General features: G+C 43.5%; 3 protein-coding genes across 3 annotated transcripts in view; 2 read left to right on the plus strand and 1 right to left on the minus strand.

Moving 5' to 3' along the window:
• The window catches only part of LOC124615336 (ejaculatory bulb-specific protein 3-like), a 2301-nt gene extending 1681 nt beyond the window's left edge, over positions 1-620 (plus strand). Inside the window, exon 2 of the mRNA XM_047143135.1 lies at positions 366-620. Coding sequence (XP_046999091.1) covers positions 366-556 — 191 coding nt within the window. The 3' untranslated portion in view covers positions 557-620. The remainder of the gene's footprint in view (positions 1-365) is intronic.
• Positions 621-29964: 29344 nt separating this feature from the next.
• Positions 29965-33057, minus strand: LOC124615337 (ejaculatory bulb-specific protein 3-like). The gene is made up of 2 exons (XM_047143136.1): positions 32826-33057; positions 29965-30219 (listed from the first exon to the last, which is right to left on the minus strand). Exons 1-2 carry the CDS (start codon positions 33019-33021, stop codon positions 30029-30031), a joined length of 387 nt encoding a protein of 128 aa, XP_046999092.1. The 5' UTR covers positions 33022-33057; the 3' UTR covers positions 29965-30028.
• Positions 33058-53696: 20639 nt separating this feature from the next.
• On the plus strand, positions 53697-57480 carry LOC124615339 (ejaculatory bulb-specific protein 3-like). The gene is made up of 2 exons (XM_047143137.1): positions 53697-53947; positions 57224-57480. Exons 1-2 carry the CDS (start codon positions 53752-53754, stop codon positions 57412-57414), a joined length of 387 nt encoding a protein of 128 aa, XP_046999093.1. The 5' UTR covers positions 53697-53751; the 3' UTR covers positions 57415-57480.
• The last annotated feature ends 14609 nt before the right edge of the window (positions 57481-72089 follow it).

Raw genomic sequence — 72089 nt, forward strand, 5'->3', positions numbered from 1 at the left:
AACTGTCCATCTTTTTGGGCTTGTTTAACACTATCATTTGTCCTAAGGCACATACTTCTGTGCAGAACACAAAAATAAATAACTCAGAATTTGAGATATTTAAAAAACTGCTGAACCTCTAAAGTTTGTTTTACGTATGCCCTACTTCAGCAGTGAAGCATCTGAAGGTGGAATTCATTATTAAAGTATAAAGTCACTATCTAAGTTTCCAGAACGAATAAAAATGGTGTATTGATCGGTAGTACATAGCACAGTTGTAAGCAAAGACTTGTAAGCATGAAGAGTTTATCCACAAGTAAAATTAGTAGGCTCCGCTTTACATCTGAGAAGCTCTCAGGTTTACTAAAATGTTTTTCTGCCTGCAGGTGTCATCCCTGACGCGCTGAGCAACGAGTGCGCCAAGTGTAACGAGAAGCAGAAGGAGGGCACCAAGAAGGTGCTGAAGCACCTCATCAACCACAAGCCCGACGTCTGGGCGCAGCTCAAGGCCAAGTACGACCCCGACGGCACCTACAGCAAGAAGTACGAGGACAAGGAGAAGGAGCTCCACCAATAACCACTGTACTCTCGCGTTTGCACTGAATGAATGTTCTGTTATAATAAAATATGTCGTGTAACTACCCGCGTTGTCTTTCATACAATTATCAATAATTACATCCACAAATGGAAAAAAAACCATAGTTGCATTGATTAAAAACGCTGATAAATCCAAATTTCATCTTACCTGAATGGTTTGCCTGTAGAATATTGTCAATACTTCGTGTTTGCGTTGTGTGAGAAGAGACATCGTACATAGCCTGCAGCTATGTGTCAATGATAATCTAGACGTGTTTCAAAAGAGTTTTAATAACGTTTTGCTGACACATATGAGGGGCACTCAAGGGGTAATGCAACATTAACACTGTGTACTCAAGTTTCCAACAATGATTACTAACGCAGTACATTTCTTTCTGAAAGGAGGATGGTTTTATTCTTAATTACAATAAACCATATAGTTACCTATTCTCTTGGCTACAGAACCCTGTTATTAAACGTCCAGTGCGACGGCATTATTCCGCCTTAATGGTAGGGCCTATATGCCGGTGTGCTATCACTCAATAGGTCGACGTCCGCGCCAACGAGTGTGTAAGCCTACCGACAGAGACGTCCAGTTGAGCAGAGAGGTGTCTGATAGCGATCAGTTGATCACCTCGAATGAGAGTGTCCGCACGCCCCAAGGCTGCTGGAGTCACAACTGTGTGCAGCCGGCCGCTCGTAGGAGATCGGACACGTTAGTGCGACGTTGTTACGACGATTTCAGACGCCTAGGTCAATGACACTGTGCTTTTGTTCACTGCCAGTGGTCCGTAGACATTCTGCAAGCCGCTATGAATACCTTACATGCTCTGTCTTTCGCCAAAGCGAACTCAGTTACAGCTCTCTGCTTGAAACGCACCTCCACTGCAGATGCCATTTTGAAGGCTACTTACAGCGCCACCACTTATTTGAACTTCATGAAACTACAGGGGCTGCAACGGGAATATTTCATGAAGTCCCACCACTAAATTAGCATTTTCTTCGTAAACTGGCCGAGAAAATATTGTGTAGCGTTAATTATTGAACGTCCACTTACGAACATTGCTCTCATCGATATAAAAGGCTACATGTAAATGACCGTTACTGTTTTATCTGAAATTTTTCTCCGTGACTTCTGCACAACTTGTAAAGCGCTGTAGTCATTAATCATCTTTACAAAGAAGATAACATTAGTCTTGGTCTTGGTGTCTCTCATGTAAGATTTTGAGGCGGAGCTATAGATAACGTTAATTATGTTGTGTATATGTCTGTTATAGAAGATAGAAGATATCGAGACGGTTGCATTATACTTAACCCTAGGACGACCAAGCCTTTTTTTCGAACTTGGATGCCTAAGGAGGGAGCGGGGGGGGGGGGGGGGGAGGTTCGGCGAGCCCATAGGTATTAAGTGAGTTTACTGACGAAAAATTACAACTTTCAAAATGGTTTATGCATTTTAACTAAGGCATCGGTTTATAAATGTTGTTAAGTGCTATAAATATTGGATTGAGTGAATAAAAAATTGACATATTACAATACAAAATACAGATGTGTTCATATACAATAGACTACTCTGAGTCCTCAACTTCAAGGCAAGAGACACACTTCACAATTTCTGCTGAATGTGTGTTACACACATGTTTATGACACTGTCCACAATACTGTTTTGGTTTACTTAGATTGTTGTACTTGTGCTTCTTTGATTTAGCTTCTCTTACACAAATATGATACCGACCTTTCCATCCAGGAGGCTGACGTGCTTCTGTTGTCACTTCTTTGATTTTCTTTTGTAGAATAGTCTCCATTAATTGAACAATTTGGTTAGATAACCCTCTTGCATTGGCATTTCTGTCTTCTACCTGCAATTACACTAGCTCCATCTCAGCTTGAAGAAGATAAAGGTTCCGCTTGTTGTGTTTCTTTTCATTCCATCTTGGATGTTTCTGGATGAGTATGGTGGTTGCATTGATAGCACAAATGCCGATGAGAGAAAAATACAGATAGAGGCCATCTCTTTCTTCCTCTCTTACAGGTGTACATATGTGTCATTTGATCAATGGTATCAATTCCACCTTTAGTGGAATTATAATATGCATTTATCTCGGTTTTATTCTTCTCTCCTCCAACAGTGCCTTTATCTTGGTGCATTGTTGACAACATCAGTAAGTTTTTACTTGGTTTCGTTTTTGCTATGTAGGACACCAAAGTTACTGGAGGCCTACCTGTTGATGGGTCTGTGAACAAAAACAATGATGAATATAGCTCTCGATTTGACGTGTTCTTCGTTATGTCTGGAATATGCTTCCTGTTTGACTGGAGAGCTCCTACTGTAGTAACTTTGTAGTCTTGGTATAACTCTTCCGCCAAATCCACCGACGTGTGGTATCGGTCTCTAGTAATATTTCGACGAGTATTTTTCACAGGTGCTACCAGATGTTTGACGACAGCTGCTGAACCCCGTTCTTCTTTCGACAAATTCTAAACATTACCTGTGTAGGGTTCCATATTCAAGACATATCTGTCAACTGCATCGGACATCATGCGTATAAGGATGCCATACTTGCCCGGTTTATCATTCATAAATACTTTGAAGGGGCAGCGCCCTCTAAACAAGCTGAGCATCTCATCAACGGTGAGGTGGACCCCTGGTTTATACAGTAGTGGAAACCTATGACTCACTTTGTTGAAAACGTCACGGATTGCTGTGAACTTGTCTGCTTCCCTTCTTAGATGGCGGGTACTTTTGTCATCAAATCTTATGATTACAATAAGTTCCTTGAAACGTTCTTTTGCCATAATACCCTTGTAAACTGGCCGACTCACTAGGTCTGACCAAAGGTCGTGTACACTGACAGAATTGTCCTTATTTGCCCCCATAAGTATCAGGATTCCTATAAAGGCATACAATTCTTTCTCATTAGTCAAAGTAACATTTCGCCTAACTGCCTCTTCATTTGAATGTATTAGTTTTCTTTCATGATGTTAGGCGTAAGAAATAACTTCAAGGCTTCTCCGGGTGAATGGCAAACACCAGCTGGAGTTACTCTTGCCTGCTCTCTTACTATATAAGCAACAGACCTCCGAAGAATTCTAGGCTGTGTGGTTACGTACATTCTTCCAGACTTGGCCACAATAACATCCTTATGGTCACTGCCTGAAGCTGCGCTATCTTCATCTTCTCTAACATCCACATCACTTTCCCGATCTGAAGCATACTCCATAGCACCATCCTCATATTCACTTTCACTCCCCGAGTCAGAATCTTCATCTAAAATTTCTTTCAGAACTCTTTCTAAAGACGAGTCACGTATTCGTTTAGTCATTTCTAAGTAGGGAACTGCACTAACTCACTGCAAGTTTACAAGATAAATAACAGCTGACTGACATCAACAATCCCTTCCTCTGAAAGTAAACCGATTGTTGTGAATATCAAGAATACCAACCAACAAGAAACTAACTTGCATTGTTCTAGAGATGAGAAATACGAAATCCTACTAAGGGAAATTCTCTATAGCATGGAAGCCTAAAGGAGGGGGCGGGGGTTGTTGGACCCATAAAAAGTTTATTTTTTCTTTCAAAGCAGGAATTTTCTATAAAATATATTGACACTAACGTTTCATAAAATAGCCAACAAACAATAACTCAAAGGGAATATGGAGTATGAAAGTTATTTGGGCAAAAGCAGGGGACATAAAAAAAATTGTGCGTTCAATGAAACCCGCCTTAGGCGTCCTAGGGTTCTGCTAGCCATTGGTATCCGATTCCTACGTCTCGTTCCCACATGTACACTGACAACTGTTTCAAATCCCCGTTATTAGTGCGATATGAAATTTTGAAAATAATCACGATATTGGAGTCTCTACAGTCTGTATCACTAGCACGGAGCAGTTATGTTATGTTAACGTGGAAAGTGGCAATATGCATTTGTGACTGGAACGAGCTTGAAACAACCCATTTTTCCTTATGGTCTCAGTATTTCTTATATGATGAGAGTGCAGCAGTAATCCGTCAATTACAGGAGACACCAAGATATGTTGAAAAATATGCGTACCGACAACGCAGTAAATGTGTTTATACACTGTCGAGCTAAAGCATTATGACCACCTGCTTCATATCGTGCAGATCCGCCTTCGGACTGGGATACTGTTGTGTACATAGTTCCGTGTAGTCAGCGCGTAGACAACTTTCCCACTAGAGCGCGCTCCGATAAGCACAACAGCGCAGGTGCAGCGCTCGTCCGTCTCCGCACTACGAGATGGCGCTGCCATAAAGACGGACCAAATTCTGCTTCCGCCGATCCGCGTATTAATATGTAACGCAGCCAATGAGATTGCTGCTAACGTAGAACCTTTTCTCCTCGCGGATCACACTCGCGCAGTGATACCTGAACGCGCGAGGTATTATAACGAGTGTACAGACCTCCGATCAGTCTGCATTTGTCTGCATCAGTCTATAGTCAGGTTTCAGTCTGCGCCTAATACGATTATCATATACGATTATCATATTCCTGTACATAGCCACGAAGAGAAATGTATAGACACTTTGTCAAGCATCAGAGATGTGAGAATAAGATTAACGCACCAAGACCAAAGGAACTTCAGATTGTCAATTTTAACAGCATCCAGAATCAAGTTACGTAATGTCTATATTTTTTATTATTTTAATAAATGTGTGTGAAAATTAATCAAGTTCTGTTTAAAGTTGGTCACCGTCAATCTGCTACTCTAAGCGTGCAAGTGGCATTTCTATCGTCTGACCTAACGGCAGAAGATAAACACGCCACGATAAGACCACGAGACATATTGCTGACACTCGCCTACTTCGTTAGAGCGACAAGTCAAATAATCTGATGGTGTGTGTACCGAAGGTCTTACAGTACGCACACCACATATACAGCAGTGGTTCTGTGTGGCAGGGATTCGATAACTGTTTGGTATCCTTCTGGAGAGGTCAAATATTTTTATGGATCGGTAGTTTGAGGACTTGAAGCTGGCAGCCAGATGTATTGCATGGTATTGAGATCAATCGAGTATCGTGGTTAGAGCATAAGCATGAGTATACTATATAAAATTATAAACAGCCGACCAGTTGCAATGGATAAAGAATTCTTTACCTAGGTTACAACAAATTTAAATTTGTCTTCTTCAGAAGGTGGTAAATTAGCACATGGATCTTGCAGAGCTCACAACCGGTTGTGAGCTCTGCAAGATCCATGTGCTAATTTACCACCTTCTGAAGAAGACAAATTTAAATTTGTTGAAACCTAGGTAAAGAATTCTTTATCCATTGCAACTGGTCGGCTGTTTATAATTTTATTACGTGGAACCGTTGCTGTTGCGCAGCTATGTTTAAAATACATGAGTATACTCTCTTTTTCCTGAAACCACGATTCCTCGAAATACCATTCTGTCGATGTGATACGATGTTGTCCTGCTGGAAGATACCATCGCTGTCCTAAAAGACATCATCCGCGAAGCGATGCAGGCAGTCCGCAATAACGTTGTCGTAATCTACAATTGTCACAGTGCCTTTGATTACTACCGCAAGTTCCACAGAATCCCATATCACTGTCATACATAGCATGATACTGCCCCCATCAGCCTGCGTCCTTGGAAGAGTGCATATTTCGAGAAGCTGTTCACCCGAAGGACCGCGTATCCAGACAAGACCACTGACTTGCTGTAAAAGAAACGTGATTAATCCGATCAGGCAACACGTTTCCATTAATCCACGGTCCGTTCTCGATAGCAGTTTGTATATTCCTGACATTACCAGAACGCGAGTGATCTGTAGTATAATGAAGTCTGGAAAAAATCCAGAGGCAAGGCTGGTAGTAAAGTATTTATTAAAATGACCGGTTTCGATACAGCTACGATACCATCTTCGGATTCTCAATTTTACAATATATAAACTCTCCGTAATTTGTGATATGACACGGTGTACAAAGCGTAGATAGTGGAGCTCGTATGAATTGTGAAGTTGATATTCCAAAGATCCTAACATAGCCTTACCGAAACCAGTCGCTTAAATAAATACTTTACTAGCAGCTTTGCCTGTCTGGATTTTTCCAGATTTCGATGACACTGTGTCCACTGCAAGTGTAATTGGGAATGCCGTTAAGCCAACATGCGAATACGCAGGCGTCGTCGGCTGTTCAGCCCCATGCTCAACAGTGTGCGCTGAACGGAGTGCTGTGAAACAACTGTGCCTACACCAGCGTTATTCACTGTCTACAGATCTGCCACATCTCGCCGCCTATCCTACTATACAGAGTGAACAAGCATCCGACTTGCACTTTATGTGATGCTGCGTGGACATGCAACACGTTGTCGCCTAATCGTGGCCTTACCATCTACCAACCACTCCACAAATGCTTACGAAATTAACACGCGAACAGCCGACCAACTTTGCTCATTCCGAGATGCTCATTTTCAGGCAGTGGGCCGTAACTTTTGTCAGTGTCGATTATGTCAAAGAACATTCTCATGTTTTCTCATTTACGGCCGTATCGTGGCTAGAAAGATTTGTCTATTCGTCTCTACACAGCTTAAATAATTTACTTAGCGCTTCATCTATCCACATCACAATCAAGCTTCAGTCGATCTCGCAATGGATACTGGTTTTAACGTTTGGCTCGTGAGCGCATATTTTCGAGGGCCTTACGGCTAAAATGTAACAAGGCGAAGTGGAATAGAAGACAATCGAAGACAAAATGAAACCATAAAAAACAGTTTCAGACAGTAAGGTCCAAAAAATCAGCAGAGACAACACCCAACAAAGCGAGCGTGTGTAACTAGTTAGTTAATGTTTTTTAGTCCATAGATCATATTCTGATTGGTATCAGACATGACACGCTATCGGAATAAAAAAAATTAAAATTAACTGATTTGTGCACACAGTAATATTATCTTTCTACTGTAGAATTTGGGTGGAGTGCGCTTCGGGCTAGCGGTTGTGCAGGCAACAGATGTTTAACAACTAATTTGTTAAACATAAAAGATTCTTCTCGACAACAGAGAAATGATAACAAAACAGAATTAATAGCCCGATACAGTTCTTGAAGGCAGCGGTCAACAAGAGGACAACAGGGTAAAGTACCTTTAACATAATGGAAACAAAATTCAGTCAGAATGGGGCCAAAAATAGTTTATGGTATTTTAATATCTTACAATATCTAGCTCTTGGCCACAACAGAAAAACGACAGTAAAAATTAAATTATGCAGTTAACTGCAGGGAAGCAAATGCAAGACAACTCTCTGATTGAATTAAGACTACTTCCGTTAGCACTCAACTAAATATATACAGAACAGCCAAAACATTATGAACACCGGCATACTGTCGATATAAACCCGTCCAGGCGATACCAGCGTCAGCTGGCGAGGAATGATTGCTGCTCAGATACACGCATGGTACGTGTATTATGAGTGAGCGTGCTGTTCGGGAAAGCGCACAATCTGCCTGAGTTTGACCGAGACCAGATTGTGATGGGCTGTAGCCTTTGCACGAAATTGTCGGAAACTGCACAACTTGTCGGGTGTTCGAAGAATACTGTGGCGAGTGTCCTGAACAGGGGGCGAAATCAAGGTGAAACCACGTCCAGACGTTGCATTTTGGGTGGCCGTCCTTTATTACATGTCTCGGACGTCGAAGGCTGGAGAGACGATGAACTGTGGTGGAAAGAACATCAGACTTTAAAGGTGAGCAGAGTACAAAAGTGTATTTGAACACACGGTGCGCCGAATATTCCTAATGATGGATCCCACAGCAGACGACCAAGCATGTGCCAATGTTAACACCATGACATCGGTGACTACGACTGAAATGGGCGCGTGACCATCGACACTAGACGTTGGCGCATTGCTAGAGCGCTGCATAGTCGAATGAATCCATCTATGTTCTTCATCATGCAGATGGGAGATCGCGAATTCTTTGTCTTCCAGGGAACAACTCATTGACAGCTGCACTTCGGGATGGAAACAAAATGGCGGCGACTTCATTATGGTCTGCGGAACATTCACGCTGGCATCCATGGGTCCAGTGTAGCTCGTGCAAGGCACAATGGCCTCCAGGGAGTATCGCACACTGGTTGCAGACCATGTACACCCCTTCGTAACTTCCATGTTTGCCGACGGTAGTGGAATTTTTCTACATCATAACGCTCCATGTCACAACGCCAGGAGTGTGACAGAATGGTTTGAGAAAAACAGTGGCGAGTTCCAGTGGACGTGCTGGTTCCCAACTCGCCAGATCTTAACCCGATGGAACACGTCTGGGATGTGATTCAACATGGCGTCAGAGCTCATCGCCTGCCCCTACCTCCAATTTACGGGAATCAGGTGAATGTTGTGGTGCCAACTCCGTCCAGTGATCTACCCAGATCTCATTGTTTCCACGAAACGATGCGTCGCCGCTGTTATCCGTGCCAACGTTGGACATATTGGCTATTAGGTAGGTGGTCATAATGTTCTGGCTATCAGTGCTGGTCTATGCCTAACCCCTTATGGTCACTAAAGCAAAGCTCCGTCGCACTGTGCCCATGGATCTATAGTTTGTAATATTACTGGTCATCTGATACACGGAATGCACCGTGTACGCTTCACTCTACACTTCGTTACGTCACTCGCCCGATCAAATACTGCTGTCGGCCGCTAGAGCACCCAGTTAGAGCTCCTGTTGTGATCTGGAAACCCCTGTCGGCGTCTCCACTGGAATCGCCTTCCTCTCGCCCGGAAAAAAAGACACCAACTGCTCCACTGGATTGCTTGTGTCCACATAGGGGCCATGACCCGCGCTGACCGTTAGTGAGGTCTCACAGACAGATCCTTGATGAACCAACTTGAAAGAGGCTTTTCATGTTTGGCTTTCCACCGAGTGACTGACTCTAACTGCTACACGGGAAAGCACTGGTCTGCATGGACGGGTCAGCTTAAATGGCTCGCAAGGTGTCAGGGACGACTGTGGGCTGCCGCCCCTTGCCGCCATCGGAATGAAGTCCACCGTGCTCCGCTGCTCGCAGTTCAAGACCCGACTGCTCTGTCTGGAGCGCCCACTGGTCAGTCCGAGACTCTGACTTGATTGCCGGTCAGCCCAAGATCCTTTTTGTATGAATGCGGAAGATATGGGGACCAGTTTTAGATAACGGAGAATGGCAGAGGAGGAAAAACGAGGAAATCTACCTTCTGATGCGACAAACAACTATCCTACCGAAGATAAAGAGCAAAAGAATACAATGGGTGGGCCATGTAGCCCGTATGCCAGATGGAAGACAGACGAAGATGCCACTAGCGGGTAAACCAAACACCAAACGTCCCATTAGACGATCAAGGCAGTGCTGGATGGACGACCTGGCGAAGGACCTAGCAGCTCTGGGAATTGAAGACACACAAAACTATTATGCCTCACTACCGATTAATCATCTCTCATCGAATTACTTATAAAGAGGCAACACTGTGTCGAAATGCCCATGGCCACCACTTCCAGCATCTCTTATGAACATGTAACTACATGCTTTTTGTTTTCATGTTAACTATCCTTTTTAGTTAGTTCATTCCTACTTGAATCTCAGTTGTGAGGCGCACCGGTTTTATGCTCAACACCCTCTATGAATGTGTGGTCTTTGTTCTTTCGGACATGTCCGAAACAATATAGACACCACGCATTCATACAGCTGATTCGCCTCGATGGTCGATCAGTCCACAGATCCACTGCGGATGCACAGTTACGTTCATCCTCCACGGAGTATCTAAAATTAGCGAGCATGGAGGACATAGCAGAAGATCTGTGTTCGAGTGCCAGGCCGACACACATTTTCACTTGTCGCCTCAGATTCCACATAAAGTCCCAATGCAGTTCTACATCTACATCTACATACATACTCCGCAATCCACCATACGGTGCATGGCGGAGGGTACCTCGTACCACAACTAGCATCTTCTCTCCCTGTTCCACTCCCAAACAGAACGAGGGAAAAATGACTGCCTATGTGCCTCTGTACGAGACCTAATCTCTCTTATCTTATCTTTGTGGTCTTTCCGCGAAACATAAGTTGGCGGCAGTAAAATTGTACTGCAGTCAGCCTCAAATGCTGGTTCTCTAAATTTCCTCAGAAGCGATTTACGAAAAGAACGCCTCCTTTCCTCCAGAGTCTCCCACTCGAATTCCTGAAGCATTTCCGTAACACTCGCGTGATGATCAAACCTACCAGTAACAAATCTAGCAGCCCGCCTCTGAATTGCTTCTATGTCCTCCCTCAAGCCGACCTGATAGGGATCCCAAATGCTCGAGCAGTACTCAAGAATAGGTCGTATTAGTGTTTTATAAGCGGTCTCCTTTACAGGTGAACCACATCTTCCCAAAATTCTACCAATGAACCGAAGACGACTATCCGCCTTCCCCACAACTGCCATTACATGCATGTCCCACTTCATATCGCTCTGCAATGTTACGCCCAAATATTTAATCAACGTGACTGTGTCAAGCGCTACACTACTGAAGGAGTATTCAAACATTACGGGATTCTTTTTCCTATTCATCTGCATTAATTTACATTTATCTATATTTAGAGTTAGCTGCCATTCTTTACAGCAATCACAAATCCTGTCCAAGTCATCTCATATCATTAGTTCCTTCTCTTTCCTTTCCTTTCCTTTTCTTTCCTTTCCTTTCCTTTCCTTTCCTTTCCTTTCCTGTCGTTTGTCTCATCTTCGCCCTCAATTTTCATAAAACGTATCACAGCTGTAGCTCCTGCATGTTGTCTGTTCTTTCGGACATGTCAGAGAGAACAAAAAACATGCATTCATGCATCGTTGGGCAAAGAATCCACAAATTAGTGAGCATGAAAGAAATGGATGAGGGTTGCTGATAGGTGGCGCTATGCGGGAATGTGAGTCGAGCGGGGTGCATGCCGAGATATTCTGCGCATTTGCAATAAACACGGAGTCCAGGTGGGGCTGTGGTAAGCAGGAGGTACCAGGTTTGAGTCCCAGTTCGTTAATCATGTTCTCACGTCGCCTCTGATTCCACGTTAAGTCCCGATGCAGCTGATATCACTGGTTCCTTCTCTTTCCTTTCCTTTCTTCTACCTCCCTATTTAATTTTCATCACAAAATCCTTTCTGACACTGCCCCTTCCAAGCTCAGTGTCCAAGCTCTCTACCCTGTCCACCCTCTGGTCCACCGGATTCAGGATTGCCTCCACTTGCTCCACTTGAGGGGCGTTTCTGTGGCGTTCCTCTGGATCCCAGGACATGTTGGTATCTGTGTAAATAAGGCGGTCGATATAGCGGCCAAGGCTGCAGTCTCTCTTCTTCGGCCAGCTATTCGCATGATTCCCTTCGCCGATCTAGGGAGTGTTTTATGTCTTCGTGTTGCTCTTTTATGGCACGCACATTAGTCGACACTTCCCAATAATAAATTGCGGGACGTGAAAGCTCTTCCCTGTGCTTGGACCTCTTCCTCCCGAACTCGTCGTCGGGGGGAGGTAATTTTAACGAGACCCCGGATAGGGCACTGTCTTTTTAGCCATCGACATCTTTTAAGCGGCGATCCTCCCCAACTTTGTCCTCACTGCTCTCAACTGTGGACGGTGAAACACCTTTTACTTGAGTGCCCCTATTTTACTCCGTTGCGCGCCCGTCTACAGCTGTCGCCTGATATATCTTCCATTTTACCAGATGACACGCAATCAGCCGATTGCGTTCTCGAGTTCATTAGTGCCAGTGAGATGACGTCAGTAATTTGAAGCTCTTTTTGGGGACAAACAACCCCCCTTCTATAGTGGTTTTTTTAAGCTTTCCTTCTGTTTTTGGTTTCCCCACTTTTTTGAGTTTTGCTCCCATTGCTGCTGGTTTCCAGTTTCGTTTTTTAGCTTTTCCGAAGTCACAGAGCGGGCGCTAATTACCGTAGCAGTTTTGCGCCCTAAAACCATAACAAAAAAACACATCAAAGTTTTTCTAACACTATTTATTTGTATCACATCACTGTACACTGTGCACACTAAGCACACACACACACACACACACACACACACACACACACACACACACACTCAGCTGGCATCAGGATCTTGACCATTATGTCGCCATTCTATTGAATTCTTCGTATTGTCCCCCTGCCCTGTCTTTTAAAGCTGTTTTTCATACCACAACGAATAAAATCTTGAGCTCAAGAAATTGGAAAATATTTAGACTGGTCCTTCTCAAACCCTGGGCACAGTATTTTACAGTAACAGTGATTACATTAGGGCAGTTTGTTATAGAATGATAATTGTTTATCAATAAATAAATTATAATTTTTTTAGCACACGCTATTCTGTGTTATCTAAAACAAGCCTTGACTTTGTAGTACCATCTTTTTTCCAGGTACGCTTTAACTGACTTTTCAAGGATCTAGATTTTAGTTGTCTCTTCAATCTCGTTGGGCAGCTTATTGTACAGTTTTACGCCCTTACAAATGGCAGATTACTATTACGCAGAGCCTGTGAACGAGTGTTAGTGTCTTGAGCATCTACGGAAAGAGACAGGACAGTGAAGCTACCACTAGAAGCTAGATGGTTGGACTTCCACGACTCTTCACACAACGCGGTGTTCGGAGGTTTGTCTGCTCTGTAAAATAGAACAGTTGGTGATCTGTGGCATCTCTGCCTAGAGAGCATACCGTTCATGCACAAGTGTTTCGGAGCACACCGTTCATCGTACACTGTTTAACATGGTGCTCTGCAGCATACTACCCCCACATGTTCATACACTCCTGGAAATGGAAAAAAGAACACATTGACACCGGTGTGTCAGACCCACCATACTTGCTCCGGACACTGCGAGAGGGCTGTACAAGCAATGATCACACGCACGGCACAGCGGACACACCAGGAACCGCGGTGTTGGCCGTCGAATTGCGCTAGCTGTGCAGCATTTGTGCACCGCCGCCGTCAGTGTCAGCCAGTTTGCCGTGGCATACGGAGCTCCATCGCAGTCTTTAACACTGGTAGCATGCCGCGACAGCGTGGACGTGAACCGTATGTGCAGTTGACGGACTTTGAGCGAGGGCGTATAGTGGGCATGCGGGAGGCCGGGTGGACGTACCGCCGAATTGCTCAACACGTGGGGCGTGAGGTCTCCACAGTACATCGATGTTGTCGCCAGTGGTCGGCGGAAGGTGCATGTGCCCGTCGACCTGGGACCGGACCGCTGCGACGCACGGATGCACGCCAAGACCGTAGGATCCTACGCAGTGCCGTAGGGGACCGCACCGCCACTTCCCAGCAAATTAGGGACACTGTTGCTCCTGGGGTATCGGCGAGGACCATTCGCAACCGTCTCCATGAAGCTGGGCTACGGTCCCGCACACCGTTAGGCCATCTTCCGCTCACGCCCCAACATCGTGCAGCCCGCCTCCAGTGGTGTCGCGACAGGCGTGAATGGAGGGACGAATGGAGACGTGTCGTCTTCAGCGATGAGAGTCGCTTCTGCCTTGGTGCCAATGATGGTCGTATGCGTGTTTGGTGCCGTGCAGGTGACCGCCACAATCAGGACTGCATACGACCGAGGCACACAGGGCCAACACCCGGCATCATGGTGTGGGGAGCGATCTCCTACACTGGCCGTACACCACTGGTGATCGTCGAGGGGACACTGAATAGTGCACGGTACATCCAAAACGTCATCGAACCCATCGTTCTACCATTCCTAGACCGGCAAGGGAACTTGCTGTTCCAACAGGACAATGCACGTCCGCATGTATCCAGTGCCACCTAACGTGCTCTAGAAGGTGTAAGTCAACTACCCTGGCCAGCAAGATCTCCGGATCTGTCCCCCATTGAGCATGTTTGGGACTGGATGAAGCGTCGTCTCACGGAGTCTGCACGTCCAGCACGAACGCTGGTCCAACTGAGGCGCCAGGTGGAAATGGCATGGCAAGCCGTTCCACAGGACTACATCCAGCATCTCTACGATCGTCTCCATGGGAGAATAGCAGCCTGCATTGCTGCGAAAGGTGGATATACACTACTAGTGCCGACATTGTGCATGCTCTGTTGCCTGTGTCTATGTGCCTGTGGTTCTGTCAGTGTGATCATGTGATGTATCTGACCCCAGGAATGTGTCAATAAAGTTTCCCCTTCCTGGAACAATGAATTCACGGTGTTCTTATTTCAATTTCCAGGAGTGTATGTTGACCCAACGGGGACCACCGAACAATGGAAACCTGTTGGCTCTCCGGGTGATTCACATTTTTGCTACACTAGGTCGATGGTCGCCTCCTCAAACGCAGTCATCGAAGTGAACGACGAGTCGAAACGTGCAGCGCTCCACGGACGCAGGCTGGTGGGAGCAGGGTTACGCTGTGGGAGCATTCTCGTCCGCTTGCATGGGACCTGTGGTAATAGTCGCGGACACTCTGACAGCTGAGAACCACCTCCACCCCCTTCATGCTTGATGTCTTCCCCGGCGGCGATGTCATCTTTCAGCAATACAGTTGTCTGTGTCTTGGAGCCAGAACCGTGCTACAGTGGTTTGAAGACCATTTTACTAAACTCACGTTGATGTCTCGGCTACCAAATTCGCCTGATGTAAATCCTATGGAACCTATCTGCGTCACTGTCGGGCCCACGTACGCAAATCAGCGGCCCCTTATTTACGCGTATTACAAGACCCGTGCGTAGACATCTAATGCCACACACCTCCACAAACCTACCAACAAACTGTCGGATCCCTGATACACAGAATTAGATACGTATTTCGTTCCACAGACGGACAAACCAGCTATTAAGCAGGTGGTCATAACGTTTTGGCTCGTCAGCGTATATTGGTTTGTTCTGATTCTTTTCTCATGTTCATGGATGCTGCTGTTTGTAAGTTAATTGTTGATGTTTTCTCCACGTGCCTAACAGATGGTGATACACTCACTTTGTGGTGTGAGTGCCCCAAGCTGTTTTAACAGATAATTACGGGCAACTCGGTTATTATTTTCAGTTATTACTAGAACAACCTATTCTCTAGGTTGAAGGCAGCGTCCATCTTTTTTTAATGGGACCTTCAAAACATTAGTCCGTAGCTAAAGGCGGAGCATGTAACTGTAAAGTACTGTCTTGGTTTAATGCGGCCCACAACAAATTTATCTCCAGTACCAATCTTTTCAACCTCTTAGCAATTGCAAGCTACTTCGCCAATTATTTGTTGGATGTATTCCAATATCTGTTTTCCTTTTCATTTTTTACTCTCTGTTACATACTGTTAAATATTGAGGGCAGAGCTCTTAAGGGCATAGCATGCTGATGACTTATTTTTTTGTAGTGTATTTACCAGTTCTTTGGACTTTAGATGACAGTCAATATTAATCACTAATATTTAGTGATTACGATAAAGTATATGAAATATTCATCCATACCTAATTTTACGCAATTGTCTTCCCCTATTGAGCAGCTGTAGCTGTTGAAACGCCCCTAGTGAGAAAAAAATTCTCTATCACAGATCTCTCTTAGTACAATGGGATGCCTCAAGGTCGAAGAAGAGAAACAGTTGTGTTGTTTGGGAAAAATGATTAAGCAAATATTTTTATATTTTCGCTCTAAGCTTGTTGACACCAGTGCCTACCAATTTAAATTGTATATTACAGGACTGAGGATGGTCACTAAGTGACCGAAAATCGATTTTGCGGTTAATAAACCAAAAAAATACGACCAATGCTGTCTCTCCTTCTAAGTAAAAGCTCTACTGATATGTAAATAGGACACATAAATATGGAAGGCAAATTGTATAACGTGCCACTAGAGCAGAGAACTGTATCTAAGAAAGACATGGATGACAAGAGTGAAAGATAGAGGGAGAGGGAGGAAGAGAGAGAGAGAGAGAGAGAGAGAGAGAGAGAGAGAGAGAGAGAGAAACTTGAAACATAAATTTGAGCTACAGGACGGTTCAAGCGCCGGTAACGATCTCATCTCAAGGTTACTGATAAGGACATCTGGTGTCGGGCTAGACATTTACGTTTCTTGGCGCCCAACTCCCTCTCTCCTGGTGAACCACTAATTAATCAGGGCCACCCAGAGGAGCAATTCAGAAAATTGTGTCACGTGATATAGCAATGGCTGGAACCCCCTCCTCACCCCTCTGGACGGATGAGGACTATGAACCCCCTCCCCATCTTCGTCTTTTATAACTGGGACAATAGTGTGTGAGGGTTTACTCAGGAGGGGAGAGAATGTGTCTATTTTTTTAATGATAAGTAACGTTAAGTCACGTCACTTAAGTTCTATTTGTTAATATCAATACGTGACACCAGCAGAGACCACACCCAGACAGATATGTAATTTCTCGTATTTGTACGTATTTTTCGATATTTTCCTCTGGAGCATAGGGAGAGTTTGTGTCTATATGTTTACAACAATTACGTCACTCTATTTGTTTGATATTTCGACGCAGCAGCAGAGGCCACACCCAGACAGAAAATACGTAAGTACTCTTAGTTTTACGTATTTTGGATATTTTTGTCAATTCTACGTATTTTTACAGGACTTTCCGCAATTTTACGTATTTTGTCGTCATGATGTTCTCAGGCAAACACAGCGCCGAATTAGATATCACTGTTACTAAGTAAGGCACGCCTCCCATATTCCATCTTTCATTACTGGAGACGCTCTGGAGCTGTGTTGCACAGGGATTGACTGTGTCTATTTCTTTATAAGTAATTATATCGCTCTGGGTCTAATTGTTAATGACAATATTACGTCGCCCCCCACCTAGCCAGATATGTAAGTTCTCTCAGTTTTACATATTTTCCTCAATTTTACGTATTACAGCGTTTCCCACAATTTTATGTATTTTGTCCAATAAAGTAACACTGTTTCCGATGTCAGGCCGACGTCATGATCCCCTCAACTATGGTCCCGATTTACGTATAACTACCAATGTGTGACGTCATAGTATTAGAAACGACAAAACGACTACGTTGGTAGAAATGATGAGGTCATATATAATTCTAGAAGTCAAAGATACTGTATAAGACATACCACACTACATGACTAGATTACGTCACGTCATAATAAAATTCTGATGCCTATAACCAAAAATACATGTAGCACACATCTAAAGAGAGGCTAACCGTATCTGCACCAACCCCAGCGAAAATCACGCCGCCTGTTCGAGGGCAGATCACCCAACGCTCAGAGTCCGACGCAGCGGGACAGAGCCGCGAACGCCGATGATCGCGAACATAGTGCCCAGCAATTGCCGAGAGAGCTGCGGTCGGTGTCAGGCTATGCTGGCTGAAAGATCTCACGCAGGCGGTAACAACGGCAAACTGATCCCAAACACATACACACTATTCTTCTCATATAGGTACGAAACGAGGGTTTCTATGCTTTCCGATACCTAGTTTCGGCTACTCTTCAAGGTCATTGAACTACATACAACCCGTACCCGGAATGAATGTGGTTTGATCGTAAATAGGACAATTATTAGAATTTTCTGTGTTGGCGAATAGCACAAGCAAATATTCTCGTACAAAAACTCTACTAATTTCTACATATGAATTTACACACAGAAAACAACCTTTTCTTTATGTTTGTTTAGTGTAGTTTTGATAGCATTCAGGTTAATTTTTAATTTATAATTTAAATCTGTGGTGGACTCTGCTAATTCTTTCTCCCCCCAGTAACTTGACAGGTACAGAGAAGGTATCTTGCCGAATTACAATGTGTATTTAGTTTTTTTCCAATAACTATCTGTTTTATAACTTCAACAGCTATTTCCGGTCCTTCCTGCAAGTCTTCTAGCCGAGAGCACTTTGGGAGTTTAATGTTACCTCTTATCTCTTGCGTAACACAATGATTACAACACTCCATGTCTTTCTGGGTGTCCACCGCCATCTCTTCTACGGCGCAATCTTAGGGAATTTCAATACAGAATTTTAATTTTACAGCTTTCGCAAAGGAATTAACATTAAATGTTCTTATTCTGTTAAGTTTTAAGCTCTGCAGATGGTTGTTCTGTCGCGAGGTGCACAGCATCCAATGTCACCATCATTTTCAAGCAGATCCGGGTGGGAATGGAGCTTTATAAAGAGAGTTTTTCGTATGTCCTTTAATGTAGTAAATGTGCTCCACACCATCCGTTTTCGCCAGAACTCCAGCATGTGGCCACTTATAACTGATGTTAACGGTAAACGCTGAAATTTTAGATTCCCCAGTCGTTGCCAGGTTTTGCCATATACTATGTTTAAAACCAATACTTAAATCTTGTTTGTACATCCGCAGTAGCTTTTTCTTTTTCCAATAGCAGTTTATGTACGTCTTTTGTGGCAACTGACTTAACAATATACTCCAGTTTTCGATTTTGGCTTCGATCTCTTCCATTTACAGTTTTCTTATTCGTATACACTCCGCATTAACTGCACTTAGAGGCGTAATTTCTTGAATGAAGAATGGCTTATCTTTGTGTGAGACATTTATTCTTTTTCTTAGTACTTCTGGAATAACATTGTTTGTGGCCACCATCCCTATTTCGGCGATACCTGTATCACCCGATATTGTGGAGAACACGACGTGACCAAGCAAGCTGGGCTATTTTTTCTTCCTCTCTTGTTTTGCCAGCTGCCACTTAAACTCGTTTTTTCATTTTTGAACTAATTACCATTAACACACGCGAGTATAATCTGTATTTTTATAAAAGAGAAAGATTGGCCCTCAGCTTCTGTGCATAGTTTTAGGTATGTAATTGATTTTAATTTATTTTGACTGTTTCTAGTTAGTATCTATTGTTACAGGGCGAAATCAGTAACTGTTTCGTAACTTAAATTAATTGCTGACATATGAGCAAATATAAATTCTGTAATAATTGTAAAGATTTGGAAGACGAAATGCTAGTATTCCTAAAATATTTATTTGGCTCTAGTCGGAAACATATTAGCAAAACCAGCCCTTAGTTGATTGGAAAGTATTTCACAGTTTTGTCAAAAGTATTGTTAGCGTAACTATATTTGTTAATTTCACGATTTAAACAAATAACTACTCTTGCAGTAGAAGAAACTGTTAAAAAGAACCAATTTTTCAATGTATACAGTTAATTTAATGAGTTAAATTTTAATTGTAATTTCTATAAGTTTAACTTCGAACAATGGGTAGTTTCAGCACCTATTATTGTGATGATATATAAGGTCCCGATTTTTGGTCACGAGACAGTCTGTCCACGGCCGAATTTCAGACGAGGAACCTGTGTCGGTTAGTACTACAACAATGCTTCGACTTACTTGTGGAATAAGTGTTAAACAATTAGGTAACGTTAAACTCCCCCAGTGCTCTCGGCTAGAAAATTTACAGGAAGGATCGGAAGTAACTGTTAAAGCTGTAAAACAGTTATAGGGAAAAAACTAGATACATATTGGAATTCGGCAACGTAACTTCTTTGTGCCCGTCAAGTTTATTTATTTATGCATTTATTTTACCTGGCAAGATTAGGGCCTTCAGGCCCTCTCTTACACCTAACCAGGCATACTCAGATTCAACAAATTTCAGTGTCTACAGAAAATTAGGACATATAACATGTTATACAGTATTAATGTTAAAGAAAAAAATAGAGATTATAAAAGTAGTACAATGATAATTATAACAATCAAAAAATAATTATAACAATCAAGAATAATAATAATAATAATAATAATAATAATTACTATGTATATGAAAGTAAACATATTTTTCTTATATGAGTGTCAGTCCTATTGCTAGTTGGGAATTTTCTCGTTATATTCTTGCAGCTTGTGAGTTATTCTCATCAAGCAGAGACATAAGATGATGGAATGGGGTGAAAGAGATATAGAAGAGGTAGATAGGTTAGAGGAAGAGAAATAGAATGGTAAAATTCGAAGCTATGATGGAGAGGAGAAAGAAAAAAGATGAGGGGGAGGGGGGGGGGCACAACAATGGTGGCTATACCGTCCCTAATATGTAAGTCTTAAGTTCCCTCTTGAATGTTGAGTGGTTTTGGATAAGACGCAGATCACAGGGGAGCGCGTTCCATAGTCGTATGGCTGAGATGGAGAATGACACGGAGAAAGATTTTGTGTTATGTAAAGGTACAGCCAAGATGCTAGACGTATCCGATCTGGTATTGCGGTTGTGGAATGATGATAGGTGTTTAATGTGAGAAGATAAGTATTGGGGGCACCAGTGGCTAAGAAATCGATGAAGTAAGCACATCGTGTGGAGATCGCGTGCCTTATGTGGGCGTATCCAACCTAGCTGGGAGTATGAAGGACTGATATGATCATACAACCGTATGTTGCATACGTATCTAACACAAGCATTCATCACTAGCTCGAGGCATCTCGAATTTTCATTATTTGTGCCATGTTGAACTACATCACAGTAGTAAAGATTAGGCAAGACTAGTGTTTGGACTAATTTTTGTTTAACATGGGTTGGAAATATTTTTCTAAATTTTTGAATTGCATGTAGGGAGGAGAGCGATTTCCGGCAAGCTGTGACTGTTTGTTCTTCCCAGTTTAGGTGTTCATCCAAGATCATTCCAAGGTCTTTTACTGTTTTTTGGTATGGTAGTTGGGTACCACTGAGGAGTATTTGAGGGACTGTTTCGCGAAAGTACCGACTGATTAACTTTGGATGAGATATAAGTATGACCTGGGATTTCTTGGGGTTTAGTTTCAGACCTAGGTTCTGTGCCCATCGAGAAACAGAGCAAAGATCTGCGTTCATACTCGCTACTGCGTCAGCAATGTTCTTGGGGCTTGCACTTATGTACAGTTGGATGTCGTCGGCATATAGATGGTAGTTGCAGGAGTGAATCACTGAAGAAATATCATTAATGTACAGTGAGAAGAGTAATGGACCAAGGACGGAGCCTTGGGGAACTCCAGAGCGCACGTTTTTCCATGATGACTTTTCCGACCCACAAATGACTTGTTGACTTCTGTTTTTGAGGTAGCTGTCGAACCAGTGTATTGCGCTGTTTGAGAAATTCAGCTGCTTCATTTTAATTAGTAATATATCAAAGTCAACTGTATCAAAAGCCTTGCTAAAGTCAAGCAGTGTTAGGATGGTAGCTTCACGTCTGTCCATAGCATGTTTAATGTCATCAGTTACTTTGATTAATGCAGTTGCTGTACTATGGTGCTTTCGAAAACCTGACTGATATTTGTCGTGGATGTTATGAGTTTTGAGGTAATCCGTCAGCTGTTCATGGACGATGTGTTCTAGGGCTTTAGATATTGCAGGAAGTATGCTGATCGGCCTGTAGTCACCTGGCGACTTAGGGTTGTCAGTCTTGGGTATAGGTTGAATTAAGCTTTGCTTCCACTCAGTAGGATATGTACTACTGACAAGAGACAGGTTGAAGATGTCTGTGATAACTGGAGTAATAGTGTTTACGACGTTCTTAATCATCCCAATGCTCACTCCATCATTTCCTACTGCCTCGGAAGAGATTCTCATAATTGCCTTGTGTACTGTGCCGGTAGTGACATGTTTTAGGAAAAACTTGTCTCTCGAGACATTGATATCTTGGGGCTGGTAATTTGTCGCTGCGTGGCAGTTTACGGCTGTTGAGAAGAAATCGTTAAATTCTTCTGCAGACGCTTGATAAACAGCGTCAGATCTTCGCTTCCCTATACCGAAACTGCGCAGCTTTTTCCACAGTGCAGCAGGTTTTGATATGCCGCATACGACAGAGCGGGCATGTCTGATTTTGGCATTCCTCACGCTTTGCTTGGTTCTATTTCGGAGTTTCCTATAAGCTTCGTACGCCTCGGGAGTTGGGTTACGCTTGAAGGCCCTATGTGCAGCATCACGTTCATTCATTAACTGGCGTAATGCAGTGGTGAGCCACGGAGCGGGAGCTCTCTTTACCTTGACAGTGCGTTGAGGAGCATGTTTATCATACAGTGCAATAATTTTGCGACATAATTCCCGAATTTTTCCGTCTAAAGTCGGTACATTGCTTATATCATGCCAAGGGATGTCTGAGCAATCCTTTTGAAGAGCGTCATGGTTAACATTTTTTAGGTTTCTGTAGGTTACCAGGTGAGATTTTTCTTTGGTAGTATGTACTGAGTAATTTAAGAAAATCACGTCATGAGCAGAGAGTCCTGGAGCGGATGTCTGATTGGCGCGAATTATTTTATCTGGTCGCTTTGTTGCTATTATATCTATGAGTGTATGGCTGTGTGGCGTGTGATGAGTTGGGTCCAGCGGTGCTAAACTCATATCATTGGAGTGGAACAGTCTCCTAAGTTTTTCTGCAGAGGGAGATTTTAACTGTAAGTCGATGTTTGTGTCGCCCATAATGATTATGTGTTCATACAGTGTCACGAGCGAGGACAGGGCAGACTGAAAGGAGGACATAGCACCGACGTTTGGAGGTTTATAGATTACTCCAATTAGCAGTTTCTGATTTGATGTATTTATTTCGAAAAACAAGAACTCTGCTTCTCCTTCGCCCTTTGCATCCGATGTGCATAGTATAGTAGGTCTCAGATCAGAGCGAATATAGGCACCCACACCACCCCCGCGTCGTGTTTCACGATCTGCCCTTAGGAGAGAGTAACCAGTGATTCGGATAGCGTCGGAAGAAATGTTTGGTTTCAACCAAGTTTCAGAGACGAGAATAATATGGAACAGCGATTGGCAGAACAGGTCACAGAACTCGTCGAAGTGAGCCGTTAGCGACTGAGCGTTCGCGTGGGCCACAAAGAGCCCGCCGCCGGAACCGGTCCGTCCCATTGTGGCCGCCTGTAGGACCGAGCGCGCTCCGTCTACCTGCTGGCCGGAAGAGGGACAAAAGCTGGATTTCGCGGGGGAAGACATATTTACAGGTGTGTCCAAGGTCGTGACTGACTCAAGCGTCTGTGGGCTAAAGGTGAAAGACAGGTGGTATCCGAGAAGGGAGCGAAAAGAAAGATGGAAAGTGGCAGTAGTGGTTACGATAAAGATAATAGTAGTAGTAGTGGTAGTGACGAGGATGAAAATAACAGATATAGAAAGGCGGTTTTAAGGAGATTCCTGTTAATGGAGAATGTTAATTCCCGTTTGACTGACAATATGAATATAAATGAGCACTTATGATAGGCAACTAAAGAAGCAATATTTATGTGGAACAATTGACTGATTTTAAATAGAGTACTTATGGTACATATAGAAATAACGAAGCAATATTTACGTAAAAAAATGAAAAGAAAGAATAAAAATTAACTTATTTTAGACAGAGTAAAATATGAGACTTTGTGTCTCGCGAGATTTCGCTCAGTCTTTCAGTTCGGACATGTTCGTCACCGTTTTCCTCCCTCCTTCCGTCTTGACTACGATCCTGCCATCCTGGGTCCATACATTTTGAAGGCCGAACTGTGTGATCGCAGTGTTCAAAACTTTTAGTCTTTCGCGCGTCAGATCTTCCCTCAGGGTAACCCCACTCTTGGCGAGTTTTCTTTTCTGAGCAAACACTTCAGCTCTTTTCCGGTATGACACAAATTTAATTATTATGGGCCTGGGTTTCATCGCACCTGGTATCCTGCGCCCAACACGATGGCTTCTGTCAATATCGGCCACGTCGATCTGCACGCCAAGTTTCTCACGCACGAGGCTAATGGCCAGGTCGTCGGTGTTTTCTCGATCGTTTTCAGCTACCCCGAACAAGCGCAAGCTGTTCCTTCGCTGATACTGCTCAATTTCATCGGTGGCCGCAGACAGTTTAGCTTCTAGGTCGGCGGCTTTTTTCTCTTGTGCGGCCAGGGACTTTTTAAGAGACTGGATTTCGGTGCTGTTGCGCCCGACAGACTCTTGCAGTTTGTCCATGACCGCGGCCGTCACAGAGTCCGTGATGGATTGCACGATTACGTCTAGCGTGTCTTTACTGTGCAGCGCCGCACTCACCTGGGACCGGACGAGCTCCCCGATGTCGGGAAGCGAGGCCTCACCTGCCGCCGGAGACCGGGCGCCCGCGCTGCCTGCGCCCCTGTAGCCTCGCCTGCTGCCGCTTACTCGTGCTCTTCCCATTTTTCACTCACTTATCACTTATCACTTGTGGTAATCAACGGAGAACAACACACCACGGCAAGTAACACTTGTTTAGTCGGATGTACACGTTGTGGACTGCCGCACTTCTCTGTAACACCTTCAATGAACGGAAAAACTCGCGAGCCAAAGAAACGCGCGTCACTCAGTGGCCGCCATCAGAATTAGCAGAGTCCACCGTAGATTTAAATTATATATTAAAAATTAAGCTAGATGTTATTAAAACTACACCAAAAAAACATAAAGAAATGGTTGTTTTCGGTGTGTGAACGTAAATGTTGAAATTAATAAAGTTTTTGTACTAGAATATTTGGGTGTCGTATTCGCTAACATAGAAAAAATCCTAACTGTTATCCTATTTACGATGATCTAAGCGCATGTGTTTCGGATAAGAGTTGTGTCTCATTGAGTGAGCTTACAAAGTAGCTGAAACTAGCTAGTAGGAAGTATAGTAACGCTCGTTTCGTACGTATACGAAGAGACCAGCGCATAGCTGAACTGGTTATAAAAGATGTTAGGGAAGAGTATGAGGTGGAACGGGGGGGGGGGCGGGGGGATTTCCGTCATTTTTATCTCACGTGACACAACTGCCTGGGTGTTTTCCCTTAATCAGTTACCGGTGATTCTCAGGGGAGGGGGGGGGGGGGGGGGAAGGGGTTACGGAAGCAAGGTGCGCAAGTGTGTAACCCAACAGTGGTGTCCTTTTATCTAATCAGTGGAATGTGCTGACATCAGTGTTCTTTGAACGGGAACCGGCCCGGTATCCTACTAATGTAGAAGTACAGAGCGACATTTAAATTTTTGGATTATGCAGACTACTTGAAAGAAATAAGGGCAGAAAACCTGTGAGAATCCATTGTGAGAAGAAAGGAGAGGTTACTGGATCATGTGCTACGATGCTCAGTAATAGTTATTTTGGCATTGGAAGTACAAATGGACAATAGAAATGGGAAAGGATACAAAGACGAGATTATGTAAAAGATGTAGTCCGTATTAGGTGTGGAGATGAGAAAATTTGCACCTAATACAACGATTTGATCGGAAAAGATTCTAATATTTCATTTCGAGTTCAGGTATGGCACGAGTAAAATTCATTCTGACTACATGACCCTGCTTTACCTAAAACGACGACTCTTGGGAAACTGTTCTATTCATGTGAACGCAGGTCAACGGGCGTAAGATACGGCCAACTATCTACTATGTCGCAATACTTATCGATACATTTAAAACTGAAATAGGAATAAGGGTTACGTTTTAATGACTAGGGCATTGCACACGAATAAAGCGGATGATGATTGGCCTATACTGAGAAATTATTCCTTCTATAGGTGCGCCGCAGTGTTGTTTCACAGCGGGTCCTCTTAATTCGTGCCAGATCTTAACAATTGGCCCTCCTCAATAGGATGAAGAGAAGTGTGCTGTTAATAAAATGTTAGGACTTCCTATTAACAAGAACTGTAATATAACCATTCGGAAGGGAAGGCCGACGCAATCTTAGCAGCAATGGCACATATTGCGGGCTGAAGAGGTGCTTCACTGCTTTCTCACTATACGCCTATCGATCTGCCTCACTTTTCATCCATAAACATTAATTTCTCTTCGTGAATCTCTACTATACGTCCTATGGCGGTAAACGCATGCCAAGAACTTATACCTCTACACCTACTTATATACTCCACATTCCACCTTACGGTGTGTAGTGGAAGGTACCAATGTTGCTTCCCCGCTTTGTGTACCAGACGTAGAATTAGCGAGGGTAGAACGAGTTTTGGTTCAAATGGTTCAAATGGCTCCGAGCACTATGCGACTTAACTTCTGAGGTCATCAGTCGCCTAGAAATTAGAACTAAGTAAACCTAACTAACCTAAGGACATCACACACATCCATGCCCGAGGCAGGATTCGAACCTGCGACCGTAGCGGTCGCTCGGTTTCAGACTGTAGCGCTTAGAACCGCACGGCCACTCCGGCCGGCGAGTTTTGGTAAGTCTCTTTATAAGCTCGAATCTAGATCCTGAAAGAAATGTGCAGAAAATCAAATAATTACAACTTCAGAAAACCTGGATGATTTATTCAAGAGAAAGAGCTTTACAAACTGAGGAAGTCAAAGCGTTAGTCCACCTTTGGCAATAATGCATGCAGTTATTCGGCTTAGCATTGATTGATAGACTGGAGGGATATCGTAGCAAATTCTGTCCAAGTGATGTGTTATATCGACAAAATCTCGAACTGGTTAGACGGCCGTAATCATAATGCCCCAATCGTTCTCAGCTGGGGATAGATTCGGCGACCTTGCTGGGCAAGGTAGGGTTTGGCAAGCACGAAGACAAACAGTAGAAACTCCCTCCTGCTGAAATGTAAGCCCAGGATGGCTGGCTATGAAGGGCAACAGAACGGGGTGCAGAATACCGTCGACGAATCGCTGTACAGTAAGGCTGCCGCGTTTGACAACCAAAGGGATTCTGGTATGAAAAGAAATGGCAGCGCATACCACCACTACTTGCTATCGTGCCGTATCGTGAGCCACAGCCACTACGGTATCCCATTGCTGTCCTGGGATTCTCCAGACGCGTTCTCGCTGGTCATCGGGGCTTAATTCGAAGCGGGACTCATCACTAAAGACAGTTTTACTCCACTCAACGAGATTTCAGGTCGACGGCATGTCTGGAGACGCCCTAGACAGTTGTGTAACACCACCCTGGCTGTCGTCTGGCATACCGGCCGACAACCAGGGGTGATTGTCTGAGGTGTCATTTCTTTTCATAGTAAGACCCATTTGGTAGCCATCCGCGCCAACATTACAGCAAAGAGGGAGGTCGTCGATATTCTACGCCCCGTTTTGTTGACCTTAGCTGCAAGTCATCTTGGACTTAAATTTCTGCTAGATAATGCTTGCCCGAGTTCCTACTGCTGGTCTCCGTGCTTGCCAAAACCTACCTTGGCCAGCAAGGCCTCCGGATCTTTCCTAAACTGAGACCGTTTGGAGCATTGTGGTTATATCCCTCTAACCATCTCGGGATTCTGACTACTGAAGGCGCCACTTGCGCAGTTTTTGGCACGCTATCCCTCAGGAGGACATCCAGCAGCTCTATCAATGCCAAACCCAGACATTGCTTGCATAAGGCTAAAAGATGGACCAACGCTTTATTGACTTTGTTTGTGAGAAAAGTCATTCAATTTTTCTGAAATTGTAATCATTTGTTTGTCTGTACTATTACATCACATATGCCGATATCTGTCCCATCCGGATAATTCCTTCGTGCAAAGCGTCGTTTTTTTGTGCTAAACTGTATTTTGATCTGTAGAGTCATTACGTTTTCAGAATTTTAACAGGAAACCATTTCTTCATGCATGTCGGTCCTCTAACATCTTCCATTGCCGTTGAATGTGCGGTTCTGTATTGCTTTCGCATTTGCTAAACGAATCTGTGACTAATCGACTGCTTTCCTTTGGTTCTTCTCTATTTTCTGTATCAACCCGACCTGACAAGTACCTAGTCTGTGTAGCAATACTCAGGTGTCGGCCAAATTAGTATTGTTGGCTTCCTCCTTGGTGGACCATATTTATTGGCTATTCTCCAAAAGAATCTCAGAGTAGCATGTGCCTTTTCTAGGATTAGTTTTATGCGTTCATTCTTCTTTAAAGAGCATACTCCGTGGTATTTAAAGGTTATGTTTGCAGTGGGTTCTCGGCAATCGAGTAATCAAACAATAAAGTGGCGTTCTACCTTAAAGTAGTTCATTTTGAGAGCCAACAGGCAAACACTACACGAAGTGCCGATTCTCTGAAGGTTTTCCTGCGCTTTGCGACATTCTTATGGTGTTATGCCGGCCGGAGTGGCCGATCGGTTCTAGACCCTACAGTTTGGAACCGCGCGACCGCTACGGTCGCAGGTTCGAATCCTGCCTCGGGCATGGATGTGTGTGATGTCCTTAGATTAGTAAGGTTTAAGTAGTTCTAAGTTCTAAGGGACTGATCACCACAGCATTTAAGGCCCATAGTGCTCAGAGCCATTATGGTGTTATGATTTTACGAACTGTGTCCTGAAACTTCCGAAGATATACTCTAGTTCTTTTAGACTGTGAACCTCCACTGACTTAACATTTCACTAACCACAAATTTTAGCTTCTTTCGGTGTTCGGTAGAGTCATCGAAACTATAGTCACCAGCGTGTCACTAAACATCAAACAATCACCATTTATGTTAAGTATTGGCACATATGCCTGAAATGATATGCAATGATCATTCCATCACCTCACACTTCCCAGATCCACTGGGTGAATAACCAGGATCACATAATTTTCGTGTTCAGTGACCACGAAAAGGACTACAATCGTAAAATGCATTGGAATCACCGCTTCAAGCTCTTCATTGCGATAATATTGTCAGCCATGCTGCCCCCTTCTTACCCAGCCATGTAATTGTTAATAACTGAAATGAACCTGTCCTCCATTTCAGCGCCTGTGCTTCTCTAAAAATCGCCCTTTCCAGGCTATTTTACGGAATTATTAACGTCAGTCATCAACCACCTATTGGTTCCTTACTGAGAGATGAAACGATAGCATCCGATACAATGAACAGGACCAACGAAATCAGTCTGTATTATACTGCTTGTTATTATAAAACTATTGGCTAAACATTTTTCACTGGAATAGAATGTATCAGAAAGAACTCAAGGAGATATAAAATACGTGTGTATCTTTGTTTATGAACACATAGTGTTTATAGAAGCAGATATGATACATGTAATATATCTTTGTATTTAAATACAAAGCGTTTGTAGAAGCAACTGAGTTAGCCCTCTTTTTTCCTGTTTTACTTACTGTTGCTAAAAAAGTACTAAGTGAGAAATGTGAATTAGGTGATTTCATTTTGGCAGAGGCAGGTGGTAAGAATTTCTTATAAGATATGTAGGCGTTTCCAAATTCCAGTTGTGAGATAAGATGCATTATCCTGCTATTTATAGTAAACCTGAAATATCTACTGTCACATATAAACTCTTAAGTCAAAGATACAGTATTAGGGATATAATGTGCTTGCCTTTAAACTTATCTTAAAAAATTTATGATAACGAATCTTTCCAATTTGAAAAAAAAGTCTATATCGTGCATCCACATAGTTTCACACATTAACTAAATTTATAATTCATGTGTCTCATGAAATACGCAAGGTAGAGAAATTGTATCTTAAAAGCATTTGCTTAGGATGAGAATAATTGTACCGTTGAAGAAAACTGTGTAATTGGTGTAGTCATATAACTAAAAAGTTGTATTGATTCAATGAGATACCACCCAGCAATCAACAGGGGCTTTCAAAAATGAATGACGTTGTTTAAACGGTTTTTTAAATATCAATATAATTTATATTCTGATAACAAATTTACATTTTGAAAGACAATGCAGGTAGTTACAGAACATAGTTTATTTCAGCAGAACATCTACACAACAGAGACGCGGGAGTACAGTGTTTATTCGTGGAGCTCCTTCTCCTTGTCTTCGTACTTCTTGCTGTAGGTGCCGTCGGGGTCGTACTTGGACTTGAGCTGCGCCCAGACGTCGGGCTTGTGGTTGATGAGGTGCTTCAGCACCTTCTTGGTGCCCTCCTTCTGCTTCTCGTTACACTTGGCGCACTCGTTGCTCAGCGCGTCAGGAATGACACCTGCAGGCAGAACAACGTACGAGTATTAGTAAACCTCGGCCACATCATGTGTGAAGCACAGCCTGGAATACCCGTCAGTGAATAAAATTCTTTGTGCTGAGAGTTTGCTTAGAAGACTGCTCCTATTACACACCGCTGTGGAAACTACTATCGTTCCTCAATTCTTAAGTAATGATCGCTTTGTTTTAGGAACTTGACATCTGAAAGGCAAAACATGAACTAAAAGTCGGTTATCATCTCCTTGCAAACTTCCAAGGTACTGATGTCCGTTGCTGAGTGAACAAGTGCACACATGAGCACAACACAAGCTTAGATTAAGTAATAATACTGATCATATCCCATATTATAGGTAGCACATAAACAATAATTAATAAGTTGCGAAGTCATGGAGTCCAATTATGATTGAGAAATTCTAACAACGATGTATAAAGGGTATCCCATAAAACGTGTTTAAAAAGCAGCAGACTTATTTTCTACCTATTGGGCTCATAATATTTCAATCTTTTTAGTTGAGAAATTAGAATGATATGGAGTAATTGTAACATAACAAAAAACACATTTATCTACTGTGATATTTACTGTGGTATGTATTAATCGTATTTCATTCTTTCGTTGTATAGATTTTTATTATTGAACTACAGTGATATACGAGGTGGCCAGAAACCGTCTGAAAAGCTGCATGGGTGTTGCGGGTTACTTTGGACTGAGAAATAATTGTCAAGCAAAAATGGGATACCCTGTACCGTTTCAGAGTTCATTAGCACGGAAGTTAGCTAGTTAGGGTGCTGGGCGAGCAAATTCAAGTGACTCGCCAGAGACGGTGTCGTCACACGTGCTCTTCGTATGGTTTTCTAAAACCAAATAAGGGCGCGATACAAGAAACTGGACATGGATGGGAGCGAGGTGGAGCCCGAGCCAAAGGATGGGCAGTACCGTGCGCTATTATCTACTCTATGAGAACCGCTGACTATCCCTAAAAGCCTTTCAGACTGTATATTTCTGAAACTAGATGAAAATATTTATATTGCAGCAGTGTAATTGCTACTGATACCAAAGTTATTCTATACTGTGCACTGGACAGGATTAAATTTGCCACTGAGGTTTAACACTGCGATTATGGTATTAGCGCACGAAAGCTAGGACATCATTTACAAGCTCAACCGCCTGTAATATCGCTGATAAAAATCCAACACTGAAGCTGCTTCCAGTATGACAGTAATCTCTGTGATACTGCTTCCTCTCTACTTTCACCTTCTGTTTGTACACAGTGAAAAACTAATTTATTTCTCCTTTAATTTAGTTACCAGACTGTCGTATGATACATGAAAGTTCCCCATATCCATCGATCCTTAACAGTTGTCTCATTTCTCCCTATGCACCAAATCTAGAGGAGTAAGAAATTTCTCCTAGGAGTTGGAACAAATTTTTATTGCTTCTCCCTCATCTAGCTACAGACTATTTACTATTTGGCGCCTTGTTACACGTCACATTGTAACAATGTGTGTAAATAATTTCCACAGACATCTTTCCTAGCAAATGCCATTAAACATCTTTTCGTCTTTTACCTCTGCTGTATGGTAATTGAACTGAGAAGCTAAGTTAGACTTCAGCACGGGCGGAAATATATCGATGTGAAACGAGCTTTGGCGTGTAGTAATGGAGGAGTGCAGGAGTGCTGCTCATTACTCTGTATAACTCTTCGATAAAATTGGAAGGAACGTGAGGATTTTTACAAATAGTGCTATTGCATGTAGGAAACTTGTGACGCCAAGAAACTGCAGCAAAACGCTGGAAGATCTGTAGAGGACCGACGCTTGGTGCAGCACTGACAGTGTATAAATTAACGCAGTGCGGAGAAGTAGGCGCGAAAGTCCAATACTGTTTGGTTATAGTAACAATGACAAATCACTAAAAACCGGAAAAGTCTCGGAGCATCTGCCCTGAGCGACCAGAAGTGGAACGATCATATCAGACGAGTTGTAAGAACGACAGGCGACAGACTGCGCTTCCTTGGAAGAGCCCTAGCGAGATGTAGTTCATCTACGAAGAAATAAGCATACGACAGACGACCGAGGCTGAGTATTGTTCGGCAGCCCCGTTCCTTACCAGACGTGGTTAAAAGAGGAGGGTCAGCATGAGTTGTCATGTTTTTGTTTACTTAGAAAGTAACTGAGCTGCTCAATAAACCTCAATAACAGACACCTCGAGAGACGCGATGCGCCTCAGAGAAGGAAATAAAGACCTAAAAGGCGAACAATAACGCAATGTATAGACGTGATAAATTGAACGTGGTGGTTCAATGACACCAGTTCGAGCCCTTGCGGAGTGTCATCGAGTGACCCTCGTCTGACACCTAGTGTAAACAGAACATGAAAGGAGGAAGTTATAGTGGTACTGAAGCTCCTTCCGCCACACATCGTGATGTTACGTGCATAGTATCGATTTAAATATTGATCTAGCTCCAGTTTTACATTGAAACTGGTTAGTATTAGAACTTCACCCACAATAACTTCCATAGAGAAAGGCTTTTAGCGGATATATGTATTTTCTGAGGCTATAAAATAATGAATAGTAGGGAAGGTTCTAGCGAGAACCAGGCAACTTACCCTTGAGCTCCTTCCCATCGGCGGTGCAGTTGGATTCGTCGTCCTCCATCAAGCACTGGACGTACTTGTTGAGCAGGCGGTCGTTGGCGAGGATCTCGTCTAGGTTGACGTTGTCGTACTTGGTGGTGTACTTCTCCTCCGCGGCGGCGACCACAATGATGGCTAACGCCGCGACAAGTACCAGGGCGGCCTTCATGTCTGCTGGGAGGTGAGTCTGCGGTGCGGGGTTCACTGCTGATGCGGACACTCTCCTCCAGCGAGTATATATACAGCAAGCAGGGTCCCCCACCACGCGGCTGCTGACGTCATTGACGTCCCGGGAGGCGTTTTTGCTTCCCAAGCCTGGCGTGTTTTTCCATTTCACTTTACAGGTAATTGTTTTACTCTCACGTGAGTTTTACGTAGCTAATATCCATATCGGTGCGATATTACGATGCCTGTGTCATTCCGAATTACGATGCAAAGTTCCCAAGGAAGAGGCGCTGCGGCTACTGCAGCCTTTATGAAATATGAGAGATGTATTCGCAGCTGCGGATATGGACAACCGTCAGCTGTATAATGTAATGACGGCAATGAAAATTTGTGCTGGGCCGGTACTCGAAGCCGGATTTCCCGCTTATCGCGAACTGTCGCGTTACCATTAGGCTATCCGAGCACGACTCATGGTCAGAACCAAACTTCCATATGTAGTCAACCAGGCGTCTACAACTTGTACTCATTCATCCATTATACAGGGTGTAAATGTTAAGTTGACAAACCAGAATAACTCGAAAAATAAGCTTCACACGAAAAAGTGTGTAGAATCCAAAGTTGATTAATTTCGAGGGGGACATCTGCTGGTGCTAAAATTAACCCGCCACCCCAGTCCCCTGGGGGTGCGGCGGGAGGCAACTTTTAAATTTCAAATGGGAGCCCCCAACTTTTCATTGCAGAATCAGATTCTACATAAAAACCACTTACATTTTGTCTTAAACATTTGTTTTGATTCTTGGAAGTTAGTGCTGTAATCCAAGAAGATCCATGTTCTTATTTTTGCGTGGAAAATGGTTATGGATAAATAGAAAGTACTTATTTACTTCGTAAATTTTGATTTCCTAAAACTAAAACTCTCCCTCTGTCCCCATAGGGTGGCGTTTGAGAGAGAGGAACTACAGTTTTACAAATGTTGACCCAAACATCCGAATACGCGGAAAAAATTAATATTTGGGTCAAATAATCAACTTTGAATTCTACACATTTTTTCGTGTGAAGGTTATTTTTTTTCGAGTTATTCTGGTTTGTCAACTTAAAATTTACACCCTGTATATATTCCCGTACAGGGGAGACATTTTACTTGAAAGTCGCATGTCCGAAGGAACTTTGCATGGTAATTCGGTACACAGGTACTGCAGTATCGTATTTATCCGCCGACTCCGGACAAGCGACTTTCAACTAAAATGTCTCTCCTGTACGGGAATATACATTATGGACGTACGAGCACAGGTTGTAGGTACACGGTTGACGACAAATGGAAGTTTGGTTCTGGCCAAGAATTGTGCTCGGGTAACCAAATGGTATCGCGACAGCTCGCGACAAGCGGGAATTCCGGGTTCGAGCACCGGTCCGACACAAATTTTCTTGTCGTTAGTTCATTATACAGCTGATGGTTGTCCATATTCGCAACTGCGAATACATTTCTTGTATTGAATATCCATACCAGTTGTGAATGAATCATTATCCTCCTTTACTGTGGTTCTATGGTTAATGCTTCTTATGCGGACATTGTGCCTTTACTTTTCACACTTTCGTGATATTGACGATCTGTTTAGAGGGCGATGTGCTTGAAGGGCAGGTGTATGCCAAAATACATACTGACATTTAAACATCGATAAATCTTACAGTACTACAGTCAATACGTAAAATGTGAGGAGGACATTATGTAGAACATAGTGCACGATATATTCTGCAATTTTTGTTTGCTAATGGGCATGGACGTTCATTATATGAGGATTTGAATTTTTAATTACCAACGTATATGTCATATACCTTTTCTCATAATCTAACCAAGTACTAAAGCTGAAACTTTACAGCTTACATAAGCGTAAAAGGCTGCTAAAACATGTGCAACAGATTTTTTTGAAGCTCTGGTAACAATCAAATTAACTTTTCACTTTTACCTAACCTTATAAAGGAGAACCCTTCCAGCCACACACAACACAAAGAAAAATTGCTGTATAGTATTATTAACTAAGTGATTTTCAAGAATTGTGTCAACCTGAGGAGAGGCACATTACATCTTAAAATATCAATTTATGGAAAATCTCATTTAAAGATTTTATTTCAATTTTAACAGTATTGCCTTACCTCTAGCCACCAATGCAATCCGTCTCCATAACCGTCCTTCTGTTCCTTGTCTTCCTGCAATAATCTCTTCCTCGGCTTCCTTTGCCTAACCAACTTTTGCGTAGTTTCTTCTGCTGCCTGAGCTCTGTCACGTCGTGCTTCATCGATGGTTCTAAGTATCTTCAGTCTGAATGCATCTGAATGGAACCCTAATCTCTGGAGGCACTTAATCCTACCTACATTTCCACTGTCAAACACTAGACAGCTATCACATACAGCTGCCTTCACAACATTTGATGGCACATATACTGATTTTGGACAATACATTTACGTAAGGTGAATGCAGTTCTTATTCGTATTTTGTGTTTTTCCATGTACACTTATTTTCAGTGCAGGATTGGCTACATGTCTGAAAGTTAGCTTTCCAACATTTAAAATAGAAAGTGTCAAACCATGCTTAAGGGTGTAAGGCATTCATTGACTTTTCCTGAAGATATATGCACCACGGTATGTGACAGAGGAAGTGCTGAGAATTCTCATCTGAGGAAAGATTGTGGAAGACTATTGTGCACACTACTGCTTAACTGTTTTCAAACTATGTACACGGTCCCTGATAGCTTCTCCATAATATATTTATAATGTGTGAATTTGTTTGTCAATCTCGCTGTGGCAATCCACCTTGTAATTAATAATTTATAAAGGAAGAAAAATTTGGGTATTATCTTTGTGACAGCCTTCTAGGTACACCTACAGTTCGTTTAGACTTTGTGACCGAAAAATTGACACAGCATTGAGAAGGCATGGATCATAGTTCCGAAAAAGGGGGCATGGAAAGTACTGGTGACCAAAGAAAGAATTCTAAAACGTATTTGTTGGCAGATTTTGATTATTAAAATGTGAGATGTCCTTCTAGAAGCATCAGTCTAATGAATTACGCAATAAAAAATTTCGAATTTTTTTGTTATTTTCGCTACATCTATTCTTAACTTATTGAGACAAAACCTTACGATTTCGAGCTTTCTAATAAATGCATTCCAGATCCCTGACTTGCTGAAGTAGCCGTACACTCCTGACTGGTTACTGACTACCATTCTACTTAATGTAGTGGATGTTGTGCTTTCACTTATTAAATAGGAAAGTGAAAACTTGAGGCACTGGCGTAAATTACACGTCAGCCCCCTCATTGACTAGCTTCCGTACTAGATACACTGCATGGCTGATCATCTCCTCTCATTCTATAGCTATGACTTACATATTTTACGTATTTTCACTATCTCTTACGCCTTGCGGTATTAGAATATTTTAACTTACTTTTCATTGTGTTGTCCGAACTGATCATTTTGGCTTGAACAACAGTTATAAGACCAGTTACTGCAGCCACGAATAACTTCCCCTGCTTGTTTCCTTCTCCCTAACACTATCAAATTTAATGTTTTAGGAGAATGATATTTCATGAAACTAGTGTTTCTTCACTTTCGTTCTCATTGTGTATCTACTCTCCTCTGATTTATGGGTTAGTATATGCGAATCAACAATCTTTTCCTCTTACTTTGAACTACTTATCAGGACACAGAACTCAATCACTTCTTGACTTGTGGTAAGTAAACCGATTGGGGTTCGTCCCAGTGGTTCGAAGCGACGTGAATAATTTTACACAACACCACGCATTAGGAAATGGCTGTAACGCTCTGCTCCACAACATTTTCACCGAGCGCCGTTTTTTAAAAAAGCAGGCAGACTTGCATTCAGCAAAAACTTAGGACGGACACAAATCTTTTGATTAATGATCACTTAAGGACAGATTGCAACTGATACCCCGCAGAAGGAATCCCATTAGCACCATTGCTCGTAATAAGCCCCCAGATAATCCAATCTTTAGATATTATTTATGTAATGTTAAGGTATAGTCAAGACGAAGATAGAGCTAGGGTGAAATCGCTTTCATTGGAGGAAACTAAACGGTAGCCTTATTGTGCCCTTTCTGTTCTCAGCATTTTTTTTTTCCTGAATCACCAGTCTTCTGACTAGTTTGATTTGGCCCGCCACTGACACCTGTACAGTGCCTACCTTTTTATTTCACAGTAACACTTGCAACTTACGACGTCAACTAGTCGCTGGATGTATTCCAATCTGTCTTCCTCTACTGTTTTTACTCTGCACAGAATTCCCTTTAGTACCATGGAAATTATTCCCTGATGCTTAATAGATCTCCTATCACCCTGTCCCTTCTCCCTGTCAGTGTTTTTCATATATTCCTTTCCTCCTCGATTCTGCGACGAACCTCCTCATTCAGTATGTTATAGTTCCACCTAATTTTCAACTTTCATCTATACCACCGCATCTCAAAGGCTTCGATTCCCTTCTGTTCTGGTTTTCGTGCAGTCCATGTCTCGCTACCATACAGTGCTGTGCTCGAGGTGTACATTCTCAGAAATTTATCCATCAAGTTAAGACCTATGTTTGATACTAGCAGACTTATATTTTCCAGGAATGCGTTGCTCGCCAGTGCTAGTCTGCTTTTTATGTCGTTCTTGCTCCCTCTGTCACGGGTTATTCTACTGCCCAGGTAGTAGAATTTCTTAACTTCGTCTACTTCGTGATTCCCAATTTTGTGGTTAAGTTTCTCACTGTTCATTTTTCTGCTATTTCTCGTAACTTTTGTCTTTCTTTGTTTTGCTCTCAACCCATATTCTGTACCCACTAGACTGTTCACTTTATTCAACGCATCCCGCAATTCTTCTTCACTTTGACTTTGAGGGTAGAAATGTCATCAGGTAATCTTATCACTTATATCCTTTCACGCTGAATTTTAATTCCGCTCTTGAACCTTTATTTTATTTCCCTCATTGCTTCTTGAGGCATGAATTATTGATATGTATGAGGAACTATTTCCTAAAATCTGACGGTGCGAGCATGTCCGCGGAACTTTCCAGTGTGGTAAAATTAAATGATCTGTACAATGTTTTATAGATCAATATCGAGAGACTTAGCTGCTGGCGTCGTTATTATGAAAGGGATGTACCATGAACCTTTTTAATATTTGAACAATAACAGTGTAAATATAGACCAAATGGAGCAATGCATCTATGCCTGTACTCTCACTATGCTAATGTCTTTTAGTGTTGAGCCTGCTAGTATAAAATCAGTGGAGGCTAAATTTACTGAAGAAATGCTAGTGTATGAAACTGCACATATAGGTTCGAATACAATTCAGACTGAATTCGAAGTATATAAAAAACGTATGATTTATAAAGCTGAATGATTGTGTGTAAATAAAAAAAAAAGTTCTATGAGGTTGTTCCTATTTGCCCCACACTACAGTAACTTTAACAGTGAAAGGATTAAGTAATAATAACACAACTGTAGTAAATTAAGTCATGGTTTGCTATCAGAAACAATACATAAAAAGGGATTGTATAAATGCAGCGTATTTTTATTTATTTTCATAACAACTGATCAACTATTCAATATACACAGCAGCAGAGATACATTATACACTCCTGGAAATGGAAAAAAGAACACATTGACACCGGTGTGTCAGACACACCATACTTGCTCCGGACACTGCGAGAGGGTTGTACAAGCAATGATCACACGCACGGCACAGCGGACACACCAGGAACCGCGGTGTTGGCCGTCGAATGGCGCTAGCTGCGCAGCATTTTTGCACCGCCGCCGTCAGTGTCAGCCAGTTTGCCGTGGCATACGGAGCTCCATCGCAGTCTTTAACACTGGTAGCATGCCGCGACAGCGTGGACGTGAACCGTATGTGCAGTTGACGGACTTTGAGCGAGGGCGTATAGTGGGCATGCGGGAGGCCGGGTGGACGTACCGCCGAATTGCTCAACACGTGGGGCGTGAGGTCTCCACAGTACATCGATGTTGTCGCCAGTGGTCGGCGGAAGGTGCACGTGCCCGTCGACCTGGGACCGGACCGCAGCGACGCACGGATGCACGCCAAGACCGTAGGATCCTACGCAGTGCCGTAGGGGACCGCACCGCCACTTCCCAGCAAATTAGGGACACTGTTGCTCCTGGGGTATCGGCGAGGACCATTCGCAACCGTCTTCATGAAGCTGGGCTACAGTCCCGCACACCGTTAGGTCGTTTTCCGCTCACGCCCCAACATCGTGCAGCCCGCCTCCAGTGGTGTCGCGACAGGCGTGAATGGAGGGACGAATGGAGACGTGTCGTCTTCAGCGATGAGAGTCGCTTCTGCCTTGGTGCCAATGATGGTCGTATGCGTGTTTGGCGCCGTGCAGGTGACCGCCACAATCAGGACTGCATACGACCGAGGCACACAGGGCCAACACCCGGCATCATGGTGTGGGGAGCGATCTCCTACACTGGCCGTACACCACTGGTGATCGTCGAGGGGACACTGAATAGTGCACGGTACATCCAAACCGTCATCGAACCCATCGTTCTACCATTCCTAGACCGGCAAGGGAACTTGCTGTTCCAACAGGACAATGGACGTCCGCACGTATCCCGTGCCACCCAACGTGCTCTAGAAGGTGTAAGTCAACTACCCTGGCCAGCAGGATCTCCGGATCTGTCCCCCATTGAGCATGTTTGGGACTGGATGAAGCGTCGTCTCACGCGGTCTGCACGTCCAGCACGAACGCTGGTCCAACTGAGGCGCCAGGTGGAAATAGCATGGCAAGCCGTTCCACAGGACTACATCCAGCATCTCTACGATCGTCTCCATGGGAGAATAGCAGCCTGCATTGCTGCGAAAGGTGGATATACACTGTACTAGTGCCGACATTGTGCATGCTCTGTTGCCTGTGTCTATGTGCCTGTGGTTCTGTCAGTGTGATCATGTGATGTATCTGACCCCAGGAATGTGTCAATAAAGTTTCCCCTTCCTGGGACAATGAATTCACGGTGATCTTATTTCAATTTCCAGGAGTGTATTAAAATAGAGGAGAACGATTTTTTTTCTATTTTCAACATTTACTGTGTATGGGTACTAGTAGCAGCAGCAAGTGAAGAACCCCACACATACACAAATACCCATATATATATATATATATATATATATATATATATATATATATATATATATATATATACTCCACATACACACACACACACACACACACACACACACACACACACACACACACACATATATATAGATATATATATATACACACATGCACACACACACAAAGTGACTCAAGCGTATAGTGTGAGAACGGGAGGGTTTTGATCCCATCCACACAAATGAAGCGTTCGGCGTAATGACATGACAGACTTTCAGTTGCAGTTCAGTACACACCTCATGACCATGCGACCGAAAGATTGCTTGCTGCACCATTTGAGAAGACGTATCATCAGCAAGCATAAACTCTTTATAGTCTTTGATCGTAAGCGCCTGTGAGGCGGCAGAGGTACACCCTTAGCCACTCTCTGGCAGGCACCTGCATCTACACTGTGTGCAAATATCTTCTATCGGAGCCATATAATCTGAGAGCCGTTCGCCTCGTCTTTCATTTGGATGATAACCTTTTTGTTCTGAGGTGTTTTGCCATAAGAATTACCGGCCACGTATCCAAACGTGTCGAATTCTTTGGGATTGCACCCAGTAGATGAAACTGTGTCTATCTGCATAAAGTAACCTGACATCAGCGAAGTTTGGTAACTTGTAGTGGAATCAGTACATGTGATGTCAGGGGAGATCCAGAGTGCACATACCGGTATAGTAACTCCACTAAAACCTTAGCCATCTCCACAGTAACTAGTCCTTTATTTCTTAAGACTAGGCCTGGTGATATAATCTCCTGCACCGAAACGTCCAATCTTTTCGAAAGTCACTCACTGCGAGGACCCCTTGTTAGGTATTTAAACCTATGTGCTCCCTCAACCAGGAATGCTGGTCGAAGGAGATACCGCAAGCGATTCTAAGAAGCTGCATCCCCAGCCTGAGACATTGCTGGAGGTTTCTATAGCGTAGAATATATCTATGCTGATTCCACAACGATGTCGTCAGCTTGGAGATGGAACCACTTCTTGGGGCTAGGCGCTCTAGACACAGAGACAACTCACTGTGCTCGTCATGTAATTCGGTGGATATTCCAGGTCTGCCTCAAGGGCATATCCTTTACCAGCTACAGCAGCCACATCTTGGACTTCATCCTTCAATCCGACGATTGATATTTGGATAGTAATCGGAGTCCTACAAACAGTAGAGTTTGTTGCATGGCTTACTTGTAGAGATTGTTTACAACTCAGATCGTTCGAGCGGCCGGAGTGGCCGTGCGGTTCTAGGCGCTACAGTCTGGAGCCGAGCGCCCGCTACGGTCGCAGGTTCGAATCCTGCCTCGGGCGTGGATGTGTGTGATGTCCTTAGGTTAGTTAGGTATAATTAGTTCTAAGTTCTAGGCGACTGATGACCTCAGAAGTTAAGTCGCTTAGTGCTCAGAGCCATTTGAACCATTTTGAAGATCATTCGATGCCACAAAAAATATCTTTTTGCTATTAAAACACACATTGCATTCATCACCTTTCAAAAGCGTAACAGACGAACATTACTGCATGCAGACACAAAATGTAAGTTGCGGTCATATTTTAGTAAGTAAATAAAAATATTATATTAATCCTTCTATGCCAATTTTTTAACATTGCGTCCCACAAAATCCCTGTCGTAGTGTAATAGAAGACGGGATCCAGAGTGTATGCGCCCATCCATACACTCTGGAAATTCTCAAAAACGTCTGCATGCAAGCGGACATCGACCTCCACATACAGTTTAGCATAGCCCTCTTAATCGGAGATGTTGAACACCTGCCAAACATTCACTGCATGGCTATACTCCGCACCCATTATGGCAGTGCCTGTGAGTTTGCAGGTGAGTGTGGTTATATCCTGCAACGTGGTTTCGGGGAGCCTCTCCATCGAATCCAGGTTATTCCTATGGAAAGACCTCCTTCTTCGTTAAAAGTTGAAAATTTGCATCGTCGCAAAATGCAGCTTTACTGCCTGCTTGTATTAGGCATTATTATCCCAAGAGTTGGTAGTTGGAATGTTTTTTGTATAAAGTCGGTCTACATCCCGCACATGTGTTTCCATCTCATAGAGCAACCGTCTCACAGGATTATCCCTGACATATATTAGTCACATTTGTTGTGACTGCATCATATGAGCATACAGTTTGATACACTGTCACATGCGGTACCTTTCTTCCTGTGAAAGTTGTGTGAGAGGCATTGGAATCACCTTCGGAAAACGTAAGGGGAACTAGTAAGCACTCAGAGCCAGCGTGTGCAACAAAGGGACGTTTCGCCTGTATAAAGTGGAGTATTATTAGCCTAAATACACATAGTGCACCTACTTTCGAATGGAATTCTAACAATATAAAGTTAAACTTCGTTAGTCGTAAGAGTCTCCTGTATCATCTGATTGGCTTCAGATAGGGAATAAGGACTGGGACGAATTGCACTGCCGTGCTTACACTCTGTTTCATAGCTGTAGAACACATCCGCAGAGCCCGGCGCAGATCTGGCCATTCCACAGAGGACGCGTGAAACGTGTCACCCGATAACTGGAAGTGGACCGTCTTACTCCACGAAACACAAGTCCCATGTTAATCAGACTTTGTGGAGGTGTTCATCACATAACAAAAATTAAATGATTACGCTTACATTACATTATGTCCTTGTGTCCATCAACATCAGTATGAGGTGTGACCTCCCATGGGAATCAATAAACTGTTGTATTAATTGGGACAGTCTCCGATCGCCATCTTCAATAATTTCTTGTCATGTCTCTGAAACACGTCCTGTGTAAGTTCATGAAGATTGCTGTTTGGAGTCTGCTATGAAGGTATTCGTCTTCCGATCACATCCCAAACATACTGTATGGATGCTCAAATCAGGGGACACGGTAGGTCAGGCAGGAACCCCTAAATTCCTCAAGGCGTTTGTGGTGTGAGCATTAGTTATCATGACTATGTAGACTTTCCCGGCGTATTAGTATATCAAATTATTGTCGGGTTTTCAGCAGGATGAAACTGTTATCTGAGCACACTATTTCATCAGGTGAGAAAAGCTACGCTGCTCTCGCCGATAACTGATTCCACTCGGAAATGACTGCACCTTTATATGCATCGGAAGTACAACAGCGCATGCGCTAGATACAGTGCGCACGTGTTCAATCATTCCTGCTGCCCCCTGGAGGACTTTGAGGATACGGGCCTGAAAACATCTGTTTTGAAGCCTTCGTGTTTTCTGAGATATGTTGACGATATGTTTGTTGTTTGGCCACATGGAATAGACTCTTTGCACCGGTTACTGGACCATTTTAACTGTCTTCATCCGAACATCAAATTCACGATGGAAATTGGAAAGGAGGAAAAGTTACATTTTTGGATGTACTAGTTTATAGAAAAGAGGACGGAACTCTTGGACACAGTGTTTACATGAAACCGACTCATACCGACAGGTATTTACATGCTACCAGTTGCCATCCACCTTTTCAACGTACAGGAGTCCTTCGGACCCTGGTTAATGGAGCGTATGCTGTCTCGGGTGCTGAAAATTTACCACAGGAGCTGCAACATCTTAACGACGTGTTCAATAATAACGGCTATACGGACCGACAAGTTCGACGTGCTTTTGAGTTTGGACCTGCGCCTGAACCTTCTGTGACACCTTTAGGTCTGTGGCTTTTCTTCCGTATGCTGGGAATGTGTCCGCCAATATAGATAGACTTTTGAAGAAGTATGAGATCACATGTGTTTTTCGTCCGCCAGCTAAGATTCGAGTGGCCGGCCAGTGTGGCCGAGCGGTTCTAGGCGCTCCAGTCTGTAACCGTCCGACCGCTATGGACGCAGGTTCGAATCGTGCCTCGCGCATGGATGTGTGTGATGTCCTTAGGTTAGTTAGGTTTAAGTAGTTCTGTGTTCTAGGGGACAGATGACCTCAGATGTTAAGTCCCATAGTGCTCAGAGCCATTTTTTAAAGATTCGAGCACTTCTTGGCTCTGTCAAAGATGATTTAGGTTTGAGGAACTCTGGCGTTTACAAAATAGCGTGTGTTTGCGGGAAAGTTTACATGTATTGAACATCATCACCATATGCGATTATTACAACCAGATAGACCTGCGATGGCTCAGGATTGCCTTACAGAGGGACACAGGATGTTGTATAATGAGACGCAAGTAGCTGCAAATGCTTAGCGGTATTGGGATTGTGTTCTAAAAAAATCTGTAGAAATCAGACTATCTGATAATATCATTAATCGTGATAATGGAATCCTGTTTTATCAGACATGAAGAAACAAAGGCATCTGAATCGGCCAGCTGTGAATAATCATTTGTAACGATATATCGTTTTCGACAGTGTTCACCACCGGAAGCGCTGCAACCCTTTTTGCCCCAGGGGGTAGCAGGAATGATTGAGCGTGCGCCCACTGTATCTAGCGTATGCGCTGTTGTACTTTCGATGCATATAAAGGTGCAGTCATTTGCGAGTGGAATCAGTTATCGGCGAGAGCAGCGCAGCTTTTCTCATCTGATGATGGCGACTAGGTGGACCGCTGAAATATTGTGCTCAGATGGCAGTTTGACACGGCTGGAAACCTGACAATAATTTGATATCAGTTATCATGCTAGAATGCGCCATTTGGTGCCCCTATGATATACAGCTACATGACTACTCCGCAATTCACACTTATTTGCTTGGCAGAGAGTTCATAGTACCACTTTCAGTTAATTTCTTGACTGTTCCACTCCTGAACAGTATCACGAAAATGTTTCCTTGCGAGCTCTGATTTCTCTTCCTTCATTACGATGGCCATTTTTCCCAATGTACTTGGAATTCAGCAAAATATTTTCGCATTCGAAGGAGAAAGTGGACGACTGAAATTGCGTGAAAAGATTTCGTCGCAACGAATAACACCTATGGTTTAATTACTGCCGCCCCTACTAGAGTATCGTATCGGTGACACCCTCTAGATTATTTAACGACAATACGAAATGGCATGAGAACAGGTTTCACCATTTTTGCCACATACTGGGTAGCATTCAGCCGCCTTTAGCATTTAACAAATCAATTATGTTGTCACAGAAAATAGCTTTCCGCCCCATGATTCCTGGAGTTGCAGGCTTGTGGATCTCGAGTATCACTGGGTGCTATGATCTTTCCCCAGAACGTCTACGGACACACTGGCGTCTCTCTGAGCGCCACAAGTAGAATTACGACTCATCTCAGAACATCACTGATTGCTACTCAGTGTCTCAGCTGATTCTGTCTCCCGGAAAAAACCACCACTCACTACAGGGGAAGGAAGTGATTGAAGATTCACGGACGAGTGACAAGGAAAGAAATAAACTATCCTATATGTACTACTTGGACAGGGCGTTGATCTAAAACAACCAAGTATGTTGGATCAATTTAGAAACGAAAAATCCTCGATGTTATGTTCAGAAATAAAAATAAATTCAGATAACGTATGCGTACAGGACATGAACGTTAGAGGACGGACCAAGAAGAAATGCAGATGATAAACGGGAATTCATTGGACAAATATATTATACTGGAACTGACACGTGATTACGTTTTCACGCAATTTGGTTGCATAGATCCTGAGAAATCAGTACCCAGAACAACCACCTCTGGCCGTAATAGCGGCCCCGATACACCTTGGCATTAAGTCAAACAGAGCTTGGATGGCGTGTGCAGGTACAGCTGCCCATGCAGCTTCAACACGATACCCCAGTTAATCAAGAGTAGTGACTGGCGTATTGTGACGAGCTAGTTGCTCGGCCACCATTGACCAGACGTTTTCAATTGTTGTGAGATCTGGACAATGTGCTGGCCAGGGCAGCAGTCGAACATTTTCTGTGTCCAGAAAGGCCCGTGCAGGACCCGCAACATGCGGTCGTGCATTATCCTGCTGAAATGTAGCGTTTCGCAGGGATCGAATGAAGGGTAGAGCCACGGGTCGTAACACATCTGAAATGTAACGTCCACTGTCAAAGTGCCGTCAATGCGAACAAGAGGTGACCGAGACGTGTAACCAATGGCACCACATATCATCACGCCGGGTGATACGCCAGTATGGCGATGACGAATACACGCTTCCAATGTGCGTTCACCGCGATGTCGCCATACACGGATGCGACCATCATGATGTTGTAAACAGAACCGGGATTCATCCGAAAAAATGACGTTTTGTCATTCGTGCACCCAGGTTCGTCGTTGAATACACCATCGCAGGCACTCCTGTCTGTGATGCAGCGTCAAGGGTAACCGCAGCCATGGTCTGCGAGCTGATAGTCCATGCCACTGCAAACGTCGTCGAACTGTTCGTGCAAATGGTTGTTGTCTTGCAGACGTCCCCATCTGTTGATTCGGGGATCGAGACGTTACTGCACAATCCGTTACAGCCATGAGGGTAAGATGCCTGTCATCTCGACTGCTAGTGATACGAAACCGTTGGGATGCAACACGGCGTTCCCTATTACCCTCCTGAACCCAGCGATTCCATATTCTGCTAACAGTCATTTGGTCTCGATCAACGCGAGCAGCAATGTCGCGATACGATAAACCGCAATCACGATAGGCTACAATCCGACCTTTATCAAAGCCGGAAACGTGATGGTACGCATTTCTCCTCCTTACACGAGGCATCACAACAACGTTTCACCAGGCAACGCCGGTCAACTGCTGTTTGTGTATGAGAAATCGGTTGGAAACTTTCCTCATGTCAGCACGTTGTAGGTGTCACCAACGGCGCCAACCTTGTGTGAATGCTCTGTGAATGCTCTGAAAAGCTAATCATTTGCATATCACAGCATCTTCTTCCTGCCGGTTAAATTTCGCGTCTGTAGCACTTCATCTTCGTGGTGTAGCAATTTTAATGGCCAGTAGCGCATATGTTCACACGACTCCACTTAATATCATCAAGAGTGAGTGACAAGAAGACGGAAACGTAAGTTTCACTAATGCTTGAGGTCTTTACTAATTTTGGTAGTCATCGGAGAAAGAACATTAATTACTCACTACTGACTATTAATCAAGATTATTGATACGCTATATAGGAATCTAAAATCGGGAATTAGTAGTATGTAGCTGTAGCTAAATGAGTGAAGACTGATGGGAATGTGAGATGGAAAACTAACCAGCGAAGTTTCCATCGGAGCAAAGAAATTAGATGCAAACTGAAGTGGAAAAAACTTGCTAGGTGAGTGACGCAGTGCACCTGCGCGGACGGGAAGACGTGCCTCGCGGAGTGGGGGTGCGCCTGTTGTGTGTATATATAGACGCGCAGAGTACCCGATCCTGCATCTGCAGTGGATTCCGCAACGTATCGTATCCGTGACACACTCTCCCGTATTTCGCGGGAACACAACAGGATATGAGAATAGGTTGTACCATTCTTGTCACATACTGGCAAGCACTCAGCCTCCCGTCTGCAGTTACCAAGTCAGATCTGGTGTCGTAGCCAATAGCTCCTCGCACCATTACAGGTGTCGAGAATCGTCGGAACCCATGGTCTTTCACCAGATCGTCTACGGACATGTTGGTGTCGCTCTGACTGTCACAGAAATGGAACTCATCTTAGAATACCACTGGTCGCCCCTCAGTGTCCCGATTGAGTCTGCTTCTACACTATCCAAATCTCGGTTGTCTCTGGTAGACGATGATGATATATACGATGTTTCAAAGTTCGTGATTTCAATCCAGCATCCAGGGTCTGTTCCCAACGATTTTCTGTGACACTATGCCTATAACCTCTGCCTGGATTTCAGCTGTGGGCATCCGCCTGTTTGCCAGCGAAACGATCGATCTTACAACTTCTATTACAACAGTCAATATGGAAGAACCGATGGTCAAGTTTCTTAATCCACTGCCACCTCGTCGTAGCTCGTTGCGCAGACACGATCCCTCTCACATTTCGAAAGACGGTAACAAACAGCAGTGTGCATAGTGTGTTGCGACGTCCACCTAAGGATTTCCAGTAGTTTCAGGCATACCTGCAGCCATCTTGTACTCACACTATTCTTCTTCTGTAAGAACGGTTTTTGTCTGTACTGAAAATAAGTTATCGTAGAAGTAAGGTGTAGTTTTAATCAAATCTGGCAGACTTGGAAATATTAGAGTATTTGTCTGGTAGTGTTCGGAAAAGGAGTTTAAGGTGTAAGACTTCCCATTTTCGTCAGTTTATCGTATGCATCGTAACCCCGCCCTCAGTGATCATAGGCGTGGCAACTGATGTACAGTTCCACAAAATGCATGATGATTTTTGACTCCATTGCACAGGCTATCAGCAGACTTGAGTGTAAGAAGAAACTTATATCAAGAAGAAGACTCCTATTAGTCTTAATTGTCTCTTAGGCTAGAATGTCATTCAGTACAAGAAAGCTCTGGATAGCCAGCGCTCTAGTGCACAAGAGCGCAAGTTACACTTGGGGTTTCTCCAAAGATACTGATGCTGCTTATGTACATGGTGATTAACAAATTGTACATCAAATGAGAAACTGTTCTGAACGTTCGGTGGACTAGATGAAATGGGAGAAAATTTTCGTATAATATGACTTCATTTTTATTGTGTTTACTTTCTTTGTAATATATCTTAATTTTTAAATACCTTATGGTCGACTTCTATCTATTCTTTCCTATTTTTAAATGAGTTTCAAATTTGATACGGGTAAATAAATAATGTCTTCAGAGGTGATGATAAGAATGTTGGTAGCTTCCTCGTTTCCGCACTTGTTAATGCTCCATTGGATTCCACTGGACGTCATTTTCACTGGTGGAACACTAACGTGCTTGGTTTGTGTTCCATCAGAACAGACACGACCAGTGTTTTTAATTTTCCTAAATGCCTCTAAAACATGAAGCGACTCACGACCACTTTGAAAAAATATTCTTAAAATCTCTTACAATGAATGGATGGCAATTCCAAATAAAGATTTTTGCGTCGTGTAAGTGTAAAAATATTAATTCTGTAGTTTCTTGCCGTGCTGATTTGCAGTGTGTCTGAGGCGATTCGTCCCACACTCTCTTCCCACCTTCTGGTAAGTATTAGAAGAAACTACATATGGTCTCTTCTCTGTGCTTACTTCTAACCTTTTTTTTTTTTTTTTAATGAGCAGCGCGATTTCCTTGGCTCTCTTTTACACCGAAATATCCTTACGGTTCCAAGGACCTCACTTACGCAGATGTGATTTGTGACGGATAATTCGTCGCAGTGCACTGATGGAAGTGATACAGCGCGCTGGCAAGAGTGTACGCTGACACAGAGCGACGTTATGTTTCATGTGCACCTCACAATGCCGCAAATGTCGAAACTGACAGAATGACATAACATTGTTTATTCTAGCTGACTGGTCTTTGCGAAAATGTTGCCCTTCTTGCAACAGAGTTATTGGTATGGGTATAGTAAACAGGTAAACAAACGGAAGTGGTACAAGACATGCAAAGATACGGATTAGAAATTTTAGGACTATGTGAAATAAGAGTAACTGGATTTGGAGAAAGAAGAATAAAGGAAGGACATATCCTCTCTATTCTGGAAGAAATTATGAAACCCAAAGTGGAGGAGTGGCATTAATATTAGACCAGAGAGCGAAGCAGTCTTTGATTGGGTGGTACCCAATTCAAAGAGAATCACAGTCGCTCGCTTTGCAACGAGGGTAAGACCAGTGACCACTGTACGATGTTACGAAAAATGGTTCAAATGGCTCTGAGCACTATGGGACTTAACAGCGGTGGTCATCAGTCCCCTAGAACCTAGAACTACTTAAACCTAACTAACCTAAGGACATCACACACATCCATGCCCGAGGCAGGATTCGAACCTGCGACCGTAGCAGTCGCGCGGTTCCGGACTGCGCGCCTAGAACCGCGAGACCACCGCGGCCGGCGTACGATGTTACGCACCAGCAGAACTGTCTGAGGGTGAAGAGAAAGACAAGTTTTATAGCAAACTTCAAGAAACACGGCAAAAGTGCGAAGAAGAGATATACTCCTGTTGATGGATGACTTTAACGCAAACATTTGGAATGACAAGGATGGGATAGAGCAGATTATCGGGCAACATGTATTGGACACCCGAAATGCCAATGTCGGACGTCTCATATACTTTTGCGGCATATTTAACCTGATCATTGGAGGTTCCACTTACCCCGATAAACGTTAGCACGAAGTGTCCTGGATTTCACCAGACGGCGGAACAGAGAACCGGATAGACTACTCTGCATTTAGCAGGACCTGGCAAAAATCACTCCTAGATGTGAGGAATAAAAGAGGATCAGATGTCGGAAGCTGGCAACGGTCCGTCTAAAAATAGCTGCACACAAGAGACATTGCAGGCAGAAGAGGATTAAGTATAATTTTGGAAAGCTGGACAATACAAAAGCGATAGGAGTTCTCGATCCAACTGAGAAATCGTTTCGAGGTGCTTGGCACAGGAATTGAAGAGAACGACATGGAGGGTCAATAGGATTCAGTGGAAACGACCTGTGCACAGACTGCTGAAGAAATTCTTGGAACAAAGGCCCACAGCAGACAAGACTGCATCTCTGACCATACTTGGGATGCAATACAACAGAGGAAGGCAAAACTCCGGCTAAATTGCTCACAGATAAGGGAAGTAAATGGAGAACTCCAACAGGAACTTGCAGATTAAATAGGATGGTGAAGAGGAGTTACAGAAAAGATAAGAGAACTTTCATCATAAATCTCGCAGCTAAGACGGAGGCATCAGTTAACAGAGGCAATAACAAGACACTATATAAAATCATATGGAAATTGTCAAATAAGAAACTTGGGGATGATATGCCAATTAGGGACAAGCAAGGAAAACTACTCACAATTCGAGAAGACCAAGTGCAAAGGTGGAAACAACATTTTGAGAACGTTCTGAAGCTTGAAACTATAGATGACAGTGTAACTCAACTACATATGGATGGGGAAGGACTCTCACAAGATATATAAATTAACCGCCATCCAAAGAGGAAATCGCTAAACCAGTCCAAAAGATAAAGAATGGAAAAGCTCCAGGCCTGGACAACATCAGTGTAGAGTTACTTAGAGTAGATTCCCGTATAACGCAGAAATTTTACAACCACTCCCGACAGCCAAATGAATGAATGCAAAAGTACCAAATTATTGGAACAGATGCTTGCTCATCAACCTCCCCAAGGAAGGAGACCTAACTGTTTCTCATAATTGGAGAGGTATCACCCTACTGTCAATCCCAAGCAAGATCCTCTCGCGAATAATCCTAAATACGATAAAGCATATGTAGACACGAAAATAGGAAGAGAACAAGCAGGATTCAGGTAAAAACCTTAAGAATAATAGCTGAACATTCATACGAATACCAGTCACCGCTTTGCATACTGTTGTAGACTTTGACAAGGCCTTCTTCAGTATAATTACGAGTAGAACAAAAATATGGAGCTCAGTGCAAACGTTTGGAATTCCCAAGGAAATAACTGTTCTTGTCAAGTGAATGTATGAAAAATACGCGTGCCAGGTTCAATATCAATGTCTGGTTTCAGATCCAATAGCAGTGAAAACAGGAGTTAAGCAGGGCTGCATGCTCTCACCGATACTATTTAGCATAGTAGTGAATCTTGTAATGGCGCAAGCAACGAATAATGAGAGAGGAATAAAATGGAGCAATGAAACACATCTAGAAGACCTAGATTTTGCAGATAACCTTTGCCTTCTGTCCCACATCCTCAACGGCATGAAAAGGAAAGAAGAACATATGAAATCTGCTGCGAAGAAAGTGGGTTTGAAAATTAATGCCCCAAAAACAAATGACATGCGGGAAAAAGAAAGCAACAGCGTATAACTTAAGCTTGGGTGCCAGATAATCGAAAGGGTGGATAGGTTTTGCTACCATGAAAGCATGATTATGGTGGTGCAACAAAGGACATTAATAGCCACATCAACAAAGCTAAAGGCGGTTTTACAACTCTCCGCTCTATCTGGGGATCGAAAGACATAACATTGAGGGGCAAATTGCGGATATTTGAAAGTAATATATATGGATGTGAAACATGGAAAGTGACAAAACAGCTAATCCATAAGCTGCAGACATTCAACAACAGATGGCTGAAGAACATCCTGGGGCTACGGTGGCTAAATGTCATCTCTGGGAAAGAACCAGCCAGAAGCCGACTGAGCTGCAAATAAGAAGCAGGAAGTGGAGATGGTTAGGACATACGCTTAGGAGACCAAATGAACACATTGCGAGGGAAGCCCTTCGTTGAATCCCGCAGGGACGACGGAGACGACGCAGGCCCAGAATGACATAAAGACCATCAGCTGGAGCAGAAGGTCAACAGCAAGGAACAGGATGGGAAGAAGTGAAAATACTTGCAGAAGACAGAACAAGATGGCGATCCTTTGTTGCAGCCCTATGCTCCACATAAGGAATTAAAGGAATTAGTAATAACATAACAATAATAGCAAAGTATGGAAATATATGCGGTGATATCCACTGAAAACTATACAATAAGACCAGGCAGTTCACAAGAATAAACTTTCATAAAACTAAGGTTATTCCACTTCTGTAAGTCACCGAGATCTGGATTCAAACCAGTAGAGCAATGAGTAGAATACAGAGCGTACGAATGAAATTCTTGGAAAAAAGTGCGCTATTACCTGTAAGTGAAACTTGTGCTATGAACGATCCAAATGGACGAAGAGACACAGGACGAACAGAAAATTGTGCAAAGGTAACTTGTGACTGTGATCAGACTAACCAATAAACTACAGAAGAAGGAGAAAAATGTAGAAAGGAAAAGTACACAAACCCACAAAGCAAGGAGGGTAACTGCGTGGAAAAAAAGAACTTAAAATCTTGTCTTTATTTTCGTTCTGTTCTTTCAATTTGAGACTGAATTTCGTAATATCGATGATTTGAAAAAGCAGGGAGAAAATCAACACGCACCATAGAAGAAAATGAAGTGATGGAAGACTCACAGGCTAGTCACAAAAAAAACAAAAAAAAAAACTGATCTACGTTCGCAGCTCTGGTAGTGTTTTAACTAAAAAGAATTGGGAACTTTGACGTATCAATTTGGAAACGAAAAATCTTGATGTCAGATATACAATTAGAAATAAATACGTGCAGAACATGACTGTGGGAGGACGGATAAGTTACATGTTCGGGCGACTTCATATACTCGTAGACTATATCATTTAGAGTGAATAAGAAGCTGCAACGTAAGTTTGTGTAATCCTTAAAATATCTGGTAACTATGGGAGGAAACGAAGACAGGACAATAACTACTCACAACTAACTACTCAACGAGGCTAGTAATATACTATAAAGTTATCTAAACCAGGCCTGAATTGTGGGTAGCAGTATTCAGAGGAGTTATAGCGAAATGAACGAAGATTGACGTGCAAGTTAGATGGAAAATTAGCTAGGGAAGTTCCCACCAGAGCAAAGAAATTCGATGCAAACAGAAGTGGAAAAAAACCTGCTGGGTGAGTGACGCAGTGAGCCTCCGCGGACGCGCAAGATGTGCGTTGCGGAGTGGGGGATCCACCTGCTGCATGTATATATACACGCGCAGAGCACCCGCTTCTGCATCTGAAGTGACCCCGCAGACCCAACTCCCAGCAGACATGAAGGCCGCCCTGGTACTCGTCGCGGCGTTAGCCGTCATTGTGGTCGCCGCCGCGGAGGAGAAGTACACCACCAAGTACGACAACGTCAACCTGGACGAGATCCTCGCCAACGACCGCCTGCTCAACAAGTACGTCCAGTGCTTGATGGAGGATGGGGAAGCCAACTGCACCGCTGATGGCAAGGAACTCAAGAGTAAGTGTTCTGTAGGCAGTTGCGGCCCTCAGTGCCTTTCCTACTCAGATCACCTCGCATCAGAGGCGCTTTCCGCCAAGTATCACTGACCATGCCCTACTTCCATTCTGAGAGGAAATTCATGAATGTATCTATCTTCAGAGCACCACTGAAAGATGTAATCGTGTCTTCATCATATATATTCAAAGCCTAACCCTTGTCAGCTTAGTCACTACGATCCGTCTCCCAATCTTCGTCACTTTGTAGATTTTCTGTACCAGTGACACAGAATATTTACTCTTGAGGCGGGTTCTATCCATCCTTGTCAGATATTTTGCCTGAAAAATGTTTGTTTTCCAATTTGTTATTACCAGATACTAACATTCCTCATTTATTTTTCGCTAAAGAGCAGCTTTTATCTCTTTTTAGCGCTTTCTCATGGTTACTCTCTGAATCCAAGTTATTCAGGTGACTTTCTTGTAATACTTTTGTTTGTATCTTTGCGTTATCTTTTGCACCGCTTGGTCAATACGAACCTTTGAGGAAAGAACAGGATAGACAGAATCTGGAGGGCATATCTTGAGACTATTTTCACAGTGTTAATGATACAGAACCGTCCTTAAGTCGATATGAATGAATGCTATGAAAAATTGTGTCCACTTATGGTTTCACTGTAGGAGATTACTGTTTTACTACTCTGTGAGAAATAATACTGTGGTTGTCTCCCTTGTCTCAGAAATTTCTTTTTCTGAAAAATCAGTTCTCTGTACCTTAAGTCCCTGCTATGTCGCTACATATCTCCATGGAAGAGAATCTTCCTACTTACGTGGTTCGCATGGGAGCATGCGTGTATGTTTGTGTGTGTGTGTCTGCGGACATTGTAATAAAATTGTAACATGTCATGTTTGAGAGCTACGATTATTTACTTTGCAGTGTTCCAGGTAATATTAATTTTCGCCCGTCAAGCACAATGAGTTAGCTATCGAAGTACGTAACATCGTATTTCGTTTTTTAATTTTTGTTGTGATTTACCTTTTTTATTTTACTTACAGATCATAAGTTGTGAGCAGGGACTTGTACCCGAGGAGAAAATACAACGCAAGGGGTTGTTCTTTTTTTCTGTTTTTCAATTTTTTTCAGATTCTAAAGCAGATCCCCAAACCATGCTTCCAGAGACAGCAGTGTAACACTGAAGGCTGCTGTTTCAGGCTACTGTATGCGTCGAACGTGGTTCTGCCGCCTCACTTCTTTTGGAGTATATATACATTTGTGTGTGTGTGTGTGTGTGTGTGTGAGAGAGAGAGAGAGAGAGAGAGAGAGAGAGAGAGAGAGAGAGAGACAGAGAGACAGACAGACAGACAGAGAAAACTTGCCAGAGGGGTTCCAGCGCGCTGATCGCTATGAAGTATCTAGCGATGCTTCACGAATATCAAGCGACAGTTGCTTCATTACCTTTCTGTTACCTCCTCCCATTTCTGCGGTCTCTCTCTCGATTTCTAAAGCAGCGTCATCCTACATTATGTTCTCACAAAATTACCCTACATTACGTCTAAAATCAGAAGTACTGCTCAGATTGCAACCGTCCTCTAACGTTTGTTAAATGCATCAACGTTTTCCATTCCGGCAGAGAATAAAACCTTTCGTCTCACTTTCAGTTCTTGTGCATATGCTGCTCTGTACGTTAATTCAAAACAATTTTAAGTCAGCTGATAATTTATAGGTGAAATCATTAATCTGGAAATAGATATACTCCTTTTCTATTATATACCTTTCGACTCTTTGTTCTATAGATCGGTGTTTGCTATTGTGAACAAATGTCTTGATTACTACAGAATCTGATTAAAGAGTATAATTTTCTCTCTATCCAGTCCTGAATCTCTAGAATTCATATTTCTCACTGACGCTATACCATTTGAATATTCACCACATTTCCTGTAAGTCAGCTTTTATTTCGGTATGTTGTGTCTATAGTGAGTCATTACTTGTGTGTCGTGTAAAACTTTAATTTCAGCTCGTACTTTACCCTTTCAAGCAAAATAACAGCATTATTCTGTGCTATTACGTTGTAGAAAAGTATTTCTCATTTCTCCAGCTGATTAATTATTATTTATTTAAATCGTTTTATGCATTTTTAGTGGTGTACAAAAGAAACCATTATAATAATTTATCCATTGCCAATGTTTTCTTTCGAATCCTGTAACTTAGATTTGTGCACAGTATGTTTTAGGTTAACTAAATATGTGTATGAGTTGTGCATAAAGTGCCCATTGAACATTCTCTTCGTCCTTGTAGATTCAAAATCATAAAACACTTTTGTGTGGAGGTATGACTAGCGCTGCACTGTGATTCACAGTACTTAATCTAGTTGTAATGCAAACAGAGGAATCACAGCAAGTTCTGTAAATTGTATTGGTGGAGTGGAGATGTTAGTGTTGGGAGGCAGGGGTCAATGGTAAGATCAATGAAGCGACACCATAATTATAACTGGTTAAAGTATTTCAAATGAGAGTGGAACTACAAGTTGTTTCAACGTATTATGATTGATTAAAACCAGTCTTGATCACAGTAAAATATTTGTTTGAGATGGTAGCCGGTTTCAGCCAGAATGTGATAATCTTCAGACTATTTATACCATGATGGTAGGCGGTGGTGGTGAGCGGAGCAGTTGCTCCGTTTTCCACTACCGCTTGAAATCATGGTACAAATAGTCTGAAGATGGTCACATTCTGATTGAGACTGGTAACAACTGCAAATAAATATTTCACTGTGGTGAAGACCGTTTTTAATCATTTTAAAGATATTTTCATTATGACTGATATGTAGTAATCCACAGAAATATTCAAAAGAAATCTATTTGCTAAATATCCTTGTAGGGTGGCTGGTGTCGATTAGGTAACACAAGTCAGAAAGTATTACATATTATCAAAGAAGATAATCTTATACACTGTCTATGTCTGGTTCAGTACTTGGCAAATTTCGTTGCGGAAGTCAATGGATACACGAGTATGTAGCATTTACACATGTTTCTAAATTCACGTCTGAATTACATCAGATCTGAAGTTCAGAGATAATGCCACAGTATAGATTTCCTGAAAATATGATGTGCATGATAATAATCATGCTTTAAATAAGGTGACTGTGAAAGTTTTTAGGAACAGTAAATAAATGTTGTATTTCATATACGTAGGAGGTAGCAGAATTGTAAAGGGAGAGCCATTTCGCAGGAGATTTTGTTCTGTTCAGTTTAGATTAGGTTAGCAGGTCTACCAGGTCACTAAGTATTGTCTTTTCATACAGAAGCCGTCCCTGACGCGCTGAGCAACGAGTGCGCCAAGTGCAACGAGAAGCAGAAGGAGGGCACCAAGAAGGTGCTGAAGCACCTCATCAACCACAAGCCCGACGTCTGGGCGCAGCTCAAGTCCAAGTACGACCCTGATGGCACCTACAGCAAGAAGTACGAGGACAAGGAGAAGGAGCTCCACGAATAAACACTGTACTCCCATGTCTATCCCATCCAAACGTTTTTCTCAAATAAACTATAACTTGTAACTCAACGCATGGTTTTTAATGTAACAATCCCAAAATCACGATAAAAACAGGAAATAAGGCAGTTTGCTTTGGCGAAAAACTTTCAGGAAGGCTCCTGAATGTTGTTCGACGACTCTGACAGAATAGAAATTTAGACCTATCAGTTTAGCTGTTGGGATCAAAAGCGGGTTGCTGTCGATTATTTTTTCTGATTTATCTAACTCATACGATGGCGGACGGGGTGGATCATTAAGTAAGGGCAATTCCTTTCCTAACCTTCTCCAATTCTGCTCCGTATCTAACGACATTAAGGTGAATGGAACCACTTCATTCCTTTTATTTATTTAATTTTATGAAGTGGGCCCATTTGTGCTGCGAGAGTAGGGGGCTCATACAAAGAATTCCAGATGGAGATTCGGTCTGGTCTATGCAAGTATTCCGCCATTGTTTTTATAATGGAATGTTTAACAGCTTATTGTCGGCCCTAGCAGCTGATGTCTTAAAGAAACGGCTAAGACGTAGGGCATGCTCGTGTATTCATATATTTCTCCTTGGCTATACGATTTAATGTATTTTATTAGTTGTTACACACAACACGAACCCGATCATCAGGCTACGTCGACTGTCAGGAAGAGCAGTAAGTATGTAACTATAATTTAAAACATTTAGTCCTTTTATGTGTAAAAGCATGTGCACCGAAACTCTAAGAGTGCTATCAAATGAATTTTACATAAATAATTTGATATCGCGGATCTTATAAACATACTAGCAGCGTATTGGATTATATCGTTAATTCAGTTTGTTTTACGTACGCAAGTGATAGGCGGTGTTATCTGTCAGCAGTCTATAAGAAATTATGATACAATGGCTCGTAGAATTGTCTACGTGGAGCAATTTTTTAACAGACATACAATCGATAGAGGTCATCAGTATAATTTGAGATGACTACAGCACTGATTCCATTAGCACAATTCATGTAGGGACCCGCTAAGAAATGCGCACGATGTTGTTTCAGCATGCTGAAAGCTCTATAAATCAAAATGGTTCAAATGGCTCTGAGCACTATGCGACTTAACTTCTGAGGTCATCAGTCGCCTAGAACTTAGAACTAATTAAACCTAACTAACCTAAGGACATCACACACATCCATGCCCGAGGCAGGATTCGAACCTGCGACCGTAGCGGTCGCTCGGCTCCAGACTATAGCGCCCAGAACCGCACGGCTACTCCGGCCAGCTATAAATCACTGAGCTCTACTTTGTAGCCGTATTAGCGACAAGAAAGAAAGAAACAGGACAACACCAAACAAGCATATTCGTCTGCATTTACGAGGTATGCAGCTTAGTCTGTCGCACGATGGATTTGGCTTGTCTAGTGATTCCTTGCACGTACACAAGTGCATTAATGAGTTTTACAGTTACATTAATTAGGACGACTGGTGTTTTACGGAGTGTGTGTTTTGCTAATTGCCGGGAATCCTCTAATGAGAGAAACCTTCTTCCCACAGACTGTGACCCAAGGCCATGGGAAATAAATGAGGACGGAGATGGTGAATAACGATTCGTTCACAGACAGTAAAAGATGTTACGTAAATGCCAAAATTTGGGAAGAGGGAGTGGAAGTAGCAATTAGTGGTATCTTCAAAACACGACCTACCAGATCAGCCAAGGAAGGAAGATATTTGAAGCAGGCATGTGCAAAGGGAGGACTCTTTGGTTAATAAAAGGGCTGTGCTGCTATATAGTATAAACGGAGAACTGATTTCTGAAACTGTCCGTCTGGAGGAAAGCATTCGATGGATGTAGATAATGAATAGTGAATGCTACAGAAAAAGAAACTCGATGTATTTGAAGTATGGTGCTACAGGGGGAATGAACAGAGATGGTACGAAATATATAAATACAAAACAGAATGTATAGTATACGAAAGATTTCTTTGAAACGCATCCTTAATGGAAGACAGGTGTGATTAAAGTCAAACAAAGAGTAATTAAAGCAGAAAACCAAGTGCATTTGGTATAGCCGCTAAAAGTCTGTCACTGATGGATCCATCTCCTATCTAGCGAGTCAAAATTGGTATTGTTTCACTGGAAATTCTCCGTACGTGATTGCATAATTCTTGTCTGCAAAATACAATAATTTTTCAGATTTTCAACTGCCAACGTATGTCCGCGTTTCTCTTCTCTCTTCTGCTATGAACGCCCTAAAATATGTCAATTGTGCAGCCTGAATTTCGTCTTTGTTCTTCTGTTTTAAAATCTGTTGATCAGTAATATTTAGGAAACTAGTTCCGGCCATGATTTTGTAGAATTCATTTGTTCAGTAGTCTTAGTTCTCTGTAATGCAGCTTCTAAGGTTTTCCCACGTAATACTAAAATTCTCCATATTATATTTTGAAGAGCCAAAGAAACTAGTACATTTGCCTAATATCGTTAGCCGGCCGAAGTGGCCGTGCGGTTAAAGGCGCTGCAGTCTGGAACCGCAAGACCGCTACGGTCGCAGGTTCGAATCCTGCCTCGGGCATGGATGTTTGTGATGTCCTTAGGTTAGTTAAGTTTAACTAGTTCTAAGTTCTAGGGGACTAATGACCTCAGCAGTTGAGTCCCATAGTGCTCAGAGCCATTTGAACCTAATATCGTTCAGTTTCTCCGCGACCACGCAGAAGAGCAGCACCACGACGTGGCGTGGACTCGACTGTCTCAAGTAGTGCTGCAGGAAATTGACACTATGCGTCCTGCAGCGCTGTCAATAACTCAGTAACAGTACGAGGAGTTGTAGATCTCTTCTGAACAGCACGTTGCAAGGCATCCCAGATATGCTCAATAATGTTTATGTCTGGGGAGTCTGGCGGCCAGGGGAAGTGTTCAAAATCAAAAGAGTCTTCCTGGAGCCACTCTGTAGCACTTCTGGACATGTCGCTTTGTCCTGCTGGAATTGCCCGAGTCCGTCGGGATGCACACTGGACATGAATGGATGGAGGTTATCAGACAGGATGCTTAGTGTACGTGTCACCTGTCAGAGTCATATCTAGAAATATCGCGGGTCCCATATCGCTTCAACTGCATACGCCCACACCATTACAGAGCCTCCAGCAGCTTGAACAGTCCCCTGCTGCCATGTAGGGTATGAAGCTATCTCCATACCCGCACACGTCCTTCAGCTCTCTAGTCATCAGCAGTCCAATGTCGGTGTTGACGGGCCCAGACGATGCGTAAAGCTTTGTGTCGTGCAGTCTTCAAGGGTACACGAATGAGCCTTCGGCTCCGAAAGCCCTTATCGATGATGTTTCATTGAATGGTTCGTATGCTGTCACTTGGTGATCGCCCAGCACTGAAATCTGCAGCAATTTGCGGAAGGGTTACACTCCAGTGACAATGAACGATTCTCTTCAGTCGTCGTTGGTCCTGTTCTTGTAGGGTTTTTTTCCGGCCGCAATTATATCAGAGATTTGATGTTTTACCGATTCCTGATATTCACGGCACACTCGTGAAATGGTCGTATGGGAAAATCCCGACTTCATAGTTACCTCGGAGATGCTGTGTCCCATCGCTCGTGCGCCGACTATAACACCACGTTGAAACTCACTTAAATCTTGATAACCTCCCACTGCAGCAGTAACCGATCTAACAACTGCGCCAGACACTTGTCATCTTATGTAGGATTTGCCTAACGCGGCGTTGTTTACATATCTCTCTATTTGAATACGCATGCCTATACCGGTTTCTTTGGTGCTTCAGTGTATTTAATATATTTTTCTGTCGGGTTCTACCCAACATCCTAGAATATCGAATCAGTAAGCCTGTTAAATGTTATGGCATCCGATGATTAGTTTAAATCGCTCTTGTTTGGTTTCTATGCAGGACCCAGCTTTGTTTTCAGGTATAGAGAGCATATTAAGAAATGACATACTGTTACATGAAGTAATCGACGACTATTGAATTACTGAAACGTTACAATCTGTTCAAATGGTTCAAATGGCTCTGAGCACTATGGGACTTAACATCTGAGGTCATCAGTCCCCTAGAACTTAGAACTACTTAAACCTAACTAACCTAAGGACATCACACACATCTATGCCCGAGGCAGGATTCGAACCTGCGACCGTAACGGTCGCGCGGTTCCAGACTGAAGCGCCTAGAACCGTTCGGCCACTTCGGCTTTATTATTTGCAGATTATCTTTAGATCAACGTAGTTGCAGACTAACCAATCAGTTTCAGGTGCTGTGGACATAATGCGAAACCATAAATAAGGAGATGTTGTCCGGTAAATAAAATACCTGAAAGAGAAGAATAGTGTCTAGCAACAGAAGAGACAAGAGTTGTAGCATTATGTGTGTCTACAGTGTCGATCAACTGAATTAGCGACACCGGTGTAGCAGAATGTAGCAACCTATTCCGCGTTGATGGCGGTGGTAATGCATTCTGGCAACAACTGCACTAGGCACCAGATCAACGCCTTCGCACCCGCTGCCCGAAAAGCACGGAGGGTGATCGTCTTTGGGGCGAAAGCCTTTACATCTCTCTCCATGGCTTCCGATAGGGTTCTGACACGATTGAAGTCAGGTGTGTCAGGAGACCACTCAAACACTACCACGGCCTTGTTCCTGAAATCGTCCTATCTTAGAGTGATTGGTATTGGAGGTGAAAGTTATTTTGGAGTACTGAGGACGAATAAACGGTAATAGGTCGCCGTTGAGAGAGGATGGTGGAAATATGGAAGTCCCCATTTAATCGCACTCAAACATACCCCGCAGGGGAATTACCGGTCTCAATTGTGCCTGGTTGACAAGTGAGATGCCTCGTCTCATAACGTTTTCGACGCACTCGCACTTCACTATCTGTGTGCCCTTATGTATATCACTATACACCAGACGACTTATAAGTATACACTCAAGAGAAAACGACGCACCAGGATGAGTTACGCAGATTGGTCACAAAATGATAATCATACAGATTGTAGCGTAACGACGTAAGTTGTGTATAAATGATTTTCTTTTAACATATGACCATGTGCAGACTTCGTCACCTACGTCAGTTACAACACACTTCAAAATTATTTAAATTCTTTTTAAAATTGTCTCTGAATGGTTCTTGAACGAAACTGTAATTAAAACATCATCATTTGAGTCGTATGCGCAGAATTACGTCACTCCGTCCAATTGGTTTGCGCAAACTTTTTTCAATTTAGATGTCGTTTGTTTTTTCTCAGAAATTATATTAATGCAAGTTATCTGCTTTAATAAATATTAAAACCACATTGAATAAACTTTAAGACTCAAATTCGTGATGAACGTTGTCAAAAATTAATAATCTTGTCAAATAAATCAGTGATACTTCTTCCTTAATATAATTATTCATAAATAAATTCTCGGAACACGTATTTAAACTTTTATAGTATACACTAGTTTATTATCTTCCTATATACTACATATAGACGTGAACCTGAGCCTTGACAAGATAAGACTGAACATTTACAACATGATTAACTTTCTAAGACGTCATTGTTGTACAAACATTACAAATTCTTATTTTTTCAGTTTTTAGAAGCAGGACGCAACGACTCGGTTTCAGGATCTTCTGTTGCTCTGTGGTTGTCGACCCGCGACGTATAGTGGCCAGCAATTTTCTCTCTGGCCCCGGCAGTGAAGATGCTGTCTCCGTTCGTTGCGCCGCCCTCTCCGTACATGAAATATAAAAAATAAATACAAAACTTTAGATAAATCACAACAATTACAAAGATTACAAAAATACATAAACAAAACATTAAATTAAACTTATATTCACCTGCAAACTGGGCTGACACTAGTGGATGGGTGACGCTTCAATTTCGCGTCCCACTACAAGATGCAGACGGAAAAAGGAAAATTGTATAGTTTGGTGGCCGATGGATGAATATATGAAGCTGTAGTGCAGTTTTACTGCGCAGTTGGCAAGGATAGCAAACAGGGGACGTGTCGATACCAGAGAATAAAGTCTTTGCGAATTTCATCCCGTTTGTTGCTCAGTTAGATGACGCTCCTTCTCTTGAGTAAATTGTCCAGTTTTTCTGAAATTTTAAACATTTGTTTCTCTATACAGGCACATCTACCGATTTTAGTCACTTTTGGATAATTCCCCCGTGGCGAGTCGTTTTTTTGTGTTAGATTTTATTTAGGCCGCCCACCGGCGGTGTTTATTTTCCTACGCTATTCTCGGTGCTCTTTGAAGTACTGGCAGAGACACACCTATGGAGTGATGTCTACTGTGCCGCTTTAGCGGCTCACAGATCGTTACCGCCCTATACTGAACTGCGAGTGATTTCCTGCACAATGACTCATCTAACCGCTGCTGCAATCCGCAGTAATCGACGATCATCAACGAACAGTTAACCACGGCACTTCAACCGCGCTGGTGTTTCCCTAGTGGAAACACTCGCTGTATACTCTTGACAGTGTGGCAGGTGAAGATCGCAGTTCATGCATGATCTAGGAGATGCAGAGGCCCTTTCGTGTGGCGCACCTACGATAAAATGTGCTGATATAGCGGATATGTTTCATCCTCCGCTCGACAGTCATAGCGGCAGCCTGAACAAGGTCTAATGATATGATATGGCACCGTGAATTCATTGTCCCAGGAAGGGGAAACTTTATTGACACATTCCTGGGGTCAGATACATCACATGATCACACTGACAGAACCACAGACACATAGACACAGGCAACAGAGCATGCACAATGTCGGCACTAGTACAGTGTATATCCACCTTTCGCAGCAATGCAGGCTGCTATTCTCCCATGGAGACGATCGTAGAGATGCTGGATGTAGTCCTGTGGAACGGCTTGCCATGCCATTTCCACCTGGCGCCTCAGTTGGACCAGCGTTCGTGCTGGACGTGCAGACCGCGTGAGACGACGCTTCATCCAGTCCCAAACATGCTCAATGGGGGACAGATCCAGAGATCTTGCTGGCCAGGGTAGTTGACTTACACCTTTTAGAGCACGTTGGGTGGCACGGGATACATGCGGACGTGCATTGTCCTGTTGGAACAGCAAGTTCCCTTGCCGGTCTAGGAATGGTAGAACGATGGGTTCGATGACGGTTTGGATGTGCCGTGCACTATTCAGTGTCCCCTCGACGATCACCAGTGGTGTACGGCCAGTGTAGGAGATCGCTCCCCACACCATGATGCCGGATGTTGGCCCTGTGTGCCTCGGTCGTATGCAGTCCTGATTGTGGCGCTCACCTGCACGGCGCCAAACACGCTTACGACCATCATTGGCACCAAGGCAGAAGCGACTCTCATCACTGAAGACGACACGTCTCCATTCGTCCCTCCATTCACGCCTGTCGCAACACCACTGGAGGCGGGCTGCACGATGTTGGGGCGTGAGCGGAAGACGGCCTAACGGTGTGCGGGACCGTAGCCCAGCTTCATGGAGACGGTTGCGAATGGTCCTCGCCGATACCCCAGGAGCAACAGTGTCCCTGATTTGCTGGGAAGTGGCGGTGCGGTCCCCTACGGCACTGCGTAGGATCCTACGGTCTTGGCGTGCATCCGTGCGTCGCTGCGGTCCGGTCCCAGGTCGATGGGCACGTGCACCTTCCGCCGACCACTGGCGACAACATCGATGTACTGTGGAGACCTCACGCCCCACGTGTTGAGCAATTCGGCGGACAGTCCACCCGGCCTCCCGCATGCCCACTATACGCCCTCGCTCAAAGTCCGTCAACTGCACATACGGTTCACGTCCACGCTGTCTCGGCATGCTACCAGTGTTAAAGACTGCGATGGAGCTCCGTATGCCAGGGCAAACTGGCTGACACTGATGGCGGCGGTGCACAAATGCTGCGCAGCTAGCGCCATTCGACGGCCAACACCGCGGTTCCTGGTGTGTCCGCTGTGCCGCGCGTGTGATCATTGCTTGTACAGCCCTTTCGCAGTGTCCGGAGCAAGTATGGTGGGTCTGACACACCGGTGTCAAGGTGTTCTTTTTTCCATTTCCAGGAGTGTATTTTATTCACCATGCTGATGGCAGCGACCCAACGTAGCAGTTACATCTGCTTCCACTTATCAAGAGTGTATGCGCCAGATGAGTGGTTAGACTTAGTATTCCAATATCTAGCAACCATTATGTCAACATATAATGCAGCAGGAAATTAAAAGTAAAAGTGTAACTGTTATTCCAATGCTACATTTCACACTGTAGCTTATACTGTTCGATCGATGGATATCTTAAATAACTCGGTAATTACAACTTTATTTGTCCATTCAAGAGCACTACTCCAAGAGTTTGCCTAGCATGCCAAGTTTTGTTATGTAACTTTCCTTGGATGTACGTCTAAGTCAAACTGGTTTGAACCTTACAGCTAGAGCACCAGCAGCTTTCAAGTGGCGAGGCATCACTAATCACTCGCAGTTGGGTGTCTATAACCATGTTTGTGAAGCTTTTTTAAGTGAAGAGTGTTGTGCAGTCGTCGTCGATGAGAAATCGGGCCTCCAGTAGTATTGCTACTGCGCACTTTCCAGGCGTCTTGAGTGCGTCGAAGAGTGTCTTCGAAATCAGGGCGTTGATATTTTGCTCAATATCAGAGAGAAAACCCACATGTAAAGGATAGAAAAACACAGGAAACTCTGTTGAAGGTATCGAAAATGTTAACAGTGTGACATTGCGATGCAAATATTGCTGCGCTTTAAAGTAAATAGCCCAATTATTGTGTGTAGTAATAGACGTAACATTGTCATTGATTGCCTTTATGTTTCAAAATCTTTTCTGGAATAACAATAAAAGTAATGAGAGGTTTTCAAAATTCATCGCGACAAAAAAGGTCAGTGCAATGAATTAGATCGTACTCCTACCACATTACTACTGGGTCCTTAGTTATTGAATTTCCGAAAGGTAGCGTGGAGACCAAAGTCTTGACGCCAACGTACAGCGGGAAATGTTCGACTTGAATACAGTGTTCAGGTACATTTGATGGATGGCTGAACAATTAATACAGTGTTCAGGTACATTTGATGAATGACTACACCATCAAAGTCAGGCGCATCTCTCCCATGCGTTACATGTTGCTTTACAATACACGCATTTAAACATTGATATGCTATTCAACACCCATCATAAATGAAAGCTGAACCATTTCAGAAAAACATGAACCGACTGAAAACCTTTACATCACGTTAGTACCGTGGCGGCAAACAATCCATTACTTAATTTGAATGCGAATGACAAAGATACAGAAAAACGAAACGAATTAATTTGGCGTTACCAAATTTTTTTCTTTCTTACATTTTATTTTTATTTATTTACTAAGACAGGTACGCTCTATTTTATCCACCCAGTTTTGTGGAATCACTAACTACCTTAAGGCGGCAAATAAAAGAAAGTCTTTCTGGTAACAATTATAGAGGGCTGAATATTTATTTTTCCACAACTATATCACTCACATCGAAAAGGGGAACGTTATGAAGCGTCTTTCCATTGCCTAGTCCTTATTTTTTCGTAAAAATCTTTATATGAAATGTGTGTGTCAGAGGAAGAAGAGAAAGGTGAAGTGAAGAAATTTCTAATCCAGTAACTAGTTTGATTGAACCCTGGGTGGTCTAAGATCAGACAAGTTGTTAATGGCTCTGTAATGTTCCTTCGATGTTAGGAAAATCTTTGAGAGGTTAAGGAAGTAAGACGTCATTTAAGTTCGTATCATAAATCCATCTAACGGGCGGCTTATCATCAGATATGCGGAACAGCACATTATCATTCTATTACCAAAAAGGAGTGTGCAGGTAAGTGTAATCACTATCGCACGATTAGTAGCTAGTGACGCTTATAGCTGTTGATTATGATAATATAGAGAAAAATATAAATATAAGACTTACGGGATGGTCGCTTTTGTTTCGGGAAAGGAAAAATACCAGTGAAAATTAGTAATGCAGGCAGCTTTAGAGGACACTTGTCAAGAACTTCTGGACCCTGAGGGGCCTTTGATAATGTAAGTTGGAGTAAGATGTTTACAATCCTCTGTTGGAGCTGAAGCACAGAGGCAGACGAATAATTTAGAAGTTCATGTTAAGAAGGGTGTGAGGAATATTTGAAACTTATTGCCATTCTTGTTCTATTTCTAGGTCGAAGAGGAGATTAAATGAAATAAATTTCGTACTTAGTACTTACAAGACCTGTTACAAGCAACGTACATACTACAGAACACGGAATAAAGCTTAAGAATAAACGGAGCAATGAGGAAGCTGATATAGAGTAATAGAAAGGGACCGACGACTCGCTTGACATCAGAATTGAGAAATGAACTTTAGTGAGCAAAGTGAAGACCTCTTCTATCCAGGAAGCAGATTTCACAAGACTGTCGAAGCAATGAAGATATCAGGAGCATACAAATGCATACTGGTATCAGAGACTGATATAGGATCTAGGGAGAAGCTGCTGGAAGTGCACGTCTGGAGCACACCACTATATGTAGGTGCAGTAAGGACCATTGGAAATCTGGGGAGGAAGAATCTGGAAGCTTTTGTAACACTACGCTATCAAAGAATCTAAGAAAGTGTGCGAACAGATAAAATAGGGAATCAAGAAGTACAATCGATAAAGGTGAGTAAATCGGTCCATGCCTGCCCGGCTAGCTGCGCGATGTAACGCGCTACTTCCGAGCAGGAAGGCGTGCTGGTCCCCGGCACGAATCCACCCGGCGGATTTGTGTCAAGGTCCGGTGTGCCAGCCAGCCTGCCTCGGTGAATGCGGGCTGGTTCCCTTATTCCGCCTCAGTTACACTATGTAGGCCATTGCTGCGCAAACACTGTCTCCACACATGCGTACACCATAATTACTCTACCACGCAATCGTTTGGGGTTACACTCATCTGGTATGAGAAGTTCCCAGGGGGTGGGGGTCCACTGGGAGCCGAACAGCATAATAATCCTGGGTCCAGTGTGAGGCGGCGGTGGGGTGGGTGGACTGCTGTGGCCTGTTGTGGGGTCGTGGACCACTGAGGGCTACGGCAGAACGAAGTCTCTCCGTTGTTTCTAGGTCCCTGGTTCAATACACACACAAACCATTCCATGAAAGATGTTGAAAGTTGCTCATCACAACGACAACTATCAGAATTATTATTTTTTCTCTTATATTGTGGATCACACTCAAAGACGTTTCGTAACAAGCTGTGCATTGCTGAAGGTGTCATAGTCTTTAACCAGCTGCGGAAGTATATTTCAAGTGAGACACCTCAGGGAACTGTAGCGGTAGCCAATGAGAAGTGAGCGCCCCCGTGTGTTTCTCTGGATGCAGGCCGTTTGATCTTTACGAAGCATTCTAGCCTTGTCTGGGCTTCCTGTCAGCGGTTACGCGCCCAGTGGCTCTGATATTGACAAGTAATACGTTAACTTGCTTTGAAGTTGCTTTCCGTTGGTCATTCTAAGGCCACGAGTTACAAATGTACACTCCTGGAAATTGAAATACGAACACCGTGAATTCATTGTCCCAGGAAGGGGAAACTTTATTGACACATTCCTGGGGTCAGATACATCACATGATCACACTGACAGAACCACAGGCACATAGACACAGGCAACAGAGCATGCACAATGTCGGCACTAGTACAGTGTATATCCACCTTTCGCAGCAATGCAGGCTGCTATTCTCCCATGGAGACGATCGTAGAGATGCTGGATGTAGTCCTGTGGAACGGCTTGCCATGCCATTTCCACCTGGCGCCTCAGTTGGACCAGCGTTCGTGCTGGACGTGCAGACCGCGTGAGACGACGCTTCATTCAGTCCCAAACATGCTCAATGGGGGACAGATCCCGAGATCTTGCTGGCCAGGGTAGTTGACTTACACCTTCTAGAGCACGTTGGGTGGCACGGGATACATGCGGACGTGCATTGTCCTGTTGGAACAGCAAGTTCCCTTGCCGGTCTAGGAATGGTAGAACGATGGGTTCGATGACGGTTTGAATGTACCGTGCACTATTCAGTGTCCCCTCGACGATCACCAGTGGTGTACGGCCAGTGTAGGAGATCGCTCCCCACACCATGATGCCGGGTGTTGGCCCTGTGTGCCTCGGTCGTATGCAGTCCTGATTGTGGCGCTCACCTGCACGGCGCCAAACACGCATACGACCATCATTGGCACAAAGGCAGAAGCGACTCTCATCGCTGAAGACGACACGTCCCCATTCGTCCCTCCATTCACGCCTGTCGCGACACCACTGGAGGCGGGCTGCACGATGTTGGGGCGTGAGCGGAAGACGGCCTAACGGTGTGCGGGACCGTAGCCCAGCTTCATGGAGACGATTGCGAATGGTCCTCGCCGATACCCCAGGAGCAACAGTGTCCCTAATTTGTTGGGAAGTGGCGGTGCGGTCCCCTACGGCACTGCGTAGGATCCTACGGTCTTGGCGTGCATCCGTGCGTCGCTGCGGTCCGGTCCCAGGTCGACGGGCACGTGCACCTTCCGCCGACCACTGGCGACAACGTCGATGTACTGTGGAGACCTCACGCCCCACGTGTTGAGCAATTCGGCGGTACGTCCACCCGGCCTCCCGCATACCCACTATATGCCCTCGCTCAAAGTCCGTCAACTGCACATACGGTTCAGGTTCACGCTGTCGCGGCATGCTACCAGTGTTAAAGACTGCGATGGAGCTCCGTATGCCACGGCAAACTGGCTGACACTGACGGCGGCGGTGCACAAATGCTGCGCAGCTAGCGCCATTCGACGGCCAACACCGCGGTTCCTGGTGTGTCCGCTGTGCCGTGCGTGTGATCATTGCTTGTACAGCCCTCTCGCAGTGTCCGGAGCAAGTATGGTGGGTCTGACACACCGGTGTCAATGTGTTCTTTTTTCCATTTCCAGGAGTGTATTTTCAGAGTTCGGCTCGCATCTTACAGCTTGAGTAATATTGTTTGCAGCATTTTCAGATATTTAATGTGCATTTACTTATGCTCTCACTCAACGTTTGTTGTTTAGTGAGGTGGATAGTTTCGAGGAATGTGGTGCAGAATTGGGTTTTCAGTGGTAAAGAACCAGGTTTTTGATCTTTGTCCCAAATGAGCAAAAGTTAACAATTTCGCAATTTAAATTTTAAAAACTTGCTAATCAAATTTTTTTAAGAAACATAAATTTAAAAACCAAGACGCACATTGCAATAGTAAAGGAGAATTCCTGAAATTTAACAGCTCCTGATATAGAACAGAAGCAGTACAGGAATGTCTGTTTCTCAATCAGTGTCAAAAGTAAGAAATAAGTCCTAGGTACTTAAAGCAAATAAACAACTCTAGATTAAATACACAATAAAATTACATAATAAGGAAATACCATCAGTTTTATTTTACCTTATTCAAGGAGGCTAAACAGACAACGGAAACTACAGAGAATGATCAGACCCGAACACCACCACGTCGTTTAGAGACCATCGAAGCAACAGCGCCGTTAAGTGCTAGGCAATTGTATTCAGCGTATCGGACAAACGCCAGTGATGTTGCCGACACTGTCTTGATATTACGATATTGTTCGCAAAGCATTTCGAATAAGTTTCATTATCGCGAACTAGCTAGCGTCGAAACAGTATCCTCACCTGCCACCTTCGGATCTGTATACGGATTTGTGGCTCTTTTGCAGTTGAGATCACGGCCGCTGGCAATGGAAAGACGGCTACCACAGGCTCACTGTTGATCTCGCACAGGCTAGACCCGAGACTGTCACTACCACACGGCTCTGTGTACACAACAGACGGGCGGACTGCACTCTCACTCCTGCGTTGTCTCAACACCTAGTAACCGCCAGCGTCAATACTGCACGCTCACAATCCGTATCACTTGCGCACCGGCTACGTGTTGGACCACTCCGCGCCGGCTCAAGGGTCTTACTTACCACGTTGTATGTTTTGTGTTAACTGGGGACCTAGAAACGATGAAGGGTCTCCGTCCCCGCCGCAGCCGCAGCCGCAGTGGTCCACAACCCCACGACGACTATTGCAGTCCACATCAGCCCTCCGCCGCCCCACACCGAACCCAGGGTTATTGTGCGGTTCGGCGCCGGTGGACTGCCCCCCCCCCCCCTCCAGGGAACGTCTCACACCAGACGAGTGTAACCCCTATGTGTGCGTGGTAGAGTAATGGTGGTGTACGCGTACTTGATTGCGCATCAGTCGCCGACGTAGTGTAGCTGAGGCTGAAAAAGGGGAACCAGCCCGCATTCGCCGAGGCAGATGGAAAACCGCCTAAAACCATCCACTGGCTGACCAGCTCACTGGACCTCGACACTAATCCACCGGGCAGATTTGTGCCGGGAACCAGGTGCTCTTTCCCGCTCCGGAAAGCCGTGCGTTAGACCGCTCGGCTAACCGGGCGGGCCCAATTATCACGTTAGTCATGTGCCAGTATTATATGCATAGAACGGATACGGTACGTCGGCCATTAAGAACTTGCTTATTTCTGTATTTAGATTGATATATAGCAATATCATTCTTAAATTAGTGTTTGTGGACAGTTACTGAACACGACATGGAAGAACACACAATATGAAACAACACGACAAAGTGATATCGGTCCAGTTATATTAAAGGGGCTACCTGTCGAAAGGTTGAATAACCACCTTTTGTAGCCCGAGACGTGCAAGAAGAGAGTGAGTGAGGTTCTGGAAGGTCGACAGGG

The sequence above is a fragment of the Schistocerca americana genome, chromosome 5 (genome assembly GCF_021461395.2).
Source record: "Schistocerca americana isolate TAMUIC-IGC-003095 chromosome 5, iqSchAmer2.1, whole genome shotgun sequence".
In the NCBI taxonomy this organism is placed as follows: domain Eukaryota; kingdom Metazoa; phylum Arthropoda; class Insecta; order Orthoptera; family Acrididae; genus Schistocerca; species Schistocerca americana.

What these genes read in the sequence shown, in the direction of transcription:
- LOC124615337 (XM_047143136.1), bottom strand. Translation starts at nt 33,021, where the DNA reads ATGAAGGCCGCCCTGGTACTTGTCGCGGCGTTAGCCATCATTGTGGTC. An exon ending in CGATGGGAAGGAGCTCAAGG is followed by an intron (nt 30,220 to 32,825) that starts GTAAGTTGCCTG and finishes TTCTGCCTGCAG; the next exon opens with GTGTCATTCCTGACGCGCTG.
- LOC124615339 (XM_047143137.1), top strand. Translation starts at nt 53,752, where the DNA reads ATGAAGGCCGCCCTGGTACTCGTCGCGGCGTTAGCCGTCATTGTGGTC. An exon ending in TGATGGCAAGGAACTCAAGA is followed by an intron (nt 53,948 to 57,223) that starts GTAAGTGTTCTG and finishes CTTTTCATACAG; the next exon opens with AAGCCGTCCCTGACGCGCTG.